We start from the raw sequence: 72089 nt of genomic DNA on the forward strand, positions 1-72089 counted from the left end.
CAATGAGGAAGAATCAGCAGAAAACTCCAGGCAACATGAAGAAACAGTCCAGAACAACCCCGCCAAGGGACCATGAGTTAGCTACTGCAGAGGATTCCACCTATACAGAAATGTTAGGAATGACAGAAAGGGAATTTAGAATGCACATGTTGAAAACAATGAAAGAAATGATGGAAACAATGAAGGAAACTGCTAATAAAGTGGAAAATAACCAAAAGGAAATTCAAAAACAGAATCAAATCAGAGATGAACGATATGAAGAATATAAAAAGGATATAGCAGAGCTGAAGTAAATGAAACAGTGAATCATGGAACTTAAAGATGCAATGAAAAGTATCAGCAACAGGTTAGACCATGCAGAAGAAAGAATTTCAGAGGTAGAAGACAAAGTTTTTGAGATAACTCAGATAGTAAAAGAGGCAGAAAGGAAGAGAGAGAAAGCAGAATGTTCACTGTCAGAATTATGGGACTTTATGAAGCGTTCAAACATACGAGTTATAGGAATTCCAGAAGGGGAAGAAGAATGCCCCAGAGGAATGGAAGACATACTAGAGAATATTATAAAAGAAAATTTCCCAAATATCACCAAAGATTCTGACACACTGCTTTCAGAGGGATATCGGATCCCAGGTCGCCTCAACTCTAACCGAGCTTCTCCAAGACACATTGTGATGAACCTGTCCAAAGTCAAGACAAAAGAAAAGATTCTGCAAGCTGCCAGGAGTAAGCACCAGTTGACCTACAGGGTCAAATCCATCAGAGTGACCGCAGACTTCTCTAATGAAACTTTTGAAGCAAGAAGACAATGGTCATCTACCTTTAATCTACTTAAACAGAACAATTTCCAGCCCAGAATCCTGTACCCTGCTAAGCTAAGCTTCAAAATTGACGGAGAAATCAAGTCATTTACGGATATACAAACATTGAGGAAATTCGCCACAACAAGACCAGCTCTATAGGAAATACTTCAACCTGTTCTGCACACTGACCACCACAATGGATCAGCAGGAAAGTAAGAACTCAGAAATTAAAGGACAGAACCAAACCTCCACACTGATGCAAAAGATAAAACTAAGCAATGGACTCTCACAAAATAAGACGAATAGAATACTACCACACTTATCAATTATCTCAATAAGTGTTAATGACTTGAATTCCCCACTGAAGAGACACAGATTGGTTGACTGGATTAAAAAACACAAGCCATCCATTTGCTGTCTGCAAGAAACACACCTGGCTTCAAAAGACAAATTAAAGCTCTGATTCAAGGGTTGGAAGACAATTTTTCAGGCAAATGGAATTCAGAAGAAAAGAGGATTTGCAATCATATTTTCAGATACATGTGGATTTAAAGCAACTAAAGTAAAAAAAGACAAAGATGGTCCACTTTATATTGGTCAAGGGAAAAATACAACAAGAAGACATTTCAATTCTAAATATATATACACAAATTCAAATGCTCCCAGATTCTTGACACAGACCTTACTCGGTCTGAGCAATATGATATCTGATAATACCATAATAACAGGGGACCTTAACACTCCTCTTATAGAGCTGGACAGATCCTCTAAACAGAAATTAAACAAGGATATAAGAGACTTAAATGAGACCCCAGAACAACTGTGCTTGATAGACGCATATAGAACACTCCATCCCAAAGATAAAGAATATACATTCTTCTCATCACCCCATGGAACATTCTCCAAAATTGATCATATCCTGGGACACAAAACAAATATCAACAGAATCAAAAGAATTGAAATTTTACCTTGTATCTTCTCAGACCATAAGGCACTAAAGGTGGAACTCAACTCTAACAAAAATGCTCGACCCCACCCAAAGGCATGGAAACTAAACAATCTTCTGTTGAATAACAGATGGGTGAAGGAAGAAATAAAACAGGAAATCATTAACTTCCTTGAGCATAACAACAATGAAGACACAAGCTACCAAAACCTGTGGGATACTGCAAAAGCAGTTTTGAGATGAAAATTCATCGCTTTAGATGCCTACATTCGAAAAACAGAAAGAGAGCACATCAACAATCTCACAAGAGATCTTATGGAATTGGAAAAAGAAGAACAATCAAGCCTAAACTCAGTAGAAGAAAAGAAATATCCAAAATCAAATCAGAGATCAATGAAATTGAAAATGAAAGAATCATTCAGAAAATTAATGAAACAAGGAGGTGGTTTTTTGAAAAAATAAATAAAATAGATAAACCATTGGCCAGACTAACTAGAAATAGAAAAGTAAAATCTCTAGTAACCTCAATCAAAAATGATAAAGGGGAAATAACAACTGATCCCACAGAGATACAAGAGATCATCTCTGAATACTACCAGAAACTCTATGCCCAGAAATTCGACAGTGTGAAAGAAATGGATCAATATTTGGAATCACACCATCTCCCTAGACTCAGCCAGGAAGAAATAGAGCTGCTGAACAGACCAATTTCAAGCACTGAGATCAAAGAAACAATAAAAAATCTTCCAACCAAAAACTGCCGTGGTCCAGATGGCTTCACTCCAGAATTCTATCAAACCTTCAAGGAAGAGCTTATTCCTGTACTGCAGAAATTATTCCAAAAAATTGAGGAAGAAGGAATATTCCCCAACACATTCTATGAAGCAAACATCACCGTGATACCAAAACCAGGAAAAGACCCAAACAAAAAGGAGAACTTCAGACCAATCTCACTCATGAACATAGACGCAAAAATTCTCAACAAAATCCTAGCCAATAGATTACAGCTTATCATCAAAAAAGTCATTCATCATGATCAAGTAGGCTTCATCCCAGGGATGCAAGGCTGGTTTAACATACGCAAGTCTATAAACGTTATCCACCATATTAACAGAGGCAAAAATAAAGATCACATGATCCTCTCAATAGATGCAGAAAAAGCATTTGATAAAATCCAGCATCCTTTTCTAATTAGAACACTGAAGACTATAGGCATAGGTGGCACATTTCTAAAACTGATTGAAGCTATCTATCACAAACCCACAGCCAATATTTTACTGAATGGAGTAAAACTCAAAGCTTTTCCTCTTAGAACTGGAACCAGACAAGGTTGTCCTCTGTCACCTTTACTATTCAACGTAGTGCTGGAAGTTCTAGCCAATACAATTAGGCAAGACAAGGAAATAAAGGGAATCCAAATGGGAGCAGAGGAGGTCAAACTCTCCCTCTTTGCTGACGACATGATATTATACTTAGAGAACCCCAAAGACTCAACCACAAGACTCCTAGAAGTCATCAAAAAATACAGTAATGTTTCAGGATATAAAATCAATGTCCACGAGTCAGTAGCCTTTGTGTACACCAGTAACAGTCAGGATGAGAAGCTAATTAAGAACACAACTCCCTTCACCATAGTCTCAAAGAAAATGAAATACCTAGGAGTATACCTAACGAAGGAGGTGAAGGACCTCTATAAAGAAAACTATGAAATCCTCAGAAAGGAAATAGCAGAGGATATTAACAAATGGAAGAACATACCATGCTCCTGGATGAGAAGAATCAACATTGTTAAAATGTCTATACTTCCCAAAGCAATCTACCTATTCAATGCCATTCCTATCAAAATACCAACATCGTACTTTCAAGATTTGGAAAAAATGATTCTGCATTTTGTATGGAACCGGAAAAAAACCCGTATAGCTAAGGCAGTTCTCTGTAACAAAAATAAAGCTGGGGGCATCAGCATACCAGATTTTAGGCTGTACTACAAAGCCATAGTGCTCAAGACAGCATGGTACTGGCACAAAAACAGAGACATAGACACTTGGAATCTAATTGAAAACCAAGAAATGAAACTAACATTTTACAACCACCTAATCTTTGATAAACCAAACAAGAACATACTTTGGGGGAAAGACTCCCTATTCAATAAATGGTGTTGGGAGAACTGGATGTCTACATGTAAAAGACTTAAACTGGATCCACACCTTTCCCCACTCACAAAAATTGATTCAAGATGGATAAAGGATTTAAACTTAAGGCATGAAACAATAAAAATCCTCCAAGAAAGCATAGGAAAAACACTGGAAGATATTGGCCTAGGGAAAGACTTCATGAAGAAGACTGCCATGGCAATTGCAACAACAACAAAAATATACAAATGGGACTTCATTAAACTGAAAAGCTTCTGTACCGCTAAGGAGACAATAACCAAAGCAAAGAGACAACCTACACAATGGGAAAGGATATTTGCATATTTTCAATCAGACAAAAGCTTGATAACTAGGATCTATAGAGAACTCAAATTAATGCACATGAAAAAAGCCAACAATCCCTTATATAAATGGGCAAGAGACATGAATAGAACTTTCTCTGAAGACAACAGACGAATGGCTAACAAACACATGAAAAAATGTTCATCATCTCTATATATTAGAGAAATGCAAATCAAAACAACCCTGAGATATCATCTAACCCCAGTGAGAATGGCCCACATCTCAAAATCTCAAAACTGCAGATGCTGGCATGAATGTGGAGAGAAGGGAACACTTTTACACTGCTGGTGGGACAGCAAACTAGTACAACCTTTCTGGAAGGAAGTATGGAGAAACCTCAAAGCACTCAAGCTAGACCTCCCATTTGATCCTGCAATCCCATTACTGGGCATCTACCCAGAAGGAAAGAAATCCTTTTATCATAAGGACACTTGAACTAGACTGTTTATTGCAGCTGAATTTACAATCGCCAAAATGTGGAAACAGCCTAAATGCCCACCAACCCAGAAATGGATTAACAAGCTGTGGTATATGTGTACCATGGAATACTATTCAGCCATTAATAAAAATGGAGACTTTACATCCTTCGTATTAACCTGGATGGACGTGGAAGACATTATTCTTAGTAAAGCATCACAAGAATGGAGAAGCATGAATCCTATGTACTCAATTTTGATATGAGGACAATTAATAACAATTATGGTTATGGGGGGGGAACAGAATGAGGGAAGGAGGGAGGTGGGTGGGGCCTTGTTGTGTGTCACACTTTATGGGGGCAAGACATGATTGCAAGAGGGACTTTACCTAACAATTGCAATCAGTGTAACCTGGCTTTTTGTACCCTCAATGAATCCCCAACAATAAAAAAAAAAAAAAAAGACAAACTAAGTTGAGATATGGATGCTTTTCTCAAAGTATAACTAGCTTCTGGTTTCTTCCTTTTTCTGTCTTTTTTAACATGTTTCTGTTATCCAATTATAATATGTTATGTCATGTAGAATTTTAACTATGCTTCAAACATAGTTTTCTTCTGCCATATTACATGTTGTCTGCATTGCTGTTCTTTCTGGTCATACAGGAATCAGTGCTGTAATTCTTACTTCATACATTCCAAAATATTCATTAAATACAGATATCTTTTATCTTGGAGGGAATAGAACTTCTTAGAAAATGAGTAATGGGGCTCGGGGCCCATAGCACAGTGGTAATTGCACCAGCCACATATACCGAAGGTGGCGGGTTTGAAACCTGCCTGTGCCAGCTAAACAACTGCAACATAAAAATAGCTGGGTGTTATGGGGGGTGCCTGTAGTCCCAGCTACTTTGGAGGCTGAGGCAGGAGAATCACTTAAGCCACAAAGTTTGAGGTTGCTGTGAGCTGTGACACCATAGCACTCTACCAGGAGCAACATAGTGAGACTCTATCTCAGAAAAAAAAAAAAAGAAAAAGATAAAGAAAATGAGCAATAGCCTCCTTCTTTGGGTATCTCATTTACAATATGCTCCTGATCTGTGTGGGCCTGCCAAACAACAATGACAACAAAAACAACAACGACAAATAGCTAGGTGCTGTGGTGGGTACCAGTAGTCCCAGCTACTTGGGAGGCTGATGCAAGAGAATCACTTAAGTCCAGGAGTTTGAGGCTGCTGTAAGCTATTATGCCATGGCAGTCTGCCAAGTATGAAAAAGTGAGATTCTGTCTCAAAAAATAACTAACGAAATAAGTTAAATAAATAATCATTGTCTATGAACTTTTATCAGCAATAAATATCTTCAATTTTATCACTTGAAATTTGTAAGCTAATTTTTTTTTATGTAATGTGTAACGTAGATCAGGTAATTTCTATGTTTGTAGAACTCTAGAATTTTAATTACAAAAATTAATGAAAATATAATAATATTTGATTGGTTTTTATTTCATATGAAGAAATCATTTAGGCTGGGCACAGTGGCTCTTGCCTGTTGGGCCCTGCCATGTGCCTGAGGACTAGTGCAACTTCCCGAGCTTGACTAGAAGTAGATCCATCGAGCTACTTCCGCGTAGCAATGACAGCAAGGCCCGGCCTGAAACTGCCTCTACCTAGATACAGCCAACGTGGTACCATGCCATTGGCCCAACCCTGTTATACCACCCATCACACCATTTCACGTACCTCATGCCCCCCCCTTCCTTTCCCGGCACCTTCCTCACGCTCTATATAAGCAGCTGCTTGAGGCAATAAAGTTGAGATCCTGCTTCGACAGCCTCCCGGCTCCGTGTGGTTTTCTTCGAGCCACCGACACTCGCCATCCCGCTCAGCCCCTGGGACGAGGTCGGGCTGGCCCTGATCTTCCCTCAACTGCGACTGCCAGAGGACCCGGCACATGCCCATAATCCTACCACTCTGGGAGGCTGAGGCTGGTGGATTGCCTGAGCCTAGAAGTTCAAGACCAGCCTAAAGAAGAGTGAGACCCTGTCTCTACTAAAAATAGAAATACTTGTCATGCATAGTGGTGCACACTTAGAGTTGCAGCTACTAAGGAGGCTAAGGAAGGTGGGTAGCTTGAGGCCAAGAGTTTGAGGTTGCTGTGAGCTATGACAGCACAGTGCTCTGCCAAGTGTGACAGAGTAAGTCTTTGTCTAAAAAAGAAATAGAAATTACTTATTTTTGTAGATATGATAACATTGTTTTCCATAAGAATTTTTGAAATCGTTAGATACAGTGAAATATCTACTAACTAAATAATTTTGCCTGTTATACTTACTTTAAAATGTGACTAGGGAGAGTAAAGTTGGTTTTTCCAATTAATATCAAGATGATAAAATTGTGAAAACATGGGTGGCACCTATAGCTCAGTGGGTAGGGCGCCAGATACATACACCGAGGAAGGTGGGTTTAAACCTGGCCTGGGCCAGCTAAAACAACAATACAATTGCAACAAAAAAATAGTCGAGTGTTGTGGAGGGCACCTGGAGTCCTAGCTATTTGGGAGGCTGAGGTAAAAGAATCACTTAAACCCAAGAGTTTGAGGTTGCTGTGAGCTGTGATGCCATGGCACTCTACCGAGAGTCACATTGTGAAACTGTGTCTCAAAAAAAAAAAATTCTTTACCTATCAAATGTAATCAGTGTAACCTCGTTTATTGTACCCTCAATGAATCTCCAACAATAAAAATAAAATTGTAGAAGCATCTTGATTGGTATTAGTTGTGATGGGTTTTATTATATAATTATTCCCACTATTGTGGAAATGTGTGCAGGTCTATCATAATGCTCAAGTAAAGAAAATTAAGTGTTTAGATAAAAAAGTGTAACAGAGTGCTCATCATCTGTTTTACCAATAATTTCTTTCTTGGAACATTGTAATAGTAAATTTTGGTGTTTTATCACCAGATCAGGTTGTGACAATTGCAGGTGAATTAGTAGGAGACAATTTGGCATTAGCATTGAGAGGAAAGATTGTCTATGTGGGTGGTACTGAGAAATATCATTCTTACCATGGTGACCCATTATATTTTCCTAAGAATCTGTGAGTTAGGCTCTGTGTCTATAGCTCAAGCTGTTAGGGACCACCCACATACACCAGAGCTGGCAGGTTCGAATCTAGCCCATGCCTGCCAAACAATAACTACAACCAAAAAATAGCCAGGCATTGTGGCAGGTGCCTGTAGGCCCAGTTACTTGGGAGACTGAGGCAAGAGAATCGCTTAAGCCCCCTTAAGTTGGAGGTAGCTGTGAGCTGTGATGCTACGGCACTCTATCTTAAAAAGGGCAATAGCTTAAGGCTCTGTCTAAAAAAAACAAAACAAAACAAAAACTCTGAGTTTTTTTTAACTCACACTGTGAGTTAGAACAGTGTATCTTCTAGAAGGTAAAGTAGAAAGACCCCTGTGATGGGTTAGTCGCACACCAAGGTGCTGAGCCCTGGCCAGGTGCAGGGCCAGCCGAGCCTTTACCTGTCACTTCTCCTGGCTCTCCATCCCTGCTTAGCCAGCTCAGCCCCCAAGTGTCTGCTGCTTGGTGCCATCCACAGGAAAAGAAGAATCTGTTGCTGTGCCCATCCATAATCAATTTTGGGACTCAAAGCCTGGAAGTGACTTAAATAGTGAAAATGACTAATTTCCGGAGGTTGTAGATGTGCTTATCAGACTTCAGGTATCTCTCAGAAACCTAGATCTCACCCCCAACCTGCCCTTTAGTCACAGGGATGACAAGTCTTATGTGTATAACCCAGGCTTTGTAGTGTATTTGCAGAGTTATGTAACCAAAATACTGAGATTCCTTCTTGGAGTGTCACTAACATTAGTTCAGTGTATGATTTCTGGAAGACAGATAGGCATCCATCAAGCAGTGTATGAAGTGTGTGTCTACCGGTAGACACTTTTTGCACTGAGGCCCCTTCTTTCCATTGAGACAATATTTCTCCCACCTTTGGGCTTGAGGAGAGATGATAGGGAGTAGAATGTTCCCTTATTTCTGACAACAAAATAGTATGGCTCCCACCAGTGATGTCTCTGAGTTTAGTAGAGTCAGAGCCCTTAGAGCTGCACTGCAATGTGGCAGCAACTGGCCACATGGTGTTCTGAATTTAGCTATGCTCTACACTTAGTACATAGAATGAATTTTAAAGTTATATAACAAAAGTAATTAATTTTTTGAATGATCAATTATGAGAACAAAATTGTTTTTGGATATATTGGGTTAAGTAAACAGCAATCAATTTAACCTTTTTTTTTATCTTTTCTTTTATGTGGGTTCTAGAAAATTGGAAAAGGCACACATGTCTCTCATTTAATTTCTTTCTTTTTTTTTTTTTTTTTTTTGTAGAGACAGAGTCTCACTTTATGGCCCTCGGTAGAGTGCCGTGGCCTCACACAGCTCACAGCAACCTCCAACTCCTGGGCTTAAAGCGATTCTCTTGCCTCAGCCTCCCGAGTAGCTGGGACTACAGGCACCCGCCACAACGCCTGGCTATTTTTTGGTTGCAGTTTTGGCCGGGACCGGGTTTGAACCCGCAACCCTCGGTATATGGGGCCCCCGCCCTACCGACTGAGCCACAGGTGTCGCCCTCTCATTTAATTTCCTATGGACAGGGTCCTTTAGAGGACTGCCTCCCCTTTCAAAGCTCAGGCTGCCTCATCATCAGACTAGAATTCAGAAAAATTAAACAGAATCTCAAACTTTAAAATAATTTTGCTTTTCACAAGATGGTGCTGAAGGTGAAGAAGGAAGCTCCTCCCCCTCCCAAAGCCAAAGTCAAAGGAAAGGCATTGAAGGCCAAAAAGCAGTACCAAAAGGCAACCAGAGACACACGAAAAAGAGTATTTGTACATCACCCACATTTTGGTGGCTGAAGACACTGTGGCTCCTCCAGAGGCAGTGCAAATATCGTAAGAAGAGCTCCCCCAGGAGAAACAAGCTTGACCACTGTGCCATTATCAAGTTCTCCCTCACCACTAAGTTCATTGTGTAGAAGAGAGAAGAAAACACCACACTTGTGTTCACTGTGGATATCAAAGCCAACAAGCACCAGGTCAAACAGGTTGTAAAAAAGCTCTGTGACATTTCTGTGGTCAAGGTCAATACCCTGACCAGGCCTGATAGAGAGAAGAAGACATATGTGCCACTGGCTCATGTTTATGATACTTTGGATGTTGCCCACCAAATCGGGATTATCTATATCAGGTGCAGCTGGATAGTTCTAAATACAGGGTAGACTTAAAGTTCATGTGCAATTTATATAATTAACTATTTTAAATTAAAAATAAAATAGTAATTACATGTAAATTTAAATAGTAAAGTTTTAAGTTTAAATAGGAAACTATTTTAAATTGCACATAAACTTTATGTCCACCCTGTATATAACTTTCACCATAAAAAATACACATAATTGTTAATATGTTGTTTCCAGGAGTGGAAACCCTGTATTTACTGTGTGTGTATATATAAACACATACGTGTATGTATATAATTAAAATGGATAAATGGATATAATTTATATTAAGGATTAAATACAAATATCCCTCTGGCAGAGCTGTAACCCAGAGATAGTACAAAGCTCTGTGTAAAAAGAGCCACAGAGTTGGTTAGCTAAAGCCCACGTTGTAGCTGAGCCCTTCATCTGGGAGGTGCATGGTGTACTCCTAAGTTGTGCCTGTGAGTTAAGAGGTCATATGCCACCTCCTGCACGAAGCCTCCTGCAATGCCGCCCCACTGACCAGAGACTAGAGGTAATTTCACCCTGCTCTGAACCGTTATGGCCTGTCCTTTTGTGACTCCCAACGTCATTTAATCTATTAGGTTACTAAGTGACTTATGTGCATGTTTTTAGCTAGACATCAATGTATATTGAAAACGCCTTCAAAGCAAACTCTAACTCCTATTGAAATAATAAGTGTCCAATCCTAGCGCAGAGTAAACACTAAGTAAGTAATTTTTGATTCCTTTAGTCGAAATTTGTTAAACAGCTACTCTGTGGCAAGTATGGTGTTCCTGGAATGTCAAAATGAATAAAGTTATTGTCCATGTACCTAATTAAAAAAAAAAATGTTGGGGGGTTGTAGTGAAGAAACTGTTAGCGTTCTTGCCTCTTTCCAGCCTCTTGTTGGACGGCATTCCTGTCTCTCAAGGTTAGGGAGGTGGGGCCTGAGGCCCTGTCCAATCAGGGATGCTCCAAAATGAACTGTCCAATCAGATGCACAGCCAGAAAGAAGAAGGCGTCTCCGGGAATCCTGAGCAGCATTCCTCTTTTTCACTGGCCACTGATCTGGGGTACCCTCTTCAGCTTTTGGTTGTCCTGGAGAATCCAGATGTCTCTAGAGCCGCCTCTGTCACCCTGTGACCTGCAGGTGCCGGAAGATTTGTAGGGACGACACCGGGACATCCCAGAAGCTGGGAAATGGTGAGTACAGGAGACTGGGTGTCCTGAGGGGGGAGGGGCGTGGTTGGTGCCAGAAGTGACTGTGGCGGAACCGGCAATTTCTCTTCAGTTTTACAGTCTTCAGGGTGAAGTTTGCCTCTGGTACCTTTGGCCCTCAGACCCCGTGAGCAAAAGGTGGAGGGGCAGGCAGCGGGGACTCTGTTTCTCCAGCCCCTTACCGGATTGGTTAATTAGACCACACCCCAGAGCTCTCTTGGAGCAGCTGTGTGCCTGGAGCGCCGGGTGTTCCTTCCACTTGGCCTCAGGAAGAATCCCAACCGCGTGTGTGGGGCTTGTTCCCAGGAGGGGCTGTAGTACCTTGGGCCCTAATCCCTCCATTCTGTTAAAAATAAATTTAGGGCCGGGCACGGTGGGTCAAGCTGTTGCCAAACCAAAAGTGGCTCGGTTGCCTGTAATCCTAGTTAAACACAGAGACAGGAAGTGGATTCTGAAAAGGCTTCATTATCTGAAAGGCTGGAAATTCTGGAGAGCAGTGAGAGAAATTTTTAAAAATGGTTTGTCTAGGGCGGCGCCTGTGGCTCAGTGAGTAGGGCGCCGGCCCCATATGCCGAGGGTGGCGGGTTCGGACCCAGCCCCGGCCAAACTGCAACAGAAAAATAGCCGGGTGTTGTGGCGGGCGCCTGTAGTCCCAGCTGCTCGGGAGGCTGAGGCAAGAGAATCGCGTAAACCCAAGAGTTAGAGGTTGCTGTGAGCCGTGTGACGCCACGGCACTCTACCGAGGGCGGTACAGTGAGACTCTGTCTCTACAAAAAAAAAAAAAAAAAAAAATGGTTTGTCTATGTAACACATTTTAAGAATTTGTATAGGGGATAATTTCCAAAGTATATTAAAAATCTACTTATGTGATTAACAGCATGTAGGCAAGTTAAAAATATGTACCAATCAAAAACTAATCAAAAAACATCATCAAAAAAAATCATTAAACATGCTATGAACTTGTTCTATAGTGCCTCATTACTTCGTCGGTTTTTTTTTTCAAGTTTTTTTTTTTTTTTTTAATCTTTATTCCCTATTTCTGGTTTAGCCTGACTTACTGTTCCTGTTTTCAAGTGCATTCTCAGTTCACAAATAGCTAAGAAAGGTTGTGGGGGTGTCTGTGCCTATCACATTCTCTACTTTTATTATTTAATTTTTTGCACTTTTTTGCCGGGGTCGGGTTTGAACCCGCCACCTCCGGTATATGGGGCCCTACTCCGTTGAGCCGCCCTCCCTTTTTTAAATTTATTTTCATGTCTATGAAATTGATTTCAAATGGAAATAGTTTCTCGGGACCCAGTGCGAGGAGGAGGAGATAACCTGAGGGGAAATGGTGGGAAATTAGAAAGAAAGACACACAAGAAATATGCTAGTGAAATATATAAAACACAGAGGAAGGTAGAGATAGGATAGGGTCAGAAGGTCTGTCTGCAGCCAGCACCGAACTGTGGAAGCAGCTTTTATAAAGTATCTTTAACAAGGTAAATATATTTTTTTTTTTTTTGTGGTGCTGTCCAGTTATCTTTGTGTTTTTTTTTTCTTTTTTTTTTATTAAATCATAACTGTATACATTGTAACAAGGTAAATATTAACATCTGGGGTGAGGATTAACGTTAAAGAGGAAAAGCTGTAGTAAGAAAAGTATGTAGGAGCCATGTGACTTCTGGTAGTTGCAAAGAATGTTAATCTAGGAGGAGAAGTGGCTGGGGTGGGGGTGGGGTGGCGTATTCTTCCGTAAAGGCTTCTCCTGGCTGTGATAGGCCCTGCCACGTCACAGCCCCAGGGCCCCTCACAGCCCCTTCCCCACAATAATTGTTATGGTTAGTTAAATTCACATGAGTATTGTGCTTTTAATTTTGTTTTTTGAAATTTGTGAAACAGTGGGTACATATGAATGGTATGCAATGTATTTTGTAACATAGTACAAAGCTTGCAACGTATAACATAAGATTAACTGTAGGCTAAAAGGCATCCACAGTCACAAAAAAAAGATCCATACATCACCCACCTTCCAACGGCCAAAGACTGAGACTCCGGAGGCAGCCCAAATATCCTCGGAAGAGCACCCCCAGGAGAAATAAGCTTGACCACTATGACATCATCAAGTTCCCCTTGACCACTGAGTCTGCCATGAAGAAGATAGAAGACAACACACTCATGTTCATTGTGGATCAAACAGGCTGTGAAGAAGCTTTATGACATTGATGTGGCCAAGCTCAACATCCTGATCAGGCCTGATGGAGAGAAGAAGGCATATGTTCAACTGGCTCCTGATTATGATGCTTTGGATATTGCCAGCAAAAGTGGGATCATCAAACCAAGTACAGCTGGCCAATTCTAAATATATAACTTTTCACCGTATTAAAAAAAAAAAAAAAAGATTAACTGTAAAGATTTAGATTCAGGTAATGTTGGGTTATTATGAGAATACTTTAGATAGGAAGTGTTGGATATTCTGAAAAATGTTATTTGTTGTATTTTTTCTACTCTGTCTTGTTTACACTTTAACTTATTTTTATTTTTAGAGACAGAGCCTCAAGATGTTGCCCTGGGTAGACTGCCATGGCATCATAGCTCACAGCAACCTCCAACTCTTGGGCTTAAGCAATTCTCTTACCTCAGTCTCTAAAGTAGCTGGGACTACAGGTGCCTGCCACAGTGCCAGTTTTGGTTGTTTTTTTTTTTTTTTTGGTTGTAGTTGTCATTGTTGTTTGGTAGGCCCAGGATTTGAACTTGCTGGCTCTGGTGTATGTGGCTGGTGCCTTAGCCTCTTGAGCAGGGGTCCTCAAACTTTTTAAGCAGGGGGCCCGTTCACTGTTGGAGGGATGGACTATAGTTTTAAAAAAACACTATGAACAAATTCCTATGCACACTGCACATATCGTATTTTGAAGTAAAAAAACAAAATGGGAACAAATACAATATTTAAAATGAAGAACAAGTAAAGTTACATCAACAAACTTACCAGTATTTCAATGGGAACTATGGGCCTGCTTTTGGCTAATGAGATGGTCAATGTTTGGTTTCATATTTGTCACTATTAGTCATAACAAGTGATGCAAGTGTGCATCCGTTAGTCTAGATCTGGTTGGAGATTTCAGATGTTTCATTCTGGAAAAAGTCTGTTCACGGACATTAAGTGCTACCAAAGATGATTGCCATTTTGAGTGCATGGTTCCTGAGATTACAATATGTCTCAGAGGGAAGAGATGCATAGAAATTAGGAAGGCTGCTTGACTTGAATACATCTTTCAGAGAGTCACAATTCTGCAGTTCAGCCAGTTCCATTTGGTAAATCGTATCCACATTTTCAATGTCAATAGAAAATGGGTTACGGAAAAGCTGTATGTCCTGTTCATGGAGATGAAGCTCTTTAAATTGGAACTCCTTTTGCAACTTTTCCAGTGAATTCACACATGTTTTATTTGGGAATGCAACCAGTGGATTTTCCACTAACAGATTTTGAGTTGTGGGGAGATGGCAGAAATTTTCCTCCTTCACTTGTTTAATGAGGAGGCCTAATTTTAATTGAAATGCTTTCATATGTGATTGCATAGTACGGATGAGCTTCCTCTTTCCTTGAAGTTGCACATTGAAACTGTTGAGTAGCTCTGTTACATCTGTCAGAAAGGCAAGGTGCCATTTCCATTCTGCATCATTGAGCTCTGGTACTTGTTTTTTGAAAGCAGAAAGGCTGTAATCTGTGGAAGTAGGTCATAGAAATGTTTCAAAATTCTCCCTTGACTCAGCCAATGGACTTCTGTGTGGTAAGGAACATCTTCACAGGCAACATTTAGCTCAGACAGAAGTTCCTGAAATTGTCTTGTGGTTTAGTGTATTACCTCTAATGAAGTTAATACAAGATACCACAGTTTTCATAACAGAGTCCCACTTCAGTGATTTACTACACAGCGCTTGTTCGTGGATGAGGAAATGTATGGCTATTGGATGAGAATGGTTATGTTTGTCCATCTCTTGGTTAATGTGAGCAATTACTCCTTTCTTAGACCCCACCATGCTAGGAGCACCATTGGTTGTCACACTGGCTAGTTTTGCCCAGTCCAGCTCCAAACTATTCATGGTTTGGCAAACCTTTTCATAAATATCCTCTTCTGTAATTGTACCTTTGATGCTTAGCAGTGCAGAAAGCTCTTCTGTGACTTTGAAATAGTCATTCGTAACACAAATAAAAATTAATAGTTGTGCAAAATCACGAACATCATTACTTTTATCAAGTGCCAAGAAAAATAGGAAAGGTTTTTTGTGGAGTTTTGCAAATGCTGATGCAAATTATCTTCCATTTCTTCAATCCTTCGTGTAATTGAGGGTCCTGAAAGACTCACTGTACTAAATAAATCGGCCTTCTTTGGACACATCTCTTTGGCAACAGAAAGAAGGCATTCTTTAACAAATTCTCCCTCCACGAATAGTCTGCCAGTGCATGCTATTATCTTGGCAACTTGAAAAGTTGCTCACAGTGATGAAGTATTTAGCTGTTTCTGCTTCACAAAAGTATTTTGCTGAGTTGTCAATGTATGTTTCAGTTTTAATATTTTATCTTTTCTTACTTCTCTGACCAAACTATCATATTTATCTTTATGTTGATTTTGATAATGTCGACCCAAATTGTATTCTTTGAACACAGATGCTATATTCTGGCATATCAAACACACAGCTCTTTCCTTGTACTGCATAAAGAAGTATTCATAAGTCCACTGTTCTTTGAATATCCTACACTCTGAGTCAATTTTTTTCTTTCTTGATATCATTGTTTCCTAGGGATTCCAAATTGCTATTAGTAAAATACATATATATATATGGTGCTCCAAAAACAGTATACCAGCAATAACTTTGCCCACATAGAGACATATAGACTGCACTGCCCATCAATGCAGTCTGATCAGTGCCCATCAATGCAGTCTGATCAGCGTCCATCAATGCAGCCTTGCCAGTCCACATTATTTCAACCTTACCAGTGCCCATATGGTGGAACTCTGCTTTTACCTCAGGCTCACACTGGTGTGGTGAGGGAACAGGCATGATTACAGAGCCAGTTCCTCCACCACCTTTCCAGTTCACACTACCCTGTGCGAGCTGCACTGCGATCTGTGAACTCACACAGGAATCTCATCACAAGAGTGAGAAGACCCATGTGATCGGATTCCACTGCAAAAAAAAGAAGGCATATATGCCTTTTTTCTTCCGAATCTAATGTGAGTTCAGCCATACAAGCATATGGCTGAACTCACACTGCTCAGAGGTTGCAACAGTGTGAACCGGGGCTTACACAGCACAGAATATACAACATCATACACAATTGAATAGCAATCAGAGTATAAATGCACTTACTGGCAATTAAATTGGGTTTCTTACTCCTCAGCTGTCTGCAGAGCTGGATTAATTTCCCATGGGACCCTAGGCAGATTAACAGTTTGGGGCCCCCGTGAGATAACACCGAGCATTGACCATTTGCATTAACATTGACCACTGACCATTTGTGATAACACTTGACTGCTGACAATTTGCATTAATACCAAGCACTTACAATGATCATAATCACTGAGCACTGACTATTTGCATTACCTCTGAGCTCTGACCATTGCTCTGTTCCCACTGAGCACTGACAATTTGCATTAGCACTGAGCCTTGACTATTTGCTTTATCACTGTGATGCAACCCCTCTAGAAACTACGCCCAACCAACTAACCAACTTAAAAAAAAAAACGGTTTTCCTAACTTCAAAAAAAAGGCTCTTCTAACCTCAAAAAAAGGTGCCCCATCTGCAAAAAAAAAAAGACCTCCTAACTTTAGGAAAAAAAGGCCCCCCTGTACTGCAAAAAAGGCCCTACTACCAGCAAAAAAAAAAAAAAAAAGATCCTAACTTGTTCTTACCTCTGTCCTTAGGCAGCAACAGGCTCCAATTACACCAGAGACTGAGATGAGGAGTCCAGAGACAGAGAGAAGGAGCAAAGTCGGAGAGTAGGAGGGGAATTGGAGAGTGTGGGGCACATTCCACACATGCACACTGCAGCCCAGACAGTGGGTTGCTAAGCAGGACGGCAGTAACACCTGGCAGGGAGAGACAGAGGGAAGGAATGGAGTTGGAGAGTTGGCACACATTCCACACAAGTGCACTGGGGCCTGGGACAAGTCCACTACTAAGCAGGACAGGAAGCTGTGGCAAAAACACGTGGAGGGCCAGATAAATGTTCTCAGAGGGCCGCATGTGGCCTGCTGGCCATAGTTTGAGAACCCCTGCTCTTGAGCTACAGGCGCTGAGCGTTTTATTTTATTTTTTTAATTAATCAATTTATTTTTGCAGTTTTGGGCTGGAGCCGGGTTTGAACCTGCCACTTCCTGTATATGGCCGGCGTCTCAGTTCTTGGAGACACAGGCGCCACCCCCAGCGTTTTTTGTTTGTTTGTTTGTTTTTGAGACAGAGTCACACCGTGTCACCCTTGGTAGAGTGCTGTGGCATCATAGCTCACAACAACCTCAAACTCTTGGGCTTATGCGATTCTTTTGCCTAAGCCTCCCGAAGGCCGGGACTACAGGCGACTGCCCCAACCCAGCTACTTTTTGTTGCAGTTGACATTGTTGTGTAGCTGGCCCAAGCTGGGTTCGAACCCACCACCCTCGATTTATGTGGCTGGTGCTGTAGCCACTATGTTACGGGTGCTCAGCCCATTTCACCTTATTTTTAATGAGTTGGTAACTGTTAGATAAATTGAAGCAGTATATATATTGACGCTACAGCACTCTACCAAGGGCGACAGAGTGAGACTCTTGTCTCTAAAAATAAAAAGTAAAAAAAAGGTCTTAAATAACTCAGCCTCTGGGCTTGACCTCTGCTTTTGTATAAAGATTTGGTTCTAAGATTTTTTAGTTTCTTTTACAGGCCAATGGCTCAACCAATACTTGAACAAACTCTGCGCTCTCTCATGGGTCCGTGATAGCTCCTGTCTTCTGATTATTTTCGTTCCATAAAACGTCTTTCATGCTGTCTCTGTGGTGGCTGTCAGTGTCTCATGAAATTATGTCCAGGAGTTTAAGGAAGTGGCCCTAGACCTGTGTGATGTAAGAGCAGATGGAAATTAGAAATACCAGACGAATACCCCAATTTGAATGTAAAGATTTAGCTCTATCCTTTTTCTTTTCTTTCTTTCTTTTTTTTTTTTTATTGTTGGGGATTCATTGAGGGTACAATAAGCCAGGTTACACTGATTGCATTTGTTAGGTAAAGTCCCTCTTGCAATCATGTTGAGCAGAAGGTGTGGCACACACCAAGGCCCTACCCCCCACCCTCCTACTCTCTCCCTTTTTCTTAAAGATTTTAATTTAGAAAATTTTGTATGTATTTTTTCTGCCTCTTTGAAATATAAGTATATAATTTTATCAGATAAATAATCTTCTTACCGCCTTTTCAAATTCAGGTCAAATTCAGGTTCCAGGATTCATTGCTTTGGAATATAAACAGTCCAGGAGATAGTGACCTTTTTGAGAGCTCCTGTTGTGGTGCAGGACTTCCCAGTAGTGTGCCCCTGGCTCCTTGTTTGAAACTATCTTCCATCATGTAGACAAGTGAAGATTTTTCTGTCCTTTGAATATAGTCCAGTACAAACACAAAAGGCCTTTCCAAGTATAAGGTGAAATTTAGGGTGAACTATATATAACCAATGGTGCTGTCAAGTCTTCCAAGTGAGGACTATAATACGGTGACTTCGTTGATCTTTACAATCTCGGAGATGAACATCACACTTTGTTTTAATTATGTAATGTGGCAGTTCTTTTTCTGTCTACCATTTTGAAGGCTATTGGAATTGCGAATAATTCTCTTTGTAATTATAAAGTATTTTTACATACCATCCAGAGTTACCACATATGATATAAACACAGAAGAGTCCCATGGAGTGTTACTCTAGGGGGCGCTTTTCATCTCAGCCTTCCTGTCACAGCTCACAATTGTACAGCAGAGTGCATGGTGTCCCAAATAATGAAGCCACAATGGTCCATCTGCCTATTTCCAATATCTATTCTTGAGCAGTTATAGTACACAGTGTTACAAAAAGTGCCCCTACAGTCACAATACATAGGGAAAATGCAAAATTACAGCTCTATGTTATATCTTTATTTACAAAATAGTTGTTAAAAAATGTCACAAGATAGGCTGGGCTCACACCTGTAATCTTAGCACTCTGGGAGGCAAAGGAGAATGGATTGCTTGAGCTCATGAGTTTGAGACCAGCTTGAACACAAAATGAGATTCTATCTCTAGTAAAAATAGAAAAACTGAGGCAAGAGGATCACTTGAGCCCCAATTGCAGGTTGCTGTGAGCCATGATGCCACCACACTCTATCCAGGGCAACGGCTTGAGTCTCTGTCTCAAAAATTCCACAAAATGTTTACACAGTGTTCTGTATGGCTTGGCCACCTCTTTGTTAAATTGATATTATTAGACTTGCAACTGATCCAGAGAGTATGAGGCTACAAACTCAAGCTGGATCACATATGTGCATGGAGTACACTTAAAGAATTTCCACTTCCCCATTTCTCCGTTTCCATACTTCCCATGTATGTACACAGAGTTCTAGCTGCATCCATATGTGACCAAGACTCAAATTTGCAGTTTGCAATTTTCAATTCAGGTTTTTATTCAGATACTACTTCCTTCAGTTGGCATTAGAAACTTTAAAGGGTCAGCATAGAATGCTATGTTTCAAGACTGGTGGGTGGTCTTCCCTGGAAAAAGAGGATTTATGTTATTACAAAAGTGCTGGGAAAAATAAATAAATAATTAAACGCTGTTGGCCAGCGAGGTGGCTCACACCTGTAATGCTCACACTGTGGGAGGCTGAAGGTGGTGGATTGCTTGAGGCCAGGAATTCCAGACCAACCTCAGCAAGATCCAGACCCTGTCTCTGGCCTCTGTAGTCCCAACTACTCAGGAGGCTTAGACAAGAAGATCATTTGAGTGCAGGAGTTGGAGGTTGCTATGGTGGCCAAGGCACTCTATGGAGGGTGACAAAGTGAGACTCATTCTCAAAAAATTAAATAAATAAAAGTGTTGAGCAGAAGGGAATCTATGGTGTGTTTACTTTCTCCAGCTGAGTGTTACTATAGTCTAGGAGAAGTAACACCAGCAATATGTGAAATTGTCAAAGAAGCCACTTCATACACACTTAAAACCAGCAAAATCTGAGGCAAACCCAACGTTTACAAATCATTTCTGAAACCAAACTCAACATACAAGAGTTGTTGGAAGAAAATGCAGTTTATTCAAGAGCAACATGGGGAGATGGCTGAAAACTGTTGGAAAGACCACCCCATGTTTCTCAGCTGAAAGAGTTTACCACTTTCTTTTACCAAAAGGTGGTAAAAGAAACAAAACCTTGGGAAACTGTGCAGGAGCTTTCTATGTGTAGGTCCCCCTGGCCTGTTACAAAGGTTACTTGCCATCTGTCAGTCTGCTGGACGAGGACAGAAGTGGAGGTTAAGTGCTCAGCATTTTCCTTCACCAGTAGTTCTGTAATCTTGGTTCTTTGGTCAATTGCTAAACACCCATTCCTGAAATTGTTAACAAGTGCATACATAGCCATTGTAAAAAAAACTATTTGCTTCTAGATAGAGTAATTGCTGCTCTTGCGGGATCACATACTTAGAGGGGCCCAGAATGTGGAATACCTTGTGTGGGTAATAAAGCCTGGGAGGTGATACTTACCTGAGTGGTTATCAGCCCAGGCTTCCAGGTAGGATTCCATGGCCAGTTGCAAGAAATGCCATCATCTGTGATTCCACCTTCCCAGATTCTATTAGTCTGGATTGTGTCATCCACATGGTTTTAATTATTACCCCCATGTGATGCTAAGGTTAGGCCAGTGTCAAGCATGAAGTTTTAAAATGTGTTGAGCCTTTTCTCCCAAAGGAGGTCACAGGGCATGCCCTGCTTGTGCTTCACGGGGACAGGACAGCACCACCAACATTCCATTGCCATAGCCGAAATTGCTAGCAGGGAGGGCACCTGAGGGCAAGAAATAGGAAAGTCACACTTTGGTCTTTATGTGGAAGCTCCTTGTTCCCGATTGTCTCCTGTAATAAAGAACAGGAAAGGGTAGAGATGTGTATATATTTCTTTTGCTTCAAGGTTTCTCAGCCTGTGGATGTGGTGGGAGCAGGTGAAGGGGTTGTGCTGATGCCTTTAAAGCCGTATTATCAAGATGCAGGTGGAATATACATCCGGGTAATCTCACCTGAGAAGGAAATCAAGTCCAGGCAGGGAAAGAGGAAGAACCGGTTGCTTCTCAGCTAAATGTGTCCTAACACAGGGCTGTGACTGCCTTTTCTCCTGCAATGTCTCGTGTTTCAAAGTTAGAAATCTTCTCTACTTGTGATGTTCCTGCCTAATGAGCTTGTTTCAAACACTCGTTTGCCCAGTGAAGAGGCTCTGAGAAATCCTCCTCCTTCCCTCCCTATACAGCAGTGTCTGCTCTCCATTCTCTCCATCCAGATTCCCATGTGCCCTGGAGAATTTTCATCACAAATTTATGTTTATAAAAAATTATGTCCTGTAATTCTGCAAATGTTCCCTTGTGCCTATTTTAAATGGAAATAAGTGTATCCCCACATTACCCGGTGTGGATGATGTTGGGTCAGTCCAGAAGCCCCCTCGGTGCTGTGTAAAATAAGGTGACACACATGCAGATTACAGAAGATGGCATGAACGGCCTAAAGTGACTCAAGGTTCTCAAAATCAGAATTATTAGAAAAGCCTTGCTTTCACGGATGCTAAAGAAGAGTTTTTAAAGATAGCATTAGAGATTAGAAGGTAGGACAGATATCTGTACCTTCAGCGGGTTTTTTTTTTTTTTTTGAGACAGAGTCTCAAGGTGTCACCCTGGGTAGAGTGCCTTGGTGTCACAGCTCAGAGCAACCTCTAACTCTTGGGCTTAAGCGATTCTCTTGCCTCAGCCTCCCAAGTAGCTGGGACTGCAGGCGCCTGCCACAATTTTTTGGTTGTAGTTGTCATTGTTGTGTAGCAGGCTCAGGCTGGATTTGAACCCACCAGTTCTGGTGTGTGTGGCTGGTGCTCTTGCCACTGAGCTACAGGTCACAAGCCTGTACTTTTAACTTTGAAAAAATAATTTTTTTTTTTGAAAAAAAAGTTTTTTTAAGTGGTTTTTATCAGAATATGATTAAGTACTTAGGGGAAGAGCATCAACTCATATGCACCTTGTGAAATTTTCTTTTTATACATTGTTTGGAAAATAAATGCTCTAATGGTTGTTTACTGGGCGAACACTCCACTGGTATAAATCCAGTCTCACGTGTGATTAAAATAATATCATGGGACAGAAATTTTGGCATCCCTGTTGAGCTTGTTGGAAATTCAAAAATAAAGCCTCACCTAATATCTTCTGTATAAAAACCTGCATTTGAGGCTTGGCGCCCATAGCACAGTGGTTACTCACCAGCCACATGCACTAAGGCTGGCTGGTTGGTGCCCGGCTCAGGCCAGCTAAACAACAGTGACAACTGCAAGAAGAAAATAGCCAGGCATTGTGGTGGGTGCCTGGAGTCCCAGCTACTTGGGAAGCTTAGGCAAGAGAATTGCTGAAGCCCAAGAGGTGGAAGTTACTGTGAGCTATGACGCCATTGCACTCTACTGAGAATGACATAGTGAGACTATGTCTCAAAAAAAACACAAAAAACTGCATTTGACAAGATCTCCAGTTCATGCTTTCACACGTTAAAATCTTCCATTTACCTCACCATGATATTTTCACGTAAGAAATACGCACAGCTTATAGTGTGTGATGTAAGTAGGCGCAAGAATCCACATGCCTGTATCGGTGGCCTTATTTTTGCATTGTAAAGCCAAAAAGCAGTGTCTACACTGGGGTTGTAGATGTTATCCCATCATCTTTCCTCATTGTTAGAGAGCACATGAGTGACTATCTCTCTGCTACACTTATCATATAATACCATTCAGTCATGTAAGTCAAAAGAAGTTCTCACCCACTCATTTAGGTAAAAATGAAATTAAGTCTTCCTATGGCATCATGATATTGGTTTTTTTAAATTTCTAGTTTTTTTTTTTTTTTTTTTCAGGAACTCTTGACATTCAGAGATGTGTCTATAGAATTCTCTATGGATGAGTGGGACTGCTTGGACCCTGCTCAGCAGAATTTGTATTGGGATGTCATGTTGGAGACCTACAGACACCTGGTCTTCCTTGGTGAGGATAACTTACATACACATTTCTTAACTGCACACTAAACATTTCATATTATTTCTCTGTAGGTGGGTTTTGTGGAGATATTTCTTTGACTGCATTAGTTTGAGATTGTTGTTTCTAAGAAAAACATAAATTCTTGGTATAGAAAAGAAAATATTTCAGATGTTATCTTGGCATTAATCTTAGTCTTTCTTGAGCTGATAAATATCCTTCCCTACACTGATGGTAATTTCAAAAATGTAGAGGCTTATAATTGTTGCCCATACCTTTAAGTCTAGTTTCTAGCCCCAAATTTTATTTCCATTATACTGGGTAGTGAAGCTCTTAAAATGTTGTAAAGTTTCTGTCAGAAACCTCTATTTTTAGATTATTCTTTTAGGATCTCTAAAATGTTGTGTTCTCTACTCTATGAAGGTTCTAGATTATTAACTGGTGAAGCCCAGTAAGTGTCATGTTATCTTTTTTTTTCCTAATGAAACAGGGCTTGCTGTCTCCAAGCCAGAGCTCATCACCTGTCTGGAGCAAAGGAAAGAACCCTGGATGGTGAAGACTCACCAGACAGTGGTCAAGCACCCAGGTAGGTTGGAGTGAATGAAGCAGATAACACTGGTCAGAGGTCCAAAGTTGAAGGAGGAAACCACACAATACAATGTAATTAGCGAAGCTCAGCTTAATTGAAAATGAGTTCTGGGAAGCCTTGGTTTCTTTCTCTTGTTACATAAAGGCAATTCTGTTCTTTTTTTTCAGTTCTTATGTTTATTTGCTCATTGAGACAAAGGCTCACTGTGTTGCCATCAGACCAGTGTGCCATAGCATCAGCTTAGCACAGAGCAATCTTAACCATCTTGGTTCAAGTTATTTTTCAGTCTCAGCTTCTGAAGTACCTTGGATTACAGGTTTCTCCACAAGGCCTGGCTAATATTTTTCCTGTTTTTTATAGAATCAGAGTCTTGCTCTTGCTCAGGCTTGTCTCAAACTCATAAACTCAAGCAATCCTCTTACCTTGGCTCTCAGGTGCTGGGTCTACATGTGTGAGCCACCATGCCTGGCCCTAGACTTCTTTTAAGTAAAATTAAAATTAAAATTAAATTAAATTAATTTATTAATTTATTAAATTAATTAAATTAAATTTTAATTTAATCCAAATTTATGTTTGGAACAGAGTCTCACTTTGTCACCCTGGGTAGAGTTCTGTGGTATCATAGCTCACAGCAACCTCAAACTTTTGCGCTCAAGGAATCCTCTCGCTTCAACCTCCCAAGTAGCTGGGACTACAGGTTCCTGCTACAATGACCAGCTAGTTTTTCTTTATAAGAGATGTAGTCTTGCCATTGCTTGGACTGGACTCCTACTGGTTAAGCTCAAGCAATCCACCTACCTTGCCTTTCCAGAGTGCTAGGATTATAGCTGCTTGAACTTTTCTTTTTAATTTTTAGAAGAAGTTTAGTTTTTGGTGATGTTCTTTCTAGTTTATAGTGAAAAGAAAGAACTTTCCATTGCTTATCCAGTACTGCAAAATCTGCCTGCTGTTTGGTTGATTTTCAGAACATAAAAATACTTGTATATTTTTGAGGATCTCTGAAACATTTTTAAAAATTTTTCTTTAGGCTCGGTGCCTATAGCTGAAGCGGGTAAAGAGCCAGCAACATACACAAGAGCTGGCATGTTTAAATACACAGCTCTGGTGTATGTGGTTGACCCCCTAGCCACCGGACTAGAGGCAGTGAGCCCAATTTCTCAACTTTTTTTATTTTGAAACAGAGCCTCAAGTGGTCACCCTGGGTAGAGTGCCCTGGCATCATAGCTGACAGCAACCTCCAACTCCTGGGCTTAAGCAATTCTCTTGTCTCAGCCTCCCAAGTAGCTAGGACTAAAGGCCCCTGCCACAATGCCCAGCTATTTTTTGTTTGTAGTTGTCATTGTTGTTTGGCAGGCCCTGGCTGGATTCGAACCTGCCACCTCTGGTATTTGTGGCTGGTGCCTTAGCCAATTGATCTACAGGTGCTGAGCCCCAATTTCTCAACTTTAATATAGTTAAAGGTATCTACTCTGTACATTTCTTATGTGTACTATGTCATTGGGAGTTACAGAATTCCCAAGCATGTATTAAATTCTCTCTTGTTACAAAATCACTCTTGGAAACTTTTCTGAGACAGTTTCTCACTCTATCACCCTGGGGTTAAATTCAGAGGCATTGTTTATCACAGCAACGCCAAACTCTTGGTACAAGTGATCCTCTCTTTTCAGCCTCCCTAGTAGGTAGGACTAGAGGCATCAACCAGTGCCTGGGTAGTTTTTCTGTTTTTAGTAGGACTAGAGGCATCAACCAGTGCCTGGGTAGTTTTTCTGTTTTTAGTAGAGAAGGGGTCTTGATCTTTCTCAGGCTGGTCTCGAACGCCTGAGCTCAGGTGATCCACCTGCCTTGGCCTCCTGAGGTGATTAAGATTAACAGATATGGGCCATCATACCTGTCATAAAATACCCTTATTTTATAGCTATCTTTTGCTTAGGTTATGCTTATCAGCACTGTATTATGCACACACAAAACACGGAAACACAGGAGATCTTTATAAGTTGACCACTCAAGGGATTGTAAAAATCTTGTCGACACACATAGGTGGTTAGCATAAGGAACCTGGCCTAGTGTACTGATACGTACTTGTGGTGCATGCCCAGTCTGTGTACATTAGGTGAACTTGGGGAGGTGGTCATTATATATACTATATACAGACAATATATGGTGTCTGTATATATGTACGTATACACACAAATAGGTATATAAACATATATACACACACAAAAAAAAGTGCCAAGGTCTTCAGGCCTGTCTCCTTTGTCATGAGTAAGTATCTCCCTTCACATCTCTGGATAGGTGGGACCAGCCCCAGATTATGGCTGGGAGAAGTTGGAGATGCCCACATAATCACTTCAGAATTCTCAGTGGGGCTTGTTGCCCGTAGCCTAATGGTTATGGTGTTGGCTATGCACACCAAGGCTGGCGGGTTTGAACCCACCCCAGGCCAGCTAAACAACAACTGCAACAAAAAAATATCCAGGCATTGTGGGAGGTGCCTGTTGTCCCAGCTACTTGGTAAGCTGAGGCAAGAGAATCATTGAATTCCAAGCGTTGAAGGTTGCTGTAAGCTGTGACGCTGTAGTACTCTACCTAGCACAGCATATTGAGACTCCATCCCCCCCCAAAAAAAAAATTGTCAGTGGGAGAATTTTATTTTATTGTTCATTCTGAGTATGATGTATTATGATATTTCATTGTGATTTTACTTTTCATTTCTTCAGTAGTTACTAATTTTGAGTACCCTTTCTAATACTTGTTGGCTATTTATATATCTTCTTTGAGAAATGTCAGTTCAATCCTTTGTCACTTTTCTGTTTTTATTCATTTATTTTTTTTATGAGATAGAGTGTCACTTTCTCACCCTTGCTATAAAGTCCTGTGTCATTACAGCTCACAGCAACCTCCATCTCTTGGGCTTATTCGATTCTCTTCCCTCAGTCTCCGGAGTACCTGGGATTACAGGCACCTGTCACAATGCCCGGCTACTTTTTTTTTGTTGTTGTTGTTGTTGTTATTGCAATTTACCTGGGGCTGGGTTTGAACCCGCCAGCCTCGGTATATGGGGCTAGCTCCCTACTCACTGAGACACTGGCGCCACCCTTTCATTTTTTTTTTTTTATTCACACAGAGTCTCAGTGTTGCTCTCGGTAGAATGCCATGTCATCGTAGTTCACAGCAACCTCAAACTCCTGGGATAAAGCGAGTTCCGCCTCCCAAATACCTGGAAGTACAGGTGCCCGCCACAATGTCCAGCTATTTTTTAGTGAGGACTGTCTCACTTTTGCTCAGGCTCTTCACAAACTCTCCTGGCCTCAAGCAATCCGCTAGCCTCATCCTTCAAGAGTGCTAGGATTACAGCCCTGAGACAATGTGCCCAGCTTTATTTTGCTACTTTTGACTAGAGAGTTCTGTCATGTTTGTTAGGTATAAGTAATACACAATGTTCAAGTCGTCTGTTATCTTATTACTCTTTTTTCTAATCTTTCAATTGATTATTAAAAATGGTATCTTATGTAAGGGAATATGACACATCTCCTGGGTGAGAGACAAAAGTATAAGTGGGACATTACCTAACAAATGGAAACATTGTAACCTAATTTTTTTTTTTTTTTTGAGACAGAGTCTCAAGCTGTTGCCCTGGTAGAGTGCTGTAGTGTCTTAGCTCACAGCAACCTCCAATTCTTCAGCTCAAGTGATTCTTTTGCCACAGTTATTCTGTTTTTTTTTTTTTTAATTTTCTTCTATTTTTTTTTTTTTTTTTTTTTTTGAGACAGAGCCTCGAGCTGTCACCCTGGGTAGAGTGCCATGGCATCACAGCTCACAGCAACCTCCAACTCCTGGGCTCAAGAATTCTCCTGTCTGACTCCCCAGTACCTGGAACTACTGGTGCCTGCCACAATGCCCGACGATTTTTTGGTTGCAGCCGCCATTGTTGTTTGGTGGTTCTGGGCTAGATTCAAACCCCCCAACTCAGGTGTATGTGGCTGGCGCCTTAGCCACTTGAGCTATAGGCACCGAGCCCAGTTATTCTATTTTTAGTAGAGATAGGGGTCTCACTCTGCTCCGGCTGGTCTGGAACACATGAGTTCAAGGTATCCACCCTCCCAGAGTAGTATGATTCTAGGTGTGAGCCACTGTGCCTGGCGTGTGACCTAATTGTTTGTACCCTCATATTAATCTGAAATTTTAGAAAAGAGAGAAGAAAAACCTAGGGTCTAAAATTAAAATGACCATGTGGCTGTTTCTTCCTTTGCTTTTGCCAGGATTTATTTCTTATGTTTGGAATCATTGATGTTATACATACTTGTTTATATTGTACAAGATATGTAATATACCTAAATGAGGTTTGTGAGTATATGTAATAAATAGTGAAAATTCTTTGTAAAGAGGCCTGTTCTATTAGTAGTACATTTTTCTCTTGTCTATTTAGGTCACAAGTATATATTGTCTGATATAATAATAGCTACTTCACCCACTTTGAGTTACTATTTGCTTGGCATACAGATTTTTTGTGTTTTTACTTTTAGCCTATTTGAGTCCATAAAACTACAAGGAGTTTTCTCTAGACCTAATATTGTAGAAACTCATTTATTGTAAGTCTATTCAGCCATATCATCTTTTTAGATTATTGAGTTAATTACATTAAATATAAATGAGTTAAAGTTACTTTTACTTTATTTGTTCAAGATATTTTCTCCTCATTTCTTCTCTTGCTACCTTCATTTCTATTTTATTGATTTTTGTAATTAGTCTGATTGCTTTCTTAGTTTACTTCACATGAATTTATAGATATTTTCTTTCTGAACACCTTGAGGAATGGAAATTATAAAAAGTTCTTAAAGATATAACAATATTATTAATATTCAGACTCATATGAAGCTAACTTCAGTTGAATGCAAAAATTATAACTCATTATATTCCTGATTTTGTTATTCTATGGTTTTTGTTTTGTTTTGTTTTTTGTCAGAGTCTCAGTCTGTGTCCCTGAGTAGAGTGCTGTGGCATTGTCATAGCTCACAACAACCTCAAACTCTGTAATTAAAGGGATCATCTTGCTTCAAGTCTCTCCAATAGCTAGAAGTACAGGGGCCTGCCACAATGCCTGGCTAGTTTTTTTGTTTTGTGTTGTTTTGTTTTCTTTTTTGAGACAAAATCTCACTTTTCTCATCCTCTATTAGAGTGTCTGGCGTAGCAACCTACAACTCTTGGGTTAAAGCAGTTCTCTTGCCTCAGACTCCCTAGTAGCTGGGACTACAGGTGCTAGCCACAGTGGCTGGCTATTTTAGAGATGAGGTCTCTCTATGGCTCAGACAGGTGTGGAACCTGGGAGCTCAGAAAATCAGCAGCCTTGACATCCCATGTGCTAGGATTATAGGAGTGAGCCACTCACCCAGCCTTTTTTTCAACTTAGTGATGTCGCCAATTTCATCTTGTTTCATTGAACACCTATACCATTAACAGAAGTTTCATGTTAAGATTCTGTTTTTGTCTTTGAATTTTAAAGCATGATTAAAAGACCTTTCTGGGCTCATTGCATAGCTCAGCAGCTAGGGCATCAGCCACATACACTGGAACTGGCAGGTTTGAATCCAGCCCTGACCTCCCAAACAACAATGAAAAATACAACCAAAACATAGCCTGGTTTTGTGGCACGTGCCTGTAGTCCCAGCTACTTGGGAAACTGAAGCAGGGGAATCGCTTAAGCCCCAGAGTTTGAGGTTGCTGTGAGCTGTTATGCCATGGCACTCTACCCAGGGCAACAGCTTAAGATTCTGTCTCAAAAACAAAAAATAGGGTGGCACCTGTGGCTCAGTGGGTATGGCCCTGGCACCATATACCAAGGGTAGTGGGTTCAAACAAGGCCCTGGCCAAAGTGCAATGAAAAAATAGTTGGGGACGGAACCTGTGGCTCAAAGGTGTAGGGCTCTGGTCCCAAATGCTGGAGGTGGTGGGTTCAAGCCCAGCCCTGGCCAAAAACCACAAAAAAAAAAAGAAAAAGAAAAAAGGGTTGGGTGTTGTGTCCGGGCCTATAGTCCCAGCTTTTTGGGAGGCTGAGGCAAAGAGAATCACCTAACCCCAGTAGTTGGAGATTGCTGTGAACTGTGTGACACCATGGCACTGTACTGAGGGCAATAATGTGAGACTCTGTCTCTACAAAATAAATAAATAAATAAATAAATAAAAATAAAAGTGCTTTCAGCCTTGTCATTATATAATACAATATTTTACTTAAATGTATTTAGTTTTTGTTTTAGATTTACTTATTTTTACCTATTTTAGCTTTGTTATAAAGCATAATATCATTTCCAATGAAAGGGACTTCCTTTGACAATTCTTCCTTGCCAGTTTTCAGCATTCATTTATCTTGATAAATGTTTATTTTTTTCTTTATCTTGAAGGGATGTTTTGGTGGATACAGTGTATGTGTTCTGAAATTTTTGTTCTTTCAGCACTTTGACTTTATCATCCAACTCTTTTGATAGAGAATGTGTGTGTTGAAACATCCACTAGTGATCTCAGAACAGCATGCTTTGAGATGACACATCTGTTTACTCTCATGGCTTTCAAGATGCTCTTATGTGGCTTTCAAATCTTTGATCTTCACATGTCTTTTTATGGGTTCTTTGTGTTTCTCCAACTGAAGTGTGGTGAGCTCGATGTTCTGTATTGTTTTTCTTACCTTTGAAAATTTCTCAATCTTCCCCCCCACCCCCCATGTTCGTTGACTTAGGAATTTCTCTTTTTTTAAAGCTTCTCTTTTTTTGTTGATGTCTCCATTTTTATTACTTTACTTAGTTGTTTGTATCATTTCCATTTCACCCAACTACCATCATAAAGATAAAACTCAAGTAATTTAGACATCTTTTTTTTTTTTTTCAGTTTTTGGCCATGGCTGGGTTTTAACCCGCCACTTCCAGCACATAGGGCCAGCACCATACTCCTTTGAGCCCCAGGTGCCACCCAGACATCTTTATTTTTTATGGTTGATTCTACAGTATTTATTTTCTTTCTTCAGGTTATGTCTCCCTATTATTTTTTGCATGTTCTAATCTTTCATTGACTTTTGAAGATCACAAAAGGCACCTTTCTTTTTTTTTTTTTTTTGAGACAGAGTCTCACTTTATTACCCTGGACAGAGTGATGTGGTGTCAGAGCTCACCGCAACCTCAAACACTAGGCCTTAAGGGATTCTCTTGTGTCAGCCTCCCCGGTAGGTGGGACTACGGGCACCCAGCACAATGCCTGGCTATTTTTTTGTTATAGTTGTCATTGTTGTTAAGCTGGATCAGGCTGGGTTCTAACCCGCCAGCCTCGGTGTGTGTAGCTGACACCATAACCACTGTGCTATGGGCACCGAGCCGAGCCACATAAGGCACCCTTCATAAAATTCATGATGTGGCTTTACCTTACAAGACTCTGAACCAAATTATACTAAAGACTTGAGGCAGTTCAGTATACATTCTGAAATTGTTTTGCCTGTGGAGTTGTGTGGCTATTTTCTAGCTGAAGCATTTTCCCCCCATTTCCTCCTAAGAGCTTGTAATCACTTGCTAGACATGAATCTGTCTGTTGTCTTGGAGTCTCTCTGGTGCTGTAACAATATTTCACCTTTGGTTTCAGCTCCCCCCGTCAGTTTTATAAAAACTGCACCATTCTCTGGCAGCGCCTGTGGCTCAAAGGCATAGGGTGCCAGCCCCATATGCTGGAGGTGGCGGGTTCAAACCCAGCCCATGGCAAAAACTGCACCATTCCCTTCAGCACTCTCCCTCTTGGGAGACATAATCTATCTTTAGAAAAATCCTGAAAAGCCAGTAGAGTTAATGCAGGTCTCTATTTTTCTTTTGAGGAAAAAGTTTACTTTCATATGGACAATGCTGTTTTTAGATGGGGGAATGTCTGTGGTCTATAAGTAGAACAAACTTTTTTTCCCATATTTTGCACCTTTTGTCATTATCATTTTTTTCTTATTTGATTTTATATAGTTATATATTTTTGAGACAGAATGTCTTTCACCACAAATAGAGTGCTGTGGTATTATAGTTAACAACAACTTCAACCTCCTGGGCTCAAGAGATACTCTTGCCTGAGCTTCCTGAGTTGCTTGGACTACACGTGTCTGCCACTCACCTCACTAATTTTTTCTATTTGTGGTATAAACAGGGTTTCACTCTGGTTCATGCAGCTCTCAAATGCCTGTGTTGAAGCAATCCACCCACTCACTCTTCCAGAGTGCTACATTAACCACTGTACCTGGTCTTTATATGACACTTTACATTGTGCTCACCTGGTGAGCTGAAAATTCTCACTTCGTTTTTATAATCCCTAAAATGCAGTATGTATTACTTACTTATATGTATCTCAAAAATTATTAGGGCATTTGTGCTGTCCTATGCCATCTTGCTACTGTGCTGGGCATAATTTTCTAGACAAAATTTGTAATGTATATTTATTCAACTGTGATGAAACTCAATGGAATAATTTTGTATTTTTAAATTTCTTTCAGTTATATCTAATGATTCTACCCAGAGTAATTCGCAAGTGCTGGGCATGAATATTTTATTACCAGAGATAACCCTGAGAAGATATGAAAATGATAGCCCTGAGAATTTCAACTCAATAAAAGACTGGGATAGGGTATATGAATATAAACAGCAGAGAGTATGTTACAATGGACTAAACGGAAGTTTAACAGCTATGCATGGTGAAATCTACCAATGCAGTAAACATTTCAAAGTTGTCAGAAAATTATCAAATGTAAATACACATAAGATGATATATACCAGGGAAATAACATTGGAATGTAAAAAATATGGGAAAGCCTTACAACTATGCTCAAACATTGGTAAACATAAGATAACCCATTTTGTGGAAAAGCAGTACAAATGTAAAGAATGTTGTAGAGTCTTTAAATCTTGCTCAAGACTATCTAAGCACAGGGGACCTCATACTGCAGAGAAAATCTACCATTGTGAGAATGATGACAAGTGTCTTAGCCACAGCTCAAAATATTCTAACTATAGGACAATTTATAATGTAGAGAAACCCTACAAATGTAAAGAATGTGACAAATTCTTTAACCATTACTCATCCCTTTCTGTACATAAAAGAATTCATTCTGGGGAAAAACCCTACAAATGTGAAGAATGCGGCAAAGCGTTTAATCAGTACTCATCCCTTTCTAGACATAAAAGAATTCATTCTGGAGAGAAACCCTACAAATGTGAAGAATGTAGCAAAGCCTTTAAGGATTCCTCAACCCTTTCTGTACATAAAAGAATTCATTCTGCAGAGAAACCCTACAAATGTGAAGAATGTGGCAAAGACTTTAAGAATTCCTCAAACCTCTCTGTACACATGAGAATTCATTCTGGAGAGAAACCCTACAAATGTGAAGAATGTGGCAAAGACTTTAAAGATTCCTCAAACCTCTCTGTACACAAGAGAACTCATTCTGGAGAGAAACCCTACAAATGTGAAGAATGTGGCAAAGCCTTTAACCGGTCCTCAACCCTTTCTGTACATAAAAGAACTCATTCTGGAGAGAAACCCTACAAATGTGAAGAATGTGGAAAAGCCTTTAAGAATTCCTCAGCCCTTTCTGTACATAAAAGAATTCATTCTGGAGAGAAACCCTACAAATGTGAAAAATGTGGAAAAGCCTTTAAGAATTCCTCAGTCCTTTCTGTACATAAAAGAATTCATTCTAGAGAGAAACCCTACAAATGTGCAGAATGTGGAAAAGCCTTTAAGAATTCCTCAGCCCTTTCTGTACATAAAAGAATTCATTCTGGAGAGAAACCCTACAAATGTGAAGAATGTGGAAAACTCTTCAGTCAGTACTCATCCATTTCTGTACATAAAAGAATTCATTCTGGAGAGAAACCCTACAAATGTGAAGAATGTGGAAAAGCTTTTAGCCAGTACTCAAACTTTTCTGTACATAAAAGAATTCATTCTGGAGAGAAACCCTACAAATGTGAAGAATGTGGAAAATCCTTTAAGGATTTCTCACACCTTTCTGTACATAAGAGAATTCATTCTGGAGAGAAACCCTACAAATGTGAAGAATGTGGAAAAGCCTTTAACCGGTCCTCAACCCTTTCTTTACATAAAAGAATTCATTCTGGAGAGAAACCCTACAAATGTGAAGAATGTGGAAAAGCCTTTAAGAATTCCTCAGTCCTTTCTGTACATAAAAGAATTCATTCTGGAGAGAAACCCTACAAATGTGAAGAATGTGGAAAAGCCTTTAAGAATTCCTCAGTCCTTTCTGTACATAAAAGAATTCATTCTGGAGAGAAACCCTACAAATGTGAAGAATGTGGAAAAGCCTTTAAGAATTCCTCAGTCCTTTCTGTACATAAAAGAATTCATTCTGGAGAGAAACCCTACAAATGTGAAGAATGTGGAAAAGCCTTTAAGAATTCCTCAGCTCTTTCTGTACATAAAAGAATTCATTCTGGAGAGAAACCCTACAAATGTGAAGAATGTGGAAAACTCTTCAATCAGTACTCATCCATTTCTGCACATAAAAGAATTCATTCTGGAGAGAAACCCTACAAATGTGAAGAATGTGGAAAACTCTTCAATCAGTACTCATCCATTTCTGTACATAAAAGAGTTCATTCTGGAGAGAAACCCTACAAATGTGAAGAATGTGGAAAAGCCTTTAACCAGTACTCAAACCTTTCTGTACATAAAAGAATTCATTCTGGAGCGAAACCCTACAAATGTGAAGAATGTGGAAAAGCATTTAACCAGTACTCAAACTTTTCTGTACATAAAAGAATTCATTCTGGAGAGAAACCCTACAAATGTGAAGAATGTGGAAAATCCTTTAAGGATTTCTCACACCTTTCTGTACATAAGAGAATTCATTCTGGAGAGAAACCCTACAAATGTGAAGAATGTGGAAAAGCCTTTAACCGGTCTTCAACCCTTTCTGTACATAAAAGAATTCATTCTGGGTAGAAACCCTATGAATGGCATCGGTGTGGCAGAGCCTTTAACCAGTACTCACACCTTTCTGTACATAAAAAAAAAAAAATTTATTCTGGAGAGAAACGTTACAAATATGAATAGTGTGGGAAACCATTTAACTCAGGGTCAAACCAGCCTGTATGTTAAAAAATAATGAGATAACATGGAAACCCTAGAAATGTGAAGAATGTGTCAGTACCTTACTTAGTGATCATAACTTATGAAGCTTATAGGAATTTATTCAGGAGAGAAATCCTACAACTGTGAAGGGTGTGGTGATGCACTTTATCAGAGCTCAAACTTAACTACACGTAAGAAAATTCATATTGGAATGAAATCTTACAAATGAGAATAATATGGCAAACGTTTTAACTGATTCTTGGCCCTTACTAAACATAAGAGAAAACACGTCAGAGAAAAATCACAATATGAAGGTGTGTGGAAGCTTTATGTCAGAAATCACAGTTTTCTGTACACAGTAGAATTCATGTTGAACAGAAAGGCTATAAATGTGAAGAAGGTGACAAGGGTTTAACCTCTACTCAAACCATTCTCTATATGAAATTTATGACAGAGGAAACCCCTACAACTGTGAAGACAGTGTCGAAACCTATAACCAGGATTCACACATTTCAGTACAGAACAGAATTCACAGAGATACTCTACATATGTGAAGAATATGACAGTGTCTTTAAATATTTCTCATACTTTTCTAATCATAATTCATATGGAAGAAATTCTCTACAAATTTCAATGATGTCTTAAAGTTGTGTTTATCCTCTTTGATAGGGCTGGAGAGAGATAGGGGCAGATGATTCTAAGGCATCCCTTGTCCATAATAATAAGGAACAAAAATGCCAGAGTGGGCTGCCAAGGAAGAAAAGCATTTCTGGAAGGCTTTCAAAAACTGAACTGATGTTTGCTCTACAAAAATGACTGTCATTTGTAGAGAGACGCCAGTGTGGAGATACGGCCAAGGTCACAAAAGTGGGTCTTTGCAGCATGCATACAAGTAAGATGACAATAACTAGAAGGGACCCATTTTTATAAACACAGTAAAATATTCACCACTTTTATCACAGTTTAGAAATAGAAATTGCTTTACAGGGATAGAAATTGGAGGATTCTCCATCTCTCCATTTGAGAATTTTCCCGTTTCCAGTAAAAATAGTAAATATATTACCCCCGCCACCACTTAACATAGATTTGGAAAATTATCATGAAGGGGAAAAATCTCACTAACCCAGGGTGTTCCCCACTTGATAAGGTAGATGTCTCCCTTCTCTGGAGTGTACTGTGCTTTAATAAACTTTGACATTTTGCTCACTTGTACCTACTTGTGCTGCCCATTTGTTCCACTGTCTTGGTACCAGTAACTATGCTGTGTCACCTGGAACCAAAAACCAGGGATCACACACTTGACATCTGTTCCCCGTATGTGACATTTTAGTTCCAAAATCTGAGAGGAAAGTGTACATTTTCAGCAAGATAAGGTAATGGAACTTTAGACATTGTGAATTCACGCTGCCTGATGCACATTACTTATTACACTTACAGCTCTCACTCTTTGCTTTCCAGGTAATGTAGCGCCTTACCTACCCCTGCTCCATTTCCTTCTTTTTTTCTTTTTTTTTTATCTCCACAATGCACATCATCCCCCAGTTCATCCTGATATTCAAAAACATACAAAAGGGTGTCTGGCTCCACAAGGAGAACATTAAACCAGACTTTTAAGGTCTTGATAAGGAGAATTGGGATGAAGAGAGAGCAAGAGAAAGCCAGGCCAGCATCAGTGCCCAAGAACAGAAGGAAGCTTTTGAAATGGGTGCTACCACTAGGGAAGAAGGTTGTCAGGGAGAGAGTTACTCTAGGGTCAGGCAAGAAACCACCAGGACAGAGCCCTTCCCACACCATGACTATGGGTTCCTAGAATCAGGAATGGCTCAGGAAGCAGCCTGTGCTGGGACCATCACCTCACTACTAGAGAGATGCCCTGGAAGTGACATTTCCCTCTCCTGAAGATGGAGGATCAAACTTCCCTTCTAGACCCTGTGAAATCTTGGAACCAGGTCTGACTCTCTGGAACTCTTTTGATTTCGTGGACACACTGCAGCTTCTGAACAAGGTCCACTTTCAGACTCTGGGAAGGTTGGTTTTTGGGTAGCTGTCTCTCTGTGTCACAGTAAATAAACTGATGTTCATAACATGAAAGCCACCCCTCTGCTCTCTCCAAATATTCAGGGCTTCTCCTTCCCTCTCATATCTTTCATAAAATGGAAGGTAAAATATAAGCCTACAGGGTGCTATAAATTCCCTGTGGTCCCTGGTTGATGATGACTTGTTTATTTTTTTTAGTGCTAAAACCACCTTCCCAGGCCTTTTAATAGAAAAGACTTAACTGGGATCGCATTTACTTTCAAAATAACAAAAAAACTTAAAGCAAGGAGGAACAAGTATGTAGGAGAGAGATGTGAAGAAACTCATGAATATGAAGAAACATTGGTGGCAAGGAACACTAAAAGGAAAGAGAATGATTTTGTGTAAGACAAAACTTAATGACAATATTTCTCTTAAAATAAGTGATGACTTAAAAAATATGCCTTTTTTTTTTTTTGAGACAGTCTCAAGCTGTCACCCTGGGTACAGTGCCGTGACGTCACTACTCATAGCAACCTCAAACTCTTGGTCTGAAGCGATCCTCTATCCTCGGCCTTTTAAGTAGCTGGAACTAAGACCCTCACCACAACACCCAGATATTTTTGGGTTATAGTTGTCATTGTTCGGCAGGCCCAGGTTTGATTTGAATCCGCCATCTCTGGTGTATGTGGCTGGCACCTTAGCCGCTTGAGCTACAGGCGCTGATCCAAGAAGAAAATTTTCTGACAAACAGAACTTCAGCATGTCAAAAATGGTCTATGTAAGGGATAACATTTGCAAAGGCAAATTTATGAAAAATTTTGTATGCGAACAGGTTGGCCTAACTGAAAAGGGAATGTCCAGGTAAGTGTTAGTTTTGTTTTGATAATTTGTTTAAAACCTCATCAGATTTCTGTGTATTTGCTGAAAGTGACAAACATCAATTACTCAGCATCAGTCTGCCACAATAGTGTTAAATCTGCTGCTCTGTATTTTCTTCTGCCTGCCTGAAGCTGTATTTCCTTAGTTATGGGTTTTGAGATCACTACTCAAGGTTATGAGTCACTCCTTTGAAAATGAAGCAAATTAAAACTGGAGCCAACTTTATCCTTTAAAGCACTAGCCTCTTTTTCTTATTGCCTGACATTTTCACTTCTTCCTGTGTATCTTTAATTCACTCCGCACACCTCTTGGCTTTTTGTTGCTAAGATAAGGTGACGGACTATGTATGTGTGACTGCTGCCACCCTTGAACAACACATTTTTTCTTTGACAAGAAATGGCCAAACTGGACCGTTTCTGGTTGTGGTACAAACTGGGGACTACCTGCTCTTCTTGCTGCCCTTTTTGTGTTGTGACTTTCTCAATCAAGTAACATGTTACAAATGGATTTTTCCCTGCTGCATCAGTGGTGTCTCTTACAAACCTGTGGCTTTCATCTGCTCTTGGCTTAAAGCTCTAGTTTGCCACCCCTCAAGTGGAGGCATATGGTCCATGTAAACCTCCTCACAGACTCCCTGAAAAGATCCAAGAAGACACCCCAGATTCCTCTCAGGCTGAATCAATGGGCAGCTCTTTCACTGTGGTCAGTAGTAAAACTCCAGGAAGAGAGAGAGGTCGTGTGACCAAGAGGACTTATTGAAGCAAAAGCTAAAAAGAGGTACCCAGGCAGAGGTAAGTCTGAAACTCGGGAATTGAGGGTAGAAAGTGGGTGCATGCTTGTGAAGAGATACCACCTCCCACTGACCTTGGGACTTTGAGAAAATGCAGATCTCAGCCCACTCTGGCAACCTGAGATGGGTACAACATTGTCCACAGGTAATACTTGGTTCATGACAATAATGCCTTCATGGGCAGCCAACTGTTCTGTACAATGTCTCTAGGGATGCCCAGCGCAAATGGTAGTCTAAAATCTCTTTACCTATGGAAAGCTGTGGGCCAAGGCTTTGTAGTAAATACTGGGGCTACGTATTCATTGCTTAATACTTCACTCTCCCCTCTGACTAAACAAGCTGGTTCTGTAGCAGCAGTGACAGGACAGCTGGAACACAAATACTTTCTTTAACCTCTTACAAGCTAGATTGGAGAAAAAGTTGAGTCATCAGTTCCTTTCAATGCCTTATTCCTTGTCTATTGTTGGGGAGAGAATTATTGTCTAAATTAAATACTCAGTATTACGGATTCTCTAGAAAACAATAGCCTTCCCATGAAGGTACTCTCTGAACAAACCTGGTAGGTGTTTAGTGACTGGAGGATGAGGAGAAATGGCCAGAAGAAATCAACATCCAGGTAAATTTCTCTATCTGGGAAGAGCTTCCCCCCTGAAAAATCTCAGGACTAACTCAGTAGAGACTCACTTAATACCAAAAATGTTCACATCCTCTGAAACAGAAGGCATTAGTAGAAATAGCCCATTTGACAAATTTATGAGATACAGATTTCACAAGTCTGTGCTATGGAATAACATGCTACAAATACAGATGAAAGTCAGCCTGTTACCCAAATAGCAATTGGTAACAACACTTTCTAATCTTTTTTTTGCTTGAAGTTACTGCCTTTAATTTATAATGTGTCTTATATACATTGTTTAAAATTATTTTGTGAATTATTTTATTATAGCTAAGTCAGTCATACAGTACCTCAAAGACTGACACAACATCTTAATTACTATGTATTTCCAAACTGAGCTGATCAAAAAAGCTTCTATTTGCACAGCCTATGGGGCCAAAATGTATTTTATATCTTTAATGCTTTCTTGGAAAATAAAAAAATAAAAATACTTAATTCCCAAACATCAATTAACAAGTTCAGAAAATACCATTTAATTTTCTACTCATAGAGTAAAACACAGAAACTTTCTTTAACTGTTGCCAGAATAGACAATTTTTAGTAAAGGATTACTGTTCAGTGGTGAAACCACTGGCTGTATAAGATTTGTAGGGCAAGCACAGATTATATATTTACATGAGCAAATTTCTAATATATAATTCTGATTTCTAATATCTGGTTAGAATAAATGGGTAGTCATTAGAAAAACTGAAGGTGATGGGCGGCGCCTGTGGCTCAAGGAGTAGGGCGCCAGTCCCATATGCCGGAGGTAGCGGGTTCAAACCCATCCCCAGTAAAAACACACACACACACACACACAAAAAAAAAAAAAGATAAAAGAAAAAACTGAAGGTGGTACTAATTAAAATACGTTTATAATAACTGTGTATAATACATATAATTTAGATATAATAAATATACCTAAGCATGCACATATAAATGACATTTCTAAACGAAAGTAATAAACTAAATCTAAAATTTAATTATAGGGTTATAGGTTAATTTATAATTGAATTATATAGTCATAGATTAACTGATGACTCCATGCTAAACCTCAGAATCAAAGCATTCTACAGTGGACATACTCTTATTTGACAATGTGAATGTTGCTTTCTTGAAATTGTTGTAGTTATTATTGCTTGATGTTTTGATGCAGCAATTGTCTGATTTGTTTTCTGAATGTGTTTATCTTCATTCTTTGCAAGGTTTTGTTTCTAGTCCTCATCTTGAACATTGTTATTGTTGTTGAATTTTAATATGTTTTTGTGAAGGCAAAGGGTGGAACCTAATAAACACATGTATATGTAAAAGGAAAAATAAAAAAGTAAGTCAGAAGACTAACTCATTCATTCAGCAAATATTTAGTAGAGTTTTACCCTGAACAAGATTATCTGCTGAGTATTTTGGGATAACAGTAAAAAATCAATTTTGAACCCAATACTCTTGTGTGATCTGATGTAAACATATGCTCAAAATAAGCTTTTTAAAGTGATGTCATCTTTACTGGGTCAATAGTTACATTAAAGCAATGATGAAAAATAAAAAAAAAAATTTAATTGTGCATGTGTTAATTTGAAGATTCCTCAATATTTTTTATTTTTATTAATTCCCTAATTAACCTTCATGATAGTATTCTAACTATGAAGACATTGGGTTTTCTCCTGAGGCTACAGTCTTCTATTTGTAAAATTCTCCAAATCCATTTTCCATCAGGATTATCCTTATTTTTGAACAAACCAAGCTCTTCTGGACGAAGAGAAAATAAAGCTCTGAATTCAGGTGTGAAATGAAGTGTCCAAAGAAGGAAATGGAGATGACAGGATCCACCCTGATTTCTGATTCTGCTTAAATTGGTGAATTATCTAGGACCAGGTGGCTCCAAAACGTTAGTCTTTAATTTTTTCTCTTGTCCATACTGATTATTTGTCACACTTGAGTAATCCTCTCCAAATAGATCCCCAAAATTTTAGAACTAAATGCTACCTGGCTAAAGCCCAGCCCCTGACCCAGCCAGAACACAAAGTGGATGAACTGGCCCCAACTTGGCACCGCCGTGTTGGTGAGGTATGTGTTCAAAATGTGATCTTCTCAATTTTTATTTTTTTTTTGTTATTATAAAGAAATTTATTTGAGATATGAGAATTACGTTTGTGAACTTACCGCTGTGCGCTTACAGTGGCAACACTGTACAAACCACTCAGCAAGGTTCCATAATCTTGGTGCATCAGTGTCTCACAGTTGGGTTTCTCATTGACTTGTGATGCTGTGTTGATGCATTGTTTTATTTTTGTTATTGTCTGTTTCTTTGTGTGTTCTTTTTTTTTTATTATTTTTATTGTTAAATCACAGCTGTGTACATTAGTGCAATCAAGGGGTACAATGTGCTGGTTTCATATACAATCTGAAATATTTTCATCAAACTGTTCAATGTAGCCTTCATGGCATTTTCTTAGTTACTGTAGGTAGGGATTTGTATTCTGAATTTAGTAAGTTTCGCCTGTGCCCATTCTAAGATGCACCGTAGGTGCGGCCCCATCGATTACCCTCCTTCCCCCCTACCTCCCCCCTCCCTTCCCCTTTCTTGGCCCTTTCCCCATAGTCTTGTGCTATAGTTGGGTTATAGCCTTCATGTGAAAGCTATAATTTAGCTTCATAGTAGAGCTGAGTATATTGGATACTTTTTCTTCCATTCCTGAGATACTTTGCTAAGAAGAATATGCTCCAGCTCCATCCATGTAAACATGAAAGAGGTAAAGTCTCCATCTTTCTTTAAGGCTGCATAGTATTCCATGGCATACATGTACCACAATTTTCTAGTCCATTCGTGGGTCGATGGGCACTTGGGCTTCTTCTACGACTTAGCAATTATGAATTGGGCTGCATTAAACATTCTGGTACAGATGTCTTTGTTATATTGTGATTTTTGGTCTTCTGCGTATAAACCTAGTAAAGGAATTATAGGATCGAATGGCAGTTCTATTTTTAGGTCTCTAAGTATTCTCCAAACATCCTTCCAGAAGGGATGTATTAGTGCGCATTCTCACCGGCAGTGTAGAAGTGTGCCCTTTTCTCCACATCCATGCCAACATCTCTGGTTTTAGGATTTTGTTATGTGGGCTACTCTTACTGGGGTTAGGTGATATCTCAGAGTAGTTTTGATTTGCATTTCTCTGATGATTAAGGATGATGAGCTTTTTTTCATGTGTTTGTGGATTGTGTGTCTGTCTTCTTTAGAGAAGTTTCTCTTCAAGTCCCTTGCACACCCTGAGATGGGTTCACATGTTCTTTCCTTGCAAACGTTCCAGAGAACGTTTGAGTTCTCTGTGGATTCTGGTTATTAGACCTTTATTGGAGGTATAACCTGCAAATATTTTTCTCCCATTCTGAGGGCTGTCTGCTTGCTTTAATTACTATGTTCTTGGCTGTGCAGAAGCTTTTTAGTTTGATCAGGTCCCAGTAGTGTATTTTTGATACTGCTTCAATTGCCTGGGGAGTCCTCCTCATAAAATATTCATTCAGGCCTATTCCTTCCAGAGTTTCCCTGCACTTTCTTCAAGTATTTTTATAGTTTCGTGTCTTAAATTTAAATCTTTTATTAAGTGAGAGTCTATCTTAGTTAAAGGTGAAAGGTATGGGTCCAGTTTCAATCTTCTACGGGTTGCCAGCTAGTTTACCCAGCACCATTTGTTAAATAGGAAATCTTTTCCCCACTGAATGTTTTTAATTGGCTTGTCAAAGATCAAATTACGGTAAGTAGCTGGATCCATCTCTTGGTTCTCTATTCTGTTCCAGACATCTACTTCTCTGTTTTTGTGCCAGTACCATGCTGTTTTGATCACTATCAATTTATAGTACAGTCTCAAGTCTGGTAGCGTGATTCCTCCTGCTTTGTTTTTATTGCTGAGTTATATTTTAGCTATTCGAGGTTTTTTTCTGATTCCATATAAAATGAAGTATTATTTTTTCAAGATCTTTAAAATATGACAATGGAGCTTTAATAGGAATTGCATTAAAATTATATATTGCTTTGGGTAGTATGGACATTTTAACAATATGATTCTTCCCAGCCATGAGCATGGTATGTTTTTCCGTCTGTTAACATCTTCAGCTATTTTTTTTCTTAAAGTTTCATAGTTCTCTTTGTAGAGATCTTTCACATCCTTTCTTAGGTATACTCCCAAATATTTCATCTTCTTTGGCACTACTGTGAAAGGAATAGAGTCCTTGACTGTTTTTTCGGCTTGGTATATATAAAGGCTACAGATTTATGGGTGTTGATTTTGTAGCCTGAGACATTGCTGTATTCCTTGATCACTTCTCAAAGTTTTGTAGTAGAATCCCTAGTATTTTCCAGATATATGATCATATCATCTGTGAAGAGTGAAAATTGGATCTCTTCTGACCCTATGCGGATACCCTTGATCGCTTTTTCTTCTCTAATTGCAATGGCTAAAACTTCCATTACAATGTTAAAAAGCAATGAAGATGATGGGCAACCTTGCCTGGTTCCTGATCTAAGTGGAAATGATTTCAGTTGAACTCTATTCAATATGATATTGGCTGTGAGTTTGCTGTAGATGGCCTCTATTAGTTTAAGAAATGTCTCTTTTATACCAGTTTTCTTAAGTGTTCTGATCATGAAGGGATGCTGGATAATCGAAAGCTTTTTTTGCATCAATTGAATATGGTACTTATTGTTTAGTTTGTTTATGTGTTGGATTACATTTATAGATTTACGTATATTGAATCAGCCATGACAGCCTGGGATAAATCCCACTTGGTCACGGTGTATAATTTTTTTGATGTGTTGTTGGATTCTGTTTGCTAGGTTTGAGTATTTTAGCATCGATATTCATTAGTGATATTGGTCTGTAATTTTCTTTTCTTGTTGGGTCTTTCCCTGGTTTGGGGATCAAGGTGATGTTTGCTTCATAGAATGTGTTGGGTAATATTTCTTCTTTTTCTATATTTTGGAAGTGGTTTAGTAGTATAGGTACTAGTTCTTCCTTAAAGGTTTAGTAGAATTCTGACGTAAAGCCATCTGGTCCTGGGCATTTCTTTTTAGGGCGCTTTTGTATAGTTGATGCTATTTCACAACTTGATATAGGCCTGTTTAACATTTCCACTTCATTCTGGCTAAGTCTTGGTAGGTGGCGTACTTCCAGGTATTGGTTGATTTCTTTCAGATTTTCATACTTCTGAGAGTAGAGTTTCTTGTAGTATTCATTAAGGATTTTTCAAATTTCTGAGGGGTCTGTTGATATTTCATTGTTACCATTTGTGATTGATAAAATGAGAGATTTTACTTTTTTTTTCCTAGTTAGGTTGGCCAGAGGTTTATCTATTTTATAGATCTTTTCAAAAAACCAACTTTTGGATTTATTGATCTGTTGTATAATTCTTTTGTTTTCAATTTCTTTTAGTTCTGTTCTGATTTTGGTTATTTCTTTTCTTCTGCTGGGTTTGGGTGTTCTTCTTTCTCCAGTTGCTTGAGATGTCCCATTAAGTTATTAGCTTCCTCTCTTTCCATTTTCCTGAGGAAGGCTTGCAGTTGTATAAACTTCCCTCAAGGACTGCCTTTGCAGTATCTCAGAGGTTCTGGTAATTTGTGTCTTCATTGTTGTTTTGTTCCAAAAGTTTGGTGATTTCCTTCTTAATCTTGTCTATAATCCATTTATCCTTCAGCATAAGGTTGTTTAGCTTCCATGTTTTTGTGTGGGTATGCAGGTTCCTGTTGTTAATGAGTTCAACTTTTATTCCATGATGATCTGAGAAGATGCAAGGAATAATTTCTATTTTTTAAAATTTGCTGAGGTTAGATTTGTGGCCTAGGATGTGGTCGATTTTGGAGTATGTTCCATGGGCTGATGAGAAGAATGTGTATTCAGTTTTGTTGGGATGAAATGTTCTGTAGATGTCTGTTAAGTCCAGATGTTGAATGGTTCACTTTAAATCTAAAATTTCTTTGCTTAGCTTCTTTTCGAAGGATCTATCCAGCACTGCTAAAGGGGTGTTAAAATCTCCAACTACTATGGAAGTGGAGGAAATTGAATTGGTCATGTCTGTTAGAGTTTCTCTTATACATTGAGGTGCATTGTGGTTGGGCGCATAAATATTAATAATAACGATCTCATCATATTGAGTATTACCTTTAACAAATATGAAGTGTCAATCCTTATCCTTAATTATTTTGGTTCGTTTAAAGCCTATTGCATCTGCGAACAGGATTGCAGTGCCTGCTATTCTCTGCTTTCCATTTGCCTGGCATATAGATGACCATCCCTTCACCTTGAGTCTATAATTGTCTTTTAATGTAAGATGCGATTCTTGTATGCAGCAGATATCTGGCTTGAGTTTTTGTATCCAGTCAGCCAACCTGTGCTTCTTTAGAGGACAGTTTAAACCATTCACATTAATTGAGAATATTGATAAGCTTTTTGAAAGTCCGGTGGACATTTTTAATCCTTATGTGACTGTGGAAGTTGGAATTTGATCAAAATTTTCTGAGTGGGTTTACTTTTGTGGTGGAGGATTACACTGGTCTTTATGGAGGATGGGTCTGAGAATATTCTGGAGAGCTGGTTTAGTTATGGCAAATTTCTTCAACATGTGAATGTCATTGAAGTATTTAATTTGTCCATCATAAATGAAACTCAGTTTAGGTGGGTATAGGATCCTGGGTTGCAAGTTATTTTGTTTTAGGAGATTAAAAGTCGATTACCATCCTCTTCTAGCTTGAATGGTTTCAGCAGAGAGATCCACAGTTATTCTAATATTCTTCCCCTTGTAGGTAATGGTTTTCTTTCGTCTGGCAGCTTTCAGAATTTTCTCCTTCATATTAACTTTAGTGAAATTGATTATGTGTGTGGGGGATGTCTTATTTGGGTTGAGTCATTCTAGAGTTCTGAAACTGTCTGCTATCTGAACTTCAGAATCTCTTGGCATGTCTGGAAAGTTCTCCTTCATAATCTCATGAAGAATAGATTCTGTGCTTTGTGAAGCCACTTTGTCTCTTTCGGGGATCCCTATAAGATGAATATTGGTTTTCTTCAAATTATCCCAGAGCTCTCTGAGAGATTGATCTGTTTTTGCCCTCCATTTCTCTTCCTCTTTGAGAGTTTGGGAGCGTTCGAAAGCTTTGTCTTCAATGTCAGAAATCCTTTCTTCTGCTTGCTCCATTCTGTTACTGAGGGATTCTACTGTGTTTCTCAGATGTTTGAGGGATGCAACTTCTTGTCTCAATGTGTCAAAATCTTTGGTCATTTGGTCTTTGAATTTGTTGAATTCTTGAGATATCTTTTGGGTTACTGCTTGGAGTTCTAATTTGATCTTATTTGCTATCCAGATTCTGAATTCGATTTCTGACATCTCAGCCATTTGTTTGTGCATGGGATCTTGTGCTGTGTCTGCCCCATTGATCCTTGATGGAGTTGATTTACTCTGATTGTTCATATTGCCAGAGTTTTTCTGTTGATTTCACCTTATTATTGTTTTTCACCATTGCCTCTGGCTGTCCTAAGAGTCGGGGAGGTGTCTCTCCATGATTAGACCCTAGCGGGATCACTTTATTGTTGCTGGATCTTTGTAGGGAGTGATCCTGTGTAGTTACTCTGGGGCTGCCCCAGCTAGGGAGTTCTGGTTTGGGAAGCAGGTCAAGCATGTGACACACCTGGATCCAGCAACAGTTTGGGAGGTGGTGTGCACGGTTCTGGGAGTGCCTGGTGCCCAGTGACTTTGGCATAGAGAGCCCAAGGCTCAGCAGTCTCTGGCTAGGTGAAGGGTTCTGTGCAGAGGCAGGGAGGGCTCCAGAGGGCACACAGCTACCAGTATCCCTGGCCAGATGAACAGGCCAGGGTGGAGACCTGGAGGACACAGGAGAGAGGATGTAGGGTTGCGCAGCTCCCACACTTCTTTGTCTGGGCATGCGGAGGCCCGCTGGGTGCCGGTCGCAGTGCAGCTCTTATGGAGGTCCGGGCGGCACCAAGCCCAGGAGTTTGAGGTTGCCATGAGCTGTGATGCCACAGCACTTTACCCAGAGCAACAGCCTGAGTCTCCAGTGTGCCAAAACCTGGTCTCACTCTGCCCCTGAGGGTTAAGGCTGTAAGGCAGCTCAGTCCCTGCCTTTAGGCTGTCAGTCACTAGGTTACTAGGTCCTGCCCGATCCTTGCTCTGGGATCCTGAGGGGCAGAGCTTGCTGGAGCAGTTCTCTCACAATTGCTCCCTGTGACCCAGCTCAGCGGCTCAGTCTGGGGCCCTAGACAATGCCCAAAATTCTCTGCACTCCTGCTCAAGCTCTCCCCAAGTCAGTTTAACTGAGTGTGAAGTCCAAAAACACCAAAACAGTTCACAGGTAAGGCCTTTCCGGTTTGCAGTCTCACTGCTGCTTGTACTTATGGTTGCCGGCGGGATTAGGTCGCTCGAACACAGGCAACCACTTGCCAGTTTTCTCATTTTTGTCCTCCTCTTGGCATCCAGAATTCCCTTGCTGACTCCCTGTATCCTCAAAGGATGGTTATAGGCAGATCCCACCAGCCAGAGATGCCTGGTGTCTTATCTCCCCAGACTCATCGTGCCCAGTTGCAGGGAAGCTGTTACTCAGCTGCCATCTTTAATCCATCCCCTTTTTGTGTGTTCTTGGGAGAATGTCAGAGTTTGACTCAGAGCTATGAACAAACTTTTGGAAATTTCTTCCTTTTTTTGGTGTGTGAGATAGTGTCTTACTATGTCTCCCTCTGTAGAGTGCTGTGGCCTCACAGCTCACAGCAACCTCAATCTCTTTGGGTATTCTACTTATTCTGTTGCCTCAGCCTCCCAGGTAGCTGGGACTACTGGCCCCCACATCCATGCATGGCTATTTTTCAACACAGGGTCTTGCTGTTGCTCAGGCTGGTCTAAAACCCAGGAACTCAGGCAATTTACTTGCCTCAGCCTCCCAGAGACCCATACAACTTTGTTTTTTTTGTTTTTTTTTTTTTTTTGAGACAAAGGCTCATGCTGTGGCCCTGGGTATAGTGCCTGGTATCACAGCTCATAGCAACCTCAAACTCTCGGTCTTAAGCAATTCTGTTGCCTCAGCTTCCCAAGTAGCTGGGACTATAGGTGGCAGCCACAATGCCCTGCTTTTTTCTCTTGTTTTGTTGTTGTTGCAGTTGTCATTGTTGTAGCTGGCCCAGGCTGGGTTCGAACTTGCCAGCCTTGGTGTATGTGACCGGTGCCCTACCCACTGAGCTGGTGACACCACCTTAACAGGAAATATTTTTTAAAAAAGATATTTTACTGACATTCTGAATGTGAAGGGTAATACAACAACAGCCATGATGGACATTCAGAGAAAACTAAAGACTTACAAAATTGCCTTAAAGGGTAGATTAGGTACTGGCTTCAGTATATACCTTTCCACCTGGAGTACTTTAAATGTGACCATAGTGATATTCAGGAATGACGTATGTAGCAGAGTCCTGATACAATAAAATGTCAAGTTATATGGATGTACATGAGGAAAAAGTCTTTACTTTCCTCCAATGATTCATAGAAGAAACTTAACAGTGTTTATTCTTCTGAATACTTCCTATGAGTTTATAAATACACACTTTTTAAAGAATAAATTATATCATTCTCCATTGTTCTTTCATTTACTCTTTTCCTAGCTATGGTTAACTGATATGTATTTATATCAGTCTGAGATCAGTTCTGAGGCCAATTTCATAAATTCTCAGGACTCGTGTCCATTGTAGGTCAACAATTCTTGCTATTAAAATTCAGGTCCCAACACAACTGAAACATGTAAACTTAAACATTTTAGTGAACATGTAGGTACTTGTCTTTGAAGACATATTCTGTTTTTTTGACCACAACAATACTCCATATTTACCACCCACTTCTCAGTTATTGTAGTGTGAAAATTCACAGCAAAAATTTCTGCATTGGCTTCATTATGCCAGAAGCCCAGAAATTTCTTTCTCACTTTTTAAAGAATAAATTATATCATTCTCCATTGTTCTTTCATTTACTGTTTTCCTAGCTATGGTTAACTGACATGTATTTATATCAGTCTGAGATCCGTTCTGAGGCCAATTTCATAAATTCTCAGGAAAGAATGGTTATGAGATTCATCCTGGAACCTCACCAGCACCTGTAGGTACTGTTTCCCTGCTGTGTCCACTACATCATCTGTGATAAGAGAAAAGAAGTGTGAGTCTCTCACTTCCCTGAGAGTTTCTTCCCAAATGCAGCTATCACAGATTTATAGCATCTGTTTCTGCTGTATTTTTTGAACGAAACAATGTTTTAACTGCTGTTGTCTCAAAGTGCTTTGTCAGAACCTCTTCACTAGAATTTATCTGGCACTCCAGCAGTGCTTGAAAGTTATCAAATAGATAAAGAGATTTCAAATAGAGATTTTAGATATTCTTTGTTTTCCTTTTCTTCAAGGATTAGAGGTAAAATGTCCTCATCCTGTTCTTCACCTCCCTCTTCTGCACTGGGGTTCTGAGCATTGCTGTTATTGGTTCTTTATGGTTTTTGTTCCTGTTCAGAAGTTTCATCAATTTTTTTCTGTTTCAGAGTTCCAATTTAATCCTCACTCAATTCTTTTATTCATTTTCTGTGTCTACTGTATGGATTGTTCAATATGGTAAGATCAAATATTGTTGGTATTGCATTATCTCGAAGAACTGTACTGTAAGGGCTAGTTCTACAGATCATAGAGGTCTCAAAGTGTTTGGCACATAATCGATAATGTTTATTTCATTGATGAGGTGTTTTATCTTCTAAGTCTGTGCTCCTATAATTCTCCACCCACTTCTGGCCTCTGGACGGATCCTGTGGGAACCTGAAGAAGGCCAGGTCGGACTGGGTGCTCTTCTGTATGCAGTTGGTGGCAGTACAGAAGTTTGGCATCGTTGCCCTCCCTCAAGCCAGCTCAGCCTTCTCCTCCCTGCCTCCTCAGGGCAGTCTACCTGCCCGTCAGAAACGGGGAGGGGAGCCAGGCCAGCAGACCGGCTCAGCAAGGATGGTGCGTAGGGTAAGGGAGGGTGGGCAAGAAGCTGATTAATGTTTTACTGTATCAGAGAGGAGATATGATGAGAGAAAAGATGAGAAGGAAGGGTGGGTAGTAGAGAGGAAGGGGAAGGAGAGAATGAATGAGATGTTACATTGCTGGCTTTAAAGATGGAAGAAGAGTGCCTCAAGCCAAGGGATGTAGACCTCCTCTAGAAGCTAGAGAAGATAAGGAAAAGAATTTTTCCCTAGCAGTTACATACTAAGATGGCAGCTGAGTAACAGATTTCTTGCAACTGGGCACAGTGGGTCCGGGGAGAGAAGACTCCAGGCATCTCTGGATGGTGGGATCTGCCCAGAAACATCCATTTGGGGACACAGTGAGTCAGCGTGAGGTTTCTGGACCCCGTGAGGAGGACAAAAGCAGTAGAAAACTGGCAAATGTCTGCGTGTGTTCATTCGGTCTAATTCCGCCAGCAGCTGTAAGTGCAGTGGCATTGAGATTGCAAACTGGAAAGGCCTTAACTGTGAGCTGTTTTGTTTTTCTTGGACATGGCACTCAGTTGAACAACCTTGGGAGAATTTGGGCAAGACTGCAAAAAATTTAAGTGTTGTCTAGGGCCCAGGACTGAGCCACTAATCCAGACAGAGCTAAAAGTGTTCAGTGGTGGGCTGTATGGAGCCATTGTGGGAGAACTGGCCCAGCGAGCTCTGCCCTCAGGGTAGCAGAGCAAGGTTTGGGCGGGAATGAGTGATCTAGTGACTGAGCAGCCTAAAGGCGGGGACTGAGATGCCTTACAGCCTTAGCCCTTAGGACCATAGAGTGAGACCAATTTTGGTAGACTGGGTAAGTGGATAGCTACGTCAGGAGTGATCCCAGTGACAAGTGTTTTTCTGGGAAAGCTTCTGCTTAGCCAAGGTTAGCAATTTAAAGTGGCTTGTAAGTAGGCAGAGGAGAGATTTAGGTTCTCCTCCCTGTGGGGTTTGAGAAATCAGCAGACGACTCCATCTCATACAGTTGTACTAGCACTGTGATTAACATCTCATACCAAGAGGATCACCTGTTGCCCAGCAAGATATATATACTGCTTTGTTTTGGGGTTTGCTTTTTCCTTTTTTGTTTTTGTTTTTGTTTTTAATTTCAACATTTTCCCTATAGATTTTTCATTTCTTTTTTTTTCCGCTTTCTTTTCTTTGTTCATTTTGCTAGTTTAAATACAATTTTTCATTGTTGCTTTTTCAACAATTAGAACTTCATTTTTTGCTAGTGTTTCTACCCCTATTATTTTGGTTTTCCCCCCAATTTTATCCCATAAAGTTTTCTGTTTGCTTCTTTGTGTTTGATTTATAGCATTTTTGCCTTTCCTCTCTACTTGGTGGAGGTGGGGTACTGTGTCCAAACAGGCTAGCTAAGAGCTGCTGACCTTGAGGGACCCACCCAACGCAGCAACCCCAGAGGTTGGGGGTTTTTAAAGTTGGTCAAACTACCATACTGTACACCTTTATTGCTCCTGTCTTCCTCTTTCCGTGCCTCTCTTCCTTTTGTCATTATTCCCTTTTACCCATCCTCTCTCCTCTCACTTTTTTTTCTTTCTTTTTTCCCTTCTTGCTCTTCAATCTTCTCATCCTTCTGGTCCTGTACCAAAAGGACTCATCAAAACCCTAGTCCAGAGGCATGGCAACTTAAAGATCAAGAGGAAGTGAAAGGAAAATTAGGGCAAGGAAACAGATAAAAGAAATCACTCATGTGAAAGAATGAGCACAAAACTCCTTGCATCATGAAAAACCAGTCCAGAGCAACCACCGCAAGGGACTGTGAGGTAGCTACTTCAGAGGATTCCACCTATAAAGAAATATTAGAAATGACAGAAAGGGAATTTAGAACACAGATGATGAAAACAATGAAGGAAACTGCTGATAAAGTGGAAAATAACCAAAAGGAAATCCAAAAACAGAACCAAATAAGAGATAGATGAACGATATGAAGAATGTGGAAAGGATATAGCAGAGCTAAAGGAACTGAAGCAGTCAATTAAGGAACTTAAAGATGCAATAGAAAGTATCAACAACAGATTAGACCATGCAGAAGAAAGAATTTTGAAGGTAGAGGACAAAGCTTTTGAGACAACTCAGATAGTTAAACAAGCAGAAAAGAAGAGAGAGAAAGCAAAACGTTCCCTGACAGAATTATGGGACTTTATGAAGCTTTCAAACATAAGAGTTATAGGTATTCCAGAAGGGGACGAAGAATGCTCCAGGGGAATGGAAGCCATACTAGAGAATATTATAAATAAAAATTTCCCAAATATCACCAAAGATTTTGACACTCTTTTCAGAGGGATATCGGACCCCAGGTCACCTCAACTCTAACCAAGCTTCTCCAAGACACATTGTGATGAACCTGTCCAAAGTCAAGACAAAAGAATAGACTCTTCAAGCTGCCAGGAATAAGCACCAGTTGACCTACAGGGGAAAATCCATCAGAGTGACTGCAGACTTCTCTAATGAAACTTTTCAAGCAAGAAGATGATTTTCAAGAGCTGGGCACAAATATTTCATTCCCAGAGATAATTCTGAGATGATGTCAAGTGTGTGGCCCAGGAAATTTTCACTTAAAAAAAGACTGGGACAGTGTGGATGAGTGTAAGCAGCAAAAGGGATGTTCCGGTAGATGTGACCAGTGTTTAACAGATACCCATAGCAGAATTTTCCAGCATAGAAAATATTTGAAAGTCTTCAGACAATTTTCAAATCTAAATAGACATAAGATGATATATACTGTAGAAAAAAAAAACAATTAAATGTGAAAAGTATGGGAAAGCCTCTTATCTATGCTCACAAATTCATGAACATAAGATAATCCATATTGGAGAAAAATAGTACACAAGTAAAGAAGGTAGCAAAGTCTTCAAATCTTGCTCAAGACTGTCTAAGCATAAGAGACTTCACACTGTAGAGAAACTCTGCAAGTGTGAAAACTATGGCAAATGTCTTAGCCACAGATCAAAATATTTCAAGCATAAGAGTATTGACACTGAAGGAAAACCCTACCACTATAAAGAATGCAATAAACTTAACAACCAGTACTCACACCTTTCTGTAAATCAAAGAATTTATTCTGGAGAGAAACTCCACAAATGTCAAGAATGTGGAAAAGCCTTTAAATATTGCACCTTTCTAGCCATAAAAAAATTTATTCTGAAGACAAATCCTACAAATGTCAAGAATGTGGAAAAGCCTTTTACCGGAACTCACAGCTTTCCACCCATAAAAGAATTCATTCTGGAGAGAAACCCTATAAATGTCAAGAATGTGGAAAAGCTTTTAATTGCAGTTCAACCTTTACCAAACATCAAGGAACTCATTCTGAAGAGAAACACTACTAATGTCAAGAATGTGGGAAAGCCTGTAACTGGAACCCAACTCTAAATGTACTTAAAAGATTTAATTCTGTCTAGAAACCCTAAGAATGTCGAGAATGTGGCCAAGCCTTTAACCAGTATTCACACTTTTCTGTACATCAAAGAATTCATTCTGGAGAGAAACCTTACAGATGTCAACAATGTGGCAAAGCCTTTAATTCGTACATGAACCTCTGGACATAAAATAATTCATTCTGGAGCAGTGCCTGTGGCTCAGTGAGTAGGGCACCAACCCCATCTACCAAGGATGGTGGGTTTGAACCCTGCCCCAGTGAAACTGCAACAAAAAATAGCCTGCCTTCCAGTGGGCACCTGTAGTCCCAGCTACTTGGGAGGCTGAGGCAAGAGAATCATCTAAGCCCAAGAGCTAGAGTTTTCTGTGAGCTGTGACACAGCACTCTATTGAGGGCGACAAAATAAGACTACCTCAAAAAAAAATCATTCTGGAGAGAAAACTTATAAATATGTACAGCGTGACAGAACATTCAACTCACATCCAAACCTCACTGTACATAAAAGAAATCATACAGAAGAGAAACCCTCAAATATGAAGAATGTGGAAGAACCTTTACCTGGTGTTGATAACTTGCTTAGCAAAAAGGAATTCACACTGGAGGGAAATCCTTCAAATGTGAACAGTGTGGCAGTGCCTTTAACTGGAGCTCAAACCTTACTACACATAAGAGAATTATATTGAAGAGAAATCTTACAGAAGTGAATAATTTGGCAAAGGTTTTAACTGGTCTTGAGCCCTTGAGAAATCATACAAGAGAAATATTGTAAAAATATGAAAATATAGGAAAGTCTTATGGAAGTGGTCACATTTTCTCTACACAATAAAATTTATGTTGAAGGGAAACTACAAAAATGAAGAACTTGACAAGTGTTTAACTTGTGCTCAAACCTTTTTATATATGAAAAGTTCATAACAGAGAAAACGTCTACAAATGTGAAGAAAGTATCAAATCCTATAACCACTACTCACACATTTCAGTACATAAGGGAAGTCATAGAGAAATATTTCTCATGTTTTTCTAATCAGAATTCATATGGATAAAATACTCTACAAATGTCAATCATATCTCAAAGCCTTAAAGTTGTGTTTATTCTGTTAGTTGGGCAAGGAGAGATGGGGCAGATGATACTGGGAGATCCTGTGTCCATAGTATGAGGAACAAATTGACCAGAGGGGGCTTCCTGGAAAGAAAAGCTGGCATTTGAAGGCTTCCAAAAACTGAACTGATGTTTGCTCTGCAAAAATGAGTCTTAGAGGTAGAGAGGCCACAATGTGGAGACATGGCTAAGTCCACAAACTGACATCTTTGGAGAGTGCATACAAGTTAAGTGACAGTAGGTTGAAGTGACTTATTTTAATTGACATAGTACAATTTACACCAGTTCTATCACACTTTACAAAAACAATGATAACTTCTGGAAATTGCCTGACAGGGATAGACAATCAGAGAACTCTTCATTTTGGAAGTTTGCCTGCTCTCCAGAAAAAATCATGAATAATTTTACCTCCACACCAGTTAACATGGAATTGGAAAATCAGCATAAAGAGGAAACATCTTACTAAACCCAGCATCTTCTACACTTCAAAATGTAGATATGTTCCTTCTCTGGAGCATGTAATCATTTAATGTTGAAATTTCCATACATGTATCTATTTGTTCCACTGTCTTGGTACCAGTAACCATTCTTTTGCACTTGGAACAGAAAAACAGGGAACACATACCTGACATCTGGTCCCATATGTGACCTTATGATACCAAAATCTGGAAGGAAAATATACATGTTCAGCAAGATAAACTAATAGCATGGTAGACATTCTGAATTCCCTCTGCCTGCTCCAGATTATTTATTGCACCTACATCTCTCTCGATGTCTTCACTTCCAGGTAATGTGGCTCCTTACCTACCCCTGCCTCATCTCCATTTTTCTTCTTCATCTCTACAATCCATTTCATCATCCAGTTAGCCCTGAGATTTAAAAGCTTAAAAAATATTGCACAAGCAGAATGTTAAATCAAATTTTGAAGGTCTGGCTAACTAGAATGGGGATGAAGAGACAGTGAGAGAAAGCCAGGACAGCCAAAGGGCCCAAGAGCAGAAGGAAGCTTTGAAATGGTTACTACTGTTACAGGAAGACCAGGCCCAATGGAAAAAAAGAGTACACAAACACCATTTTTATAAGAGGAAGAGCTTTATTTCAGCTGGAGGAGCAAAAGGCATTGAAGAATTCAAAATGGCCACATTCCCTGATTGGCTTAGTCTTCTTCCTTTTATCCCCAGTCAGAAATTTCCAGCTCACAGGTACCTTTCTCGTTGTTCAGTTTGAATCTCCAGCTGGAGAAGCTGTTTCAGCCCTCACAGAACTATAGAACTTCACAGAAGTGGAAAATTTCATGTCCCAGGAAGTTAAGTTTCCACAAACTCCTAAGAGCTGAATCACCATGGGGAGGACCCTACAGGTATATATTTGGGGTCTCCTTGGGAAGACCTCTGTTCTCCTAGACCTCACCCTTCTTGGGTATCCTCTCTCATTCCCCCCTTTTGAGACTCCATATATATTTTAATTAGGGGTCTCAATATCAGCTTGATTATGCAGGAGCTGGTATTCATTTGCAAGACTGGCTCCAGGGGTTACACTGACTCTATGGAGCAATCTGCCTTCACTACTTCTTTTGAGCACATTTCTTTTGCCGCAGTCCTCACTGTGTCAAGTGCTCTCTATTACACATTTTCACTTTTCACATTTGACTTTACATCACTTTTGTATAAAATCTGAGGCATAGAGGTATTTCTGATCTGTCCTACAGTTTCTTCCCCCACTCCTGCAGCACCCTCACATGGCACTATAGGCAGTAAACTTCACGTTCACCTTGCTGGACTTTCCTATTTCCCTGGTCTGGAGGAGCATTCAGATTTCAAGAACTGTGACTCCTCTTGGGTTTGTTACCCAGGCCTTAATTGTACTGTGCTGGGGGTCTTTACTCTTCCCTGTGTCATATATGGAGTACTGTGTCTGATTATGAGCACATGCTCCCTTCTGGGTGCCTTTGCATTCATAAAATTTATAAAGGACTCACTTTTGTCCTATCTTAGGGGTGTGGGTGTACAGATCACATCTGTGCTTTTCCCACAATTGGATACAACTTTTTCACAATTGGACTTAAAAGTTAACCTTTGCTTCCCATAAAGCAGTAAGCTCTCTTCAGCTGGTTGTGATGAACCCAGGCAAGGCTCTCTTCCACCTTCACTGCTGTGCATGTGGTCAGGATGACGGTGTGAGTCTCTTCTATCTTGGTTTGAGAGGGACTGGGTTCTGATCCTTGACCTACACTTGATCCTCTAGAGAAAAAGATGTAGAGACATAAAAGAATACAGTTAATTAACCAAGGGGAGATCTTCCTTGCTACTCTTCCTAGGGCTTCTGCCTGTTCAATTTCATCTCGCCCAGTTATTTTAGGAGTCCCTGCTAAATTGCAGAGAATTGATAGAGGCCTGTATCCATTTAAGCTTTGTTTCCTGGCAGTTTATTGATTCCTGATCTTATGGCCCTGTTCATGCACTGTACCCTACCCAAGCTTTGAGGCTTATGTAGTTTCCAGGTGACATTCAAAGCTTTAGCTATCATTTGCACTATTTCTGTTATGAAGGCTAGCCCATTGTCAAACGTATTTATGTATTTATTTAAGACAGAGTTTCACTTTATTGCCTTCAGTAGAGTGCTATGGCGTCACAGCAAAAGCTCCTGAGCTTAGGCGATTGTCTTGCCTCAGCCTCCCAAGTAGCTGGGACTACAGGCATCTGCCACACGCCGGCTATTTTTTGTTGCAGTTTGGCCAGGGCTGGGTTTGAACCCACCATTCTTGCTGTATGGGGCCGGTGCCCTCAGCACTGGGGCACAGGCACCGCCCCCATATCAAATTTAAACTAGAGTGGCAACCTAAACCATTGGATCATTTCTGTGGACAACACTTTTACTAATTCCAGCGTATTAGGAGAAGGCTTATACTATTCTGAGTATGTGCAGACCAAAACTCATAAGTACTGATCTCTTCCACATTTTGACAACTCAGGTTAGTCCATTTGCACATTGTAAAAAGGGACTTCCCTGTAGGACTGAATTTTAGGTCGCGGGGATGGTCCCTGTCTAGCATTGTGTTGGTTGCATGCTTCACAATGGTGGCTGACTTTCTTGCCAAGGGTGGCCAACAGGGGAATATAGAAGTGTCTCGCTAAAAGCCTCTCAATTTTCTTTTGCCTCTGTCCTAAGTGCATGGCCTCATGCATACAACTTCTATAACGAACTTCAGATTTTTACACAGTAAGCTTTGATATTCGGTGAGGCATTAGTTTTTCAACCAATAATACTCCTTGGTGTTCATAAGAGTGACCACTGCAGGCAGTGCCTGTGGCTCAGTGAGTAGGGTGCCGACCCCATATACTGAAGGTGGCAGGTTCAAACCCAGCCCTGGCCAAACTTCAACAACAATAAAAATAAAAAATAGCCAGGCATTGTGGCAGGCGCCTGTAGTCCCAGATCTTCGGGAGGCTGAGGCAAGAGAATTGTCTAAGCCCAAGAGCTGGAGGTTGCTGTGAGCTGTGATGCCACAGCGCTCTACTGAGGGTGACAAAGTGAGATTCTCACTCAGGAAAAAAAAAAGTTACCACTGCATATGGTACCCAGACTCTTAAGTTTTGTCCCAAAGTCAACTTATCAGCCTCTTGCACCAGCATGGCAGTGGCTGCAAGTGTTCTTAGGCATGAGGGCATCCTTTTGAGACTCCATCAAGTTGCATAGAGAGATAAGCAACTGGTCTTACCCAGGATGCTACATTCTGGGAGATCACTCCCCCAGCTGTTCTATTTGTTTTTTTCTGATAACGTACAAATCAAAAGACATGGCCAAGTCAGGGAGCCCTGGCAACAGGACTGCCCACTGTTTTTCTTTTAGCCTCTTGAAGGCATTTGGTTGGCCAGATTTCTAGTCAATTAGGCCATTTTCTCCCACCTTAGTAACTTCATAAAATGGTTTGGCCAGTCTGTATATTTCACACAGCCTTTCAGAGAAATCCCCAGGGCTTTCATCTGGCTTCTGCATGACCTCATCTACCTTGCTCATGTTTGTGGCTTTCTGTCTCTCTTACACTGACAGGGACGAAGTCAAGGTTGGGTGTAGGGTAAGAGAATTAAACCATTTAGCAGTTACCTATGAATATCTGCAAGTTCTGGATTTCAAGGCAAAGGTTCACACAATGAGAACATTATTCTTACTATTTATAGACTTAGCACTGTTCTTAAGATAATACTTAGCTTTAAGAGTCTCTACCAAACTGATCCAAAGTTCTGGGCAATGAAAGTGAACATTCCTGAACATCAGTTGGTTTTGGGGCAACTTATAAGGCTGTGTTACAATCACACCACTTACTGTGAAATTCTCATTCAGGTTCCAATTTTTCCTGAGGTATGTAAATAGACATAGCAGATACTAGTATCTTAGCAGATACTACACAAATACTCATAGCAGATACTACACGAATTTTTCCCAGTGCAGCCAACAGGTGACCTTTGTTGAGCCATAAGGCTTCAGAGTAAATATAACTACTATATATAATTTTATACTCCTTGGTCAGTCACTTAGTTTCATTGACAGATCAGTTTAGTAAAACAGCTATGTCTCACTTTATGAGCTGGCATTCCAGACAAGGCTGGAATCTATATACAGGTGGAACATAAGTTTTTTTCCTTTCGAACCATTTTTTCTCTCTAATTTCACACTTTACAAAAAACAAATTATAGCAGAACTAATTCACTTTCCAAAATAAACTGTACTTTCAGTGTACTTGATATATTTTCATAAAGTGCAGTAAGAATAATTATTAGCCATCTAGGCTTTTCTTCCTTTTAAAATTGGCTTTGATGGAACCTTCTATAAGGAATCTCAGGTCAGACTTGAAAGCCTTCCACAAACCCAGGTTTCATGTGTGCCATTAGATACCTGTATGCCCTAGGTAAATTACTCTTAAGGTCCCCAAACACATTGTGATTCCTAGACCTGTCAGAAAGTGACATTCTTCACTCACAGTAGATTGGGAAATGTTGTTGGTGACGTATTTGGTCTGTCTTTGCAACGGGCTTTCTTATTGGCCTTATAAAGTCAACCTTAATTCCTTAACACATTCTGGACACCTCTGAAAATGCTATTCCAGTCAAAGCCTTGGTAAAATAACCAGTGCCTATAGAACGAAACAGATTCTTATTGAACTTATGAAAATAACTTTATTGTCAGAAATTAAGAATACTTACAAATGTCTTTCAAATTCCAGAGAAATCAAGGAGAGAGAAAAATAAATGTTTCAAATTCTATCTATAAGTACATACATTGCTGAATGGTACAAATAGATCCAAGAGACAGAAAATGTTTTTTTGACTTCTGGAAAACAGAACTCAGAAAGAATCAGCAATGTTTCAAGCAAAAATGCTATAACAAATCAGCTCTATTCCATGTAACTGATTTCTGTTCAGTTTAAAGTTAGGTGGGTGATAGTCATGGACATGTTAGCTTTCTAATTAAAGTCCTAGAAGTTTACTTTTAGTACAATGGTATTTAATTTCCAAAGTCATCAAAAATTTGAATTTGAGTGAATTCTCTAGCCTATTTTATTTTATTTTTGAGACAGAGCCTCAAGTTTCGACCTGGGTAGAGTGCTGTGGCATCACAGCTCACAGGAACCTCCAAATCCTGGACTCAAGTGATTCTCTTGCTTCTATCTCCCAAATAGCTGGAACTACAGGTGCCTGCCACAGTGCCCGGCTATTTTTTAGTTGCACCCATCATTGTTATTTGGTGGGACCAGGCTGGATTCGAACCTGCCAGTTCAGGTGTATGTGTCTAGTGCCTTAGTTGCTTGAGCCACAGACACCGAGCCATCTCCAGCCTTTTCTAATATTTCCCTGAAGGGCAAACTTTGGACTCAGCCAGTTACAAAAACACTTTCTGAGATTACTTAGAATTATTACTGACAATATGCACTAAGGTAGTCCAGTATAATATATGTAATATATTTTTTATATATGTATATGTATTTTTTTTAAAGGACAGAGTCTGAGTTTATTGCAGTCTGTAGAGTACTTGTGTGTCACAGCTCACAGCAACCTCCAACTCTCTGGGTGATTCTCTTGCCTCAGCCTCCTGAGTAGCTGGGACTACAGGTGCCTCCCACAACACCCTGCTATTTTATTGTTGCAGTTTGGCTAGGGCCAGGTTTGAACCTGCCACCCTCATTATATGGGGCCAGCACCCTACCCAGTGAGCCACAAGCACCACCCAGTATTTTATAATATTGGAACATACATATAAAGAAAATGCACACAAAATTAACCATCCTTTCATATTTGACAATATTTCCTATAAATTTTTAACATACCAAATAAGTATCAAATATGGCCACAAAGGACAGGACCAGAAACCAGAAAACCTGGAACATCCAATTTCTCTCAGAATAGCCAGTGGGCAAAGTTGGAGCAGGGACAAAGTGGCCATGTGGGTCAGACTATGCCCTGCAGCTGCTGGCCTAAGTATGGGGAATAGGCCCTTAGGCCTCATGGAATTTAGAGGCTGAAAATCAATAACAAGCTCACAGTCGAATTTAGCAAAGTTAGAAATGTTACAGAGGTGATAGTTTAATAATCTCTGACCATTTGAACTTTAATAATGGGTTTAAAACCAACTTTATCTTAAAGGATACCACAATCACCTGAACATCAAGGCATTTGAGTCATTCCTGTTCAGAGTTCTCATTCTCTTCAGTGACATGGTTACAGCAGTTTCCCATGAGACTTTTCCAAAATGCTTCAGCACAGTTCCTAACAGGGTTGGATTCCCCGGGATTTTCTCATTTCCTTCCCTCAGACAAACCACAAACACGTTACAGATTATGAACGTTATGAACAGGGTTACAGACAGGGACCGGTCACACAGTCATTCTGCCCTGGAACTCCCACCTATTAATACCTATCTCAGTCAGTTTCCAAGCACTCACATGCACACAATTCCAACCTATTTCTTAACCTGGGCAGCCTCAATTTCCCACTTGAACTGCCACTTAGCCATAGAAGGTGAACCAACACTCCCATAGGCCCTGTGAGGGGAAGTTGGAACCCCACCCTTGGTGTCCAGTCTCAGTCCCACCACACCCACACTCTCTTATACACTTCTCACCAGTCCTGCCAATGATCTAACACCCAGAGGTTGATAAGACTCCTGCTTCCACTCAAATATTAGGAACCATGGATGGATCCTACCTCGCCTCTCCCAGTGCAGGTGCTACTTCCTGCATACCAGTTCCTTCCAGTCTTTGACTCCTTGAAGACCTGCTAAGAGGATCCTTTCTCTACCTAGTCCAGGTGTCCACACAGGGAAGCCAAGCTGCCTTCCTAAAGCATTCAGTGGTTCACGTTGTCCAGGCTGATCAGGGCCCCCATTGGTTGTCCAGAGGGTTGGTAGCAACTACCAGGTGCATTTGAGCCTGTTTTCTCCTTGGGTGGTCTCAGTTACTGGTCAGGGAACCAAAAATGTTGCAGAAAGATGAGGTCCAATGGAGAAAAAGAGTACCCATACACCATTTTTTTTCAGCTGGAAGAGCAAATGGTATAGAAGAATTCAAAATGGCCACATTTCCTGACTGTCTCGGTCTTCTCCTTTTCATCCCCAGTCAGAAAGTTCCACTCCACAAGTACCTTTCTCATTGGTCAGTTTAAATCTCCCACTGGAGAAGCTGTTCCAGCCCCCACAGAACCAAAGGATTTCACAGAAGTGGAAATATTTAGGTCTCAGGAACTTATGTTTCCACAAATTCCTAAGAGCTGAGTCACTAGGGAGAGGACCTTGCAGGTGTATACTTGGGGTCTCCTTGAGAAGACCTCTGTTCTCCTAGACCTCACCCTTCCTCAGTATCCTCTGTCATTCCCCCCTTTTGAGACTCTCTATATATTTTAATTTGGGGTCTCAATATCAGCTTCATTATGCAGAAGCTGGTATTAATTTGCAAGACTACCTCCAGGGGTTACACTGACTCAGATATATCCCTGGGGTCTCCTTGAGAAGCCCTCTGTTTTCCTAGACCTCACCTTTTCTGGGTATCCTTGCTCACTACCACTATGGAAGAAGATTGTGAGGTACAGAGTTACTCTAGAGGCTCAGGCAAGAAGACACCAGGCCTGAGCCCTTCCCTCACTATGACTACGTGTTTCTGGAGTAACAAATCACTCAGTGGGTCAAGAACGATGGCTCACACCTGTAATCTCAGCACTTGGGAAGCTGAGGCAAGTGAATTGCCTGAACTCACAGGTTTGAGACCACCATGAGCTAGAGGGTGGCCTTGTGTCTAAAAATAGCCAGGTGTTGTGGCAGGTGCCTGTATTCCCAGCTTACTTGGGAGGCTGAGGCAAGAGAATCCCTCAGGAGTTTGAGGCTGCTTTGAGCCTTGATGCCACAACACTGTACTAAGGGTGAGACTCTGTCTCAAAACAAAACAAAACAAAATAAATGGCTCAGGAATGGGCTTCACCTAGGACCATCTCCTCACTACCAGAGAAATTTACTGGAAGTGACATTGCCTCTCCTGGAGACAGGGGATCATATTCACCTTCCAGACCCTGTGAAATCCCTGAACTAGCACTGTCCTGGAACTCTTTCAATGTGATGGACACACTCTTGCTTCAGAATAAGATCTACTTTTTGATGCTGGGATGGCTGATTGTTGGGTAGCTGTCTCTCTCTCACGCAGCAAATAAACTGATGTTAATAACATTACAGCCACTCCTCTGCTCTTCCTGGATATTCCGGGCCTCTGTTTCCCTCTTCTATGTCTGTCTTAGTAATGGAAGTTAAAATACAAACCCGCTGTGTGCTCTAAAGTCCCTCTGCTAAAAAATAAATAAATAAATAAACGAAACCCTCTTCTCACTGGTTGATGATTTTTTCCCCTTTTAGTGCTTTCCAATGGCCCTATCCCATTGTTTGGATGAACTCTTAAGGTTACAGACCTAGGGCAGCTCCTGTGGCTCAGTGGGTGGGTCATCAGCCCCATATAACGAGGGTGGCAGGTTCAAACCTAGCCCCTGCCAAACTGCAACAACAACAACAAAAATAGCTGGGCATTGTGGTGGGCACCTATATTCCCAGTTAATCGGAGGCTGAGGTAAGAGAATCGCCTAAGCCTGAGAGTTGGAGGTTGCTGTGAGGTGTGTGATGCCATGGCACTCTACCCAGGGCGATAAAGTGAGACTCTGTTTCTACAAAAAAAGAAAAAAATTTAGAGACCTAAATCCTTGAATCCATAAGCCTCCTTTCTCAGGTCTTTAAAAAGAAAATACTTAACTGGGATGGAATGTTCTTTCAAAATAGAAAAAAATATTAAAACAAGAAGGAACCAGTATGTAAAACAGAGATGTGAAAAAATTCATAAATATGAAGAAACATGGATGGTAAGTAAAATTAAAAGGAAAGAGAATAGTTTCATGTAGGACAAAACCAAATGTAACAATGTTCTAAAACAAATCATGATTTAAGAAGAAAAATTTGAGAGAAACATAGGGCTTCTGTGTGTCAAAATGGTGTATGTAAGGCATAATATTTTAAAAGGTAAATTTATGGAAAATTTTATGTGTGAACTAGTTGGCCTAACTGAAAAGAGAATATCTACTTAAAACAACAAAGTGTTCTTTTTCTTATGAGACTTCATTTAAAATCTCTTCAAATTGCTCATGCATATGTTGAAACTCATAAACAAATTACACCAAATATTCTGCATCCGTCTTTCACTATAGAGTTAAAATAAATCTGCCTCTCTGTATTTTCTTCTGTGTGCCCGAAGCTGTATTTGTGTAGTTATGGGTGTTGGGATTAAGATTATTAACTGTTATCACTATTCAAGGTCATCAACTACTCCTTTGAAACCAAAATAAAGAAAAAAAGCCAACTTTATTCTTTAAAACACCAGCCTCTTGGCTAGGCACCTATAGCTCAAGCGGCTAAGGTGCCAGCCACATGCACCAGAGCTGGCAGGTTCATATCCAGCCCGGGCCTGCCAAACAACAATGACAACTGCAACCAAAAAATAGCTGGGAATTGTGGCCGGCACCTGTAGTCCCAGCTACTTGGGAGGCTGAGGCAAGAGAATCACTTAAGCTCAGGAGTTGGAGGTTGCTGTGAACTGTGACGCCATGGCACTCTACCCAGGGTGACAGCATGAGGCTCTGTCTCCAAAAAATAAGCAAAGAAAACCAGCCTCTTTTTCTCAACTGCCTGACATTTTCACTCCTTCCTCTGTGTCTTTAATTTATTCCTTACACCTCTTGGGGTTTTGTTTTTAAGATAAGATGACAGAACATATATGTATGACTATTCTCATGCTTGAATAATATCATAACATTTTTTCCACAAGTGTTTTCTGTGGCCACACTGGGAACTCCATGGCCTTCTTCCTGCCTTTTTTGAGTTGTGACTTTCTCAGTACAATATGGTGTTCACACTTTATTTTTCCAGCTGATGCATCATTGGTGGTTCTTTTATAAATGTATGGCCTTACTCTGTTCTTAGTTTTAAGAAAGCTCCATTTAGCCACTCCTCCACAGGAGGCAAATGGTCTGTGTTAAACCCCTTTCCAGACTCCCATCAGGCTGAATCAAAGGGCATGACTTAAGCTGGGTATTGTGGCAGGTGCCTGTAGTCACAGCTACTAGGAGGCTGAGGGAAGAGAATCACTTAAGTCCAGGAGTTTGATGTTGCTGTGAGCTATGATAGCACAGCACTCTACCGAGGGCAACATAGTGAAACTCTGTCTCAAAAAAATAAATAAATAAAAGGGCCACACCTGTGCGTCAGTGGGTAGGCCCCATACACCGAGGGTGGCGGGTTTAAACACAGACCTGGTCAAACTGCAACGAAAAAATAGTGGGGCATTGTGGTGGGCGCCTGTAGTCCCAGCTACTCGGGAGACTGAGGCAAGAGAATCACCTAAGCCCAGGAGTTGGAGGTTGCTGTGAGCTGTGTGATACTAGGGCACTCTACCAACAGCAATAAAGTGCGACTCTGTCTCTACAAAATAAATAAATAAATAAAGGGCATCTCTTTCCCTGCGGTCACTGGTAAAAATCAGGGCAGACAAGGAGGTCATCAGAGCAAGAGGACTTGGTGAGGCAAAAGCTAATAGGAGGTATCCAAACACAGGTAAGTATGAAACCCAGGACCTGAGGTTAGAAAGTAGGTGCATGCTTGGTAAGGAATGCCACTGGCCACTGGGATCTGACCTTGTGATTCTGGGTGATAAAATGCAGGGCCCAGAGAATTATGGCCACCTGAGATGGGCACAGCATTGTCCACAGGTAATACTTGGTCCATGACAATGATGCCTTTCCAGACAGCAACGAGTTTGCCCAATGGCACCAGGAATGCCCAGTCCAATGTGTAGTCCACCCTGTCTTCTCTACCTATGGAAAGCTGTGGGTCAAGGCTTCCTAATAAATACTAGGCATTACAAAATCAGTGCTTAACACTCTATCCCTATGACTAAAAGTTCTGATTCAATAGCAAGAGTGAGAGGACAACTGGAACACAAATTCTTTCTTAAACCTTTTGCATACTGGATTGGAGGAAAAGATGATTCATCAGTTGATTTAGATGACTGATTTCCTTGCTCTGTTTCTGGGAGAGACTTATTGTGTAAATTACATACCTGGCTTCCCTTCTCTCCAGAACACAACAGCCTTCCAATGAAGGTACTGCTTGAATATGCCTGGTAGGTGTTACTGCAGCATCTGGGAAGTGAGGACAAATGGCCAGAAGAAATGAATGTTATGCCTTAACTCCATCTTGCTAAAGACTTTTCTAAGTGCTTTTAACACTACCCCTTTAATCAGGAAGTGCAGAAGAAAGAGTTTACTAATAACCCTAATATCCTGTGAAACCCCAGCCCCCCCCGTAAGCACTCCTCTTACCAGGTGAATTTGGCTCTTGTGAAATTCGGCTTGTGTTAGGAACTCCCCCTTTCATATCAAAAGTACCTTATAAAAGGTTTTCACCCCTTGCTTCTAGGGGTCAAGAGACTGCAGTTTGAGCCTGCTCTTGGCCCTGCCAATCAATAAAGGACCCTTGCTTAATTTGGACTCAGTGTGCTGGCTTTTCTCTATTCCACTCGCTTTGGGTATAACATCAACATCCAGGTAAATTTCTCTATCTGGAAAGAGGGTACCACTACGAAGGCCATCAGGACCATCTCATTTGAGGTTCACTTATAACCAGAAGCTTGACCACTACAAAAACGTTCATATCCTCTTCACCTGAATCATTGATAGACATAGCCCCTTTGATTGACAAATTTATGAGATATGGGCCTATAAGGCCCCACCAATCTTTTATAGCTCATCTGTTCTTTCATTGAAAACCCTGGAACAGAGTAATGCTTGTTTGTCCAAGACCTAAGTGCAGTCAGTAATGTAGGATTGTGTAGTCATCTGACGGTACCCGACCCTTATGGTCTTTTGATTATTGGACCTTTAATGTACCTTTGTGTTGTACTCTGTGTCTCTCTGCCTGTATCCTTAGGGGTACACCTTCCATTTTTAGTCCATGTTCTACTTGATAATATGAAAGTTGCACAAATAGGTGCTTAGGAGAGGAGAGACGTACTACTTGGCTTTCTCTGTCCTCTGGTTTCCCCTTGTTAGGTGCTAGGTTTATCAAGTGGGCTGGAGCAGTGGTGGGTTCTGAGTAGTTTTTACCAGGAATGTTTCTTACTCTGTAAAGGTTATCATTCTCCTTTTTGCATCAGTGATTTCCTTGTGTTAATTTTTTTCTTGGCTTCCAAAGTTTGTGCTGTGGAATAATAAATACTACAAATATAGATTAAAGTCAAACTATTACCGAAATACGAAATGGTAACAACCTTTAGTTTTTAATCTTTTTCTAATCGTGAAGAAATTTACTTGAGATCTGACAATTAAGTTTGTGAATTTCCCACTGTGCGAATACAGTGGCAGCACTGTACCAACAACTCAGCAAGGTATATCGGTGTCTCTCAGTTCTGTCTTTATTGGCATATGTTGGTGTCTTGCTGGCTGATGTTTATTTTTGTTTTTGTGTGTTTTTGTGCTGTAATCTCGTATTCAGGAAGTATGCCATGTCTTTCCTAAAAAGAGCTGTGTGTTTCTCCACCCAGGGCTGGACTGCTAGGATCAGACATTGTGGGAAAACAGCTCTCATCAGGGAAGACAAAGGCCAGGTAGGTAGTCAGGTCATAGGTCTGCACTGCTGTGCTCATAGGACCTTTCAACCAGGTAAGCTGAAAGAGCTGCTATCACATTAGTAGAAAATGTACCTGCTGTGACCAAACAATGGTTATATCTTGAAAAATGGCCTCAGACATAACATTGAGGAAAGTCACCAGTCTGTTTTAACATCACTGCAGGTGATCTCCTGGGAACTGCAATCTGGGCCACTTGCTGTGCCCAGTGTGGTCCCATAGTGCACTCCTAGTGCACAGGGAACAGAGGCCTCCTCAATGGCACTGCTGTGTACAATGTCACAGACCTTCAGTTTCTTTCCCAAAGTAAGCTGTGCTCATCTTGTAGACAGTACTCTATGCAGGAATCATGTGAGTGAGAGACTCACCAGAACAGTTCCCAAGGAAGCTCATTCCGGAACCTTCCCACGCAGCCTCAGGTGAACCTCACTTGTCTCTCCTCCCTGTTCCTGAGCTCATTGTGTGCAAGCCTAAAGCCCTACTGAGTGCTCTCTGAATGATAAAGTCCTCTCCACCATTGAGTAAACCACTTTCTGCCAATTCCCTGTATAAGATATCTGTTTGCCTGTGTAGGGGGAAAGGAAAAAAGCAAAATTTTATCTGGTGCTCTATCTTGGAAACTGCGCCTTGGAAAAAATTTTTTTCCTGGAATTCCCTCATCAGAGGTAGGTCTTGATTTTGTGGAAAAAACAGTCTTTTTTTTGTTATTGTTGTTGAGACAGAGTCTCACTTTGTCTCGCTCGGTAGAGTGCTGTGGCGTCACAGCTCACAGCAACTTCCAGTTCCTGGGCTTAGGAGATTCTCATGGTGGCATGGTGGTCCCTTGGTATATGGGACTAGTCCCATATTCACTGACCAATAGGTGCCGCCCTGGATGAGTATTCTTCTTGTTTACTTTGATACAGCTCAAGTTTCAGCTGGGGGAATAACCCACAAATACACCCCAGAGATAGACTACGTGTTCTGGGATTCATAACAGGGAGGCTTCTAATCTAGCTTTTGCATCAAAATCAGAGCCCAATGCATATGAAAAATAGAATTAAAAAGAAAAAATAAGGTCAAAGCCCAAAACAGCACTGTTAGACCAGATAAGATTTGATTCTTCTATTGTAGAAGACAAGGCCCAACAGAGAGAAAGAGTGCCCAAACACCACGTTTATGAGGGGAAGGGTTTTATTCACTGGCCAGAAGATTATGGCATAGAAGAATTCCAAATGGCCACCTATATTACAGGTGGTTATGTTTATATGTAGGATTAGAGGGGCCAGGATACATGTAGATAAAGAAGTGTAAGTATATAGCATCAAACTTCTAAATGCTCCCCCCCTCCTTTTTTTTTTTTTTTTTGAGATAGAGTCTCACGATGTCACCCTCAGTAGGTGTGTGGCGTCATAGCTCACAGCAACCTCAAACTCTGGGGCTTAAGCAATTCTCTTGCCTCAGCCTCCCAAGTAGCTGGAACTACAGGCACCCACCACAACCCCTGGCTAGCTTTGTTGTTGTTGTCATTGTTGTTTAGCAGGTTCTGGCCTGGTTGCAACTCCCCACCCCCGGTGTATGTGGCTGGTGCCCTAACAACTGACGTAGGCGCAGAGTCAATGCTTTGCCCTTTCGCAAAAAAGAAAGAAAAGAAGAAAGAGTTTGGCCTTAGTTATAGCAACTTATCTATGATCAAAGTAAACAGTGTTACATTTAAATTGCCTTTTAAAAACATGGTTAAGGCTCAGCTTCTGTAGCTGAGCAGCTAGGATGCCTGCCACAGACTCTGGAGCTGGAGGGTTCGAATCCAGCCCAGGCCTGCCAAACCACAATAACAACTGCAACCAAAAAACAGCCAGGCGTTGTGGCAGGCACCTGTAGTCCCAGCTACTTGGGAGGCTGAGGTAACAGAATCCTTAGAGCCCAAGAGTTTGTGGTTGCTGTGAGCTGTGATGCTACAGCACTCTACTGAGGGTGACATAGTGAGACTGTCTCAAGAAAAAAAAATAATAAAAACATGGTTTATTGCAATCTAAGATCACAGAAAACTGAGATTAATAATACTAGGTTTACACTGACTTGTAATGATTCACTTAAAGAAGTTGTTATGGTCCATTTCATTTATAAGAAACAAATATTTTAACAGTCCACTTTAGTATCAAGGAAAGCCAACTCTCACCCTAATAGAAATGAGTTTGCTGGGCTTCTGAACTCAGATTTCTGCTGAATAGAATTGGCTATCCTAAAGAGTTTAATCCAATATTGAATTGTTTGTAAAATGTCTAATTATCTATTGTAATGCATTGTGAGTAGTGAAATTCTGTATATACTGCTATTTTCTGTGTCTGTTCATTGTTGGTGAATTTAGATTTACATATATTTGTATATATGATTTATATATATGTATACATATATATACACACATATATATAAAATAAATTTTCAGCTTTCAAAAAAGAAAAAGTAGAAAGACTATTGAGGTGTTTTAGCAGGCGCCTATAGCCTCATCTACTTGGGAGGCTGAGCCCAGAGGAAAACATCAGCCCAGGAGTTTAAGGTTGCTCAGAGCTATGACTGTCCTGCCACTCTACCGAAGAAGACAGATTAAGACTCTATCTTCAGGGCGGCGCCTGTGGCTCAGTCGGTAAGGCGCCGGCCCCATATACCTAGGGTGGCGGGTTCAAACCCGCCCCCTGCTGAACTGCAACCAAAAAATAGCCGGGCGTTGTGGCGGGCGCCTGTAGTCCCAGCTACTCGGGAGCCTGAGGCAAGAGAATCGCTGAAGCCCAGGAGTTGGAGGTTGCTGTGAGCTATGTGATGCCATGGCACTCTACCGAGGGCCATAAAGTGAGACTCTGTCTCTACAAAAAAAAAAAAAAAAAGACTCTATCTTCAATGAAATAAACAAATAAAAAATAAAGTACCAAAATATTCAATATTTTTAGTCACACGGGGACTTTGTATTAGGACACTTAATAAATGTAATAAAATTTAAATTGAGTAAAAACATGCAAAATATCTCTTCTGTCCAAAAAGGTATGAATCCACCAATAAGAATCAGAAAAATACCCAGGTGAAGTGACTAACATCTGTAATCCTAGCTTTCTTGGAGGCCAAGGCACGTGGACCACCTGAACTCAGGAGAATTTGATACCAGAATGAGCAAGAGTGAACCCTGTCTGTAAAAAATAGGTGGGTCCGTCATGGACAGTGCCTGTTGTTCTAACTACTTGAAGGCTGAGGCAAGTATCACTTGAGCACAATGGTTTGAAGTTGCAATGAGGTATAATGCCACAGCACTCTATGGATTTTAACAAAGCAAGCCTGTCTTATAAAAAAAAAAAAAAAGGAAAATTCCCACCCCAAATAGGAAATTAAACATTCTCTTGCAAAAAATCATAGGTCAAAGATCAGATAATCTCATTTTGTTACAATGGCTATTTTACCCACAGTGATGACCAAATTTACAACAACCTTTATCGAGATCCCAATGGTACATTTCCTGCCAATTATTAAAAATTTCTAAATTTTGTTTAGAAACTATGACTAGCCAAATACTGTTTATAAAGATCAAAGAAGTGATGGCTTGGGTGGTTCACACATATAATCCTAGCACTCTGCCAGGGTGGTGTGGGAGGATCACTTGAAGTCAGGAGTTCAACACAGTCCTGAGCAAGAGCAAGACTCCAGCTCTACAAAAAAATAGAAAAAAATCCAGACATGGGAGCACAAACCTCTATTCACAGCTACACTGGAGGCTGTGGCAGAAGGATTACTTGATCCTGTCAGTTTCACAGTGCAGTGAGCTATGATGATGCCACTGGACTCTAGTTGGTGTGATAGGAAAACCCCTGCCTCAAAGAAAAAAAAAAATAAAGACAACATATTTCTGGATTTCAAAATGTATTACAAAGCTACAAAAATAAAAACAATGTGGTATTGGCACAGAGAGAGATGAGTAGATGATGGAAAATAAGAGGGTGACCAC

At 40.4% G+C, this 72089-nt stretch overlaps 1 protein-coding gene and 1 pseudogene across 1 annotated transcript; one reads left to right on the forward strand and one right to left on the reverse strand.

Moving 5' to 3' along the window:
* The first annotated feature begins 10979 nt into the window (after positions 1-10979).
* On the forward strand, positions 10980-36326 carry LOC128572722 (zinc finger protein 493-like). The gene is made up of 4 exons (XM_053572786.1): positions 10980-11123; positions 23245-23371; positions 23853-23948; positions 32452-36326. The coding sequence occupies exons 1-4, from the start codon at positions 11121-11123 to the stop codon at positions 34917-34919; spliced, it is 2694 nt and encodes an 897-aa protein (XP_053428761.1). The 5' UTR covers positions 10980-11120; the 3' UTR covers positions 34920-36326.
* Positions 36327-49103: 12777 nt separating this feature from the next.
* LOC128572554 (52 kDa repressor of the inhibitor of the protein kinase-like) lies at positions 49104-50290 on the reverse strand (annotated as a pseudogene).
* Between the last annotated feature and the right edge of the window lie 21799 nt (positions 50291-72089).

The sequence above is a fragment of the Nycticebus coucang genome, chromosome 20 (assembly GCF_027406575.1).
Source record: "Nycticebus coucang isolate mNycCou1 chromosome 20, mNycCou1.pri, whole genome shotgun sequence".
Lineage (NCBI taxonomy): Eukaryota > Metazoa > Chordata > Mammalia > Primates > Lorisidae > Nycticebus > Nycticebus coucang.

What these genes read in the sequence shown, in the direction of transcription:
- LOC128572722 (XM_053572786.1), top strand. An exon ending in CAGACACCTGGTCTTCCTTG is followed by an intron (nt 23,372 to 23,852) that starts GTGAGGATAACT and finishes CTAATGAAACAG; the next exon opens with GGCTTGCTGTCTCCAAGCCA. An exon ending in GACAGTGGTCAAGCACCCAG is followed by an intron (nt 23,949 to 32,451) that starts GTAGGTTGGAGT and finishes AATTTCTTTCAG; the next exon opens with TTATATCTAATGATTCTACC.